Raw genomic sequence first — 72,089 nt, forward strand, 5'->3', positions numbered from 1 at the left:
TTTCTTCTCTCCTATATACACTTTCACCTGCTTTCTGGTTTTCACCCACCCCATTTCCCCTCTCCAGCCATCTCGCTCTCTCTTATCCACACCTGCACACTTTCTTACCCGCTTTGCATTCTCCGTCTCTGCTTCATTTGAGCCACCCCTCCCTCCAGTGATGCTACTCACCACCTGCATCGTGCCTGTAATCACAGTGAACAACGTGTTGAGTTTGTTAACGAGTAGTTGTTTGAATTCTGCAACGCTGGGAGGTTGAACTCTGTCTCCCTGCAGCATAATGTGTTAACCGGATTTTACAGAGGAAGATAACACCCCTCTCAGATTTGTTAGCCATTTTCAGGCTTTCTCACTTTTCACAGTTGTACACACATGTGCACGCACACATACACTCTGAGACTGTTTCTCTTTGCTTTCTACACGGTCACATACTCACTCCTTTGTTCTTTCCTCTGACACATTACTTCCTGATTATCCACCTCAGTTCCATCACAGTCAGCAGGCAATAAGACAAAGACACTTCACCTGTTCTTTGTCTTGACATTGTAAAGACTATTTTGTGGATAATTTTGATTTTATGGCAATCTCGCAGTGGATAAGACACATGCCTTTGGTGTGAAAGATCCAGGTTCGATTCCCACTGCGACACATTCACCAGTGTGTCCCTGAGCAAGACACTTAACCTCTAGTTGCTCTGCATGTTGCTAGACGTGCAACATCTGACATAGATAAAGCAATTGTAAATTGCTTTGGATAAAAGCCTCAGCTAAATGAGAAAAAAATGTAAAATGAGTTTAATCCAGTTTATTTCAGAAAAAAAATTGTACTTGCATAAAAACTTATCAGTATAAGTCTTCAGATTCTCTCTTGTCAAATATGTGCCCTGAGTATTCTCTTGTGATCAAAACCCTCGCTTTATTTTTAAATACTTAATTCTATTCTTAATGTTACATGTGATATTTCTGACCTTCTTGCATTCTGACATGAGTACAGTAATGTTTGCAAAAGAAAAATCCATTCTCAATTGTGAACACCTGTTTAAAAATGTAAGTTTTAAATATTGCTGTTAAATCAAAACCCTACTGGTAAGATTAATACAGTTGGATTATAAAACGCAAATCCAACTAATACTGCAAATCTAATGGAAAACATGCTAAATTAATGTAGTGCAAACTATATTCATACAAAACATGAATAAGATTTACTGAAAAACTCAGCCCATGCTGTTGAAGCCAAAAGAATGAATGTGTTAAATAAGCAGCAACAATTTGTCTTCTTGTCTTCTTAAAAAACTCAGGTGGAAGTAATAACATTCACAAGCATGGCTTGATCCAGCAATTACTGCAGTGCAATGCAGCAATTAATAGTGTTTTTAGTTACACCTGTGTCTGACAAGTTAAAATGTCTGCTTTGAAAAAGCTCTATTCAACCTACAATGACTCTGCAGTCCTTAAGGGCTGGTATAGCCTCACATTTTGGGAATTATTGCTGTTCTTATCCACATTAGTTTTACATGTAAGAAAAACAAAATGAAATTAGTAAGTTAGTAAGTTGTACTCGCAGCTAATATTTAGGCTTCCAGATGCCACAAAATGTTAATCCACTGGGCCAACACATTTTCATTCCCAATTCGTCACATATGGATATTTGGCCCTTGGCGTTGCTTTTTAACACCATGGGTACCAATTTAGCATCATTTTTGGACGTGTAGGGCTCCGCGGTCAAGTTAGCAACAATAAATATGAGAACAGTTAAGACTGTCAAAGTAAAACTAATGGTTAACATTGTGAAACATCGCAATTTGGTTATGTTTAGGCAACAAAACTACTTGGTTAGGTTTAGGAAAAGATCATGGTTTAACTCAGTAAAAACATTAAATGTTGACTTTTGCTTTCACATGGGAAAGCTCTTCAGGAAGCTCTGGGGTATAACTGTTGGCAAGCTTTATGATTCATTCTCATACTCCTTGATTAGCACCCAATAGCATCCCTAAAACTAAAACAACCTTTTCCTCATCATCAGAAGATCCCACACTTGACAATTTACGTCCAATGCCAACGTTCCTGCCAGTCACTGTTCTGTAATTAATGTTCTCCTTTTCAGTTACCACAATCTTTCCCTCACCAAGTGTTTTACTTGTCTAATATTAATCACATCATAACCATGTTTTATTTGCCTAGTTTAACCATACCATATTAGCTATGTGCAGATGTGCAAAGAGAAATTTTTGAAAGACAATGACATTGGATGGAAGAAAAATTTCAGTGAATGTAATCCAGGGTTTTTAAGAATTGTCCAACATCGACATTCCTGTCTGCCAATTAGAGCTATATATGAATGTAGTCTCGAAAATCCAAGTAGAATAAGATTAAAATAAAAACAGTATTTCATTCTGCTTTTTTAAATCATTCTTTGTAATTTATAAGTTATAGAGTAAACCCTGATTCTGTTTTCTCACAGAAACCTCTTATGTTTGTTCACTAAATGAGCAGTGATTAAAGGGTAATTTTACTTGAAAGACCATTGGCCCTGGTTGCTTTTTTGGTGTTTGAGTAAGTAGCTAATTAAGAAGAACAAGAAGCAGAATTAGTTGCATTGCCCCCCCCCCCCCCCCCCCCCCTTATATGGTCTTGAATTTAAATATGTCTTCTTTGTTTGTTGTTTGTGGAAGATAAATAAGAAAGCAAATAACATGATGTAAAATCAAACTGTTTTTGGATGACAACCACGAAAAGTGCAGCTGTGACCAATTTTTGTCAGCTGACGAGTCTTGACTATAGATTGGCTGAGTTTCCCGTATCATTCAACTCAACAGGAAATAGCCAGACCAGCAAGGTAGCAATGATTTGTTGATTGTGTTGCTTTCAGTACTGTAGTTGCAGCCGTAGTTTAGAACTGCAAAGTAGTACTTGTGTTTAGATGTAAACTCCTCTATACAGCTTTGTTTGTGCTGAGCTAGTTCCACTTGTTGCATTTTTGCAAAAATACTACTGCACTCTGGCTTTGCCACTTCAATGAACAAATGGTTCTAATGGTTCCTAAAGAGAGGCTGAAATCATTTTGGACACAATAAGCCCCCTCCCTTCCCCCGGCCTTCTAACATCCCCATCCACCACCACCCCTCTCTAGTGGTTAAAAGCAAGAAGCAATTTCTCTTTTTAGGGTGAAAGTGGAAGGCCAATCCACACAATTTCACACAAAGCAATTACTGCAAGTTCTCGTTCACACACACATACGAGCAAGGCAAAAAGTCCACACAGAGTACTCTAACACACATCCATGCATTCGAAACTTTCTTAAATTAACAACAAGCTGCCTCTAATTGCCTTCCCTACTCAGAAACTTCTCAGCTAATCAACATTTTGAGAGAGACACTGCGTAAGACGAAAAGATAAGTAGAGAAACCCTAACAATACACCCTATCTCACATCAGCCCACACAGTCTGACACCACACACACACACACACACACTCACACACACATAATCGAAACAACAAACCTTGCCAGCAAACAACCACACAAGCACAAAATACAGTCAGAGTCTTTTTTCTCCCGTGGCACATAATCAGCAGCACCCAAATAAAGACAGCTAACACTGGCAACTGAAAGAGAAAAGAGGCTGGGAGACAGAAACGATGGGATGTGAGAGGAAAAGAGAAAGTGAAAAAAGAGTTGGATGAGAGGAGAGGAAGGGTGAGAGGTTAGTGTTACGGCTTCTTAGCTCTTTGGAGTGTGTAAACTAAAGAATCACTTCTATTCCTAATGACTGTGATGTGTGACAGTTTTTAGAGCCATTACGGGGAATATGAGCCAGAAAAAAAAATCCTACAATGCACCACCCACACACTCTGCACTACTGCAAGAGCCAAGAAGGGCGAAGGAAATCGAGAGGGGAGGAGATAGAGATGAGGGCGAAAGAGGTAATCGGAGAAGTAGCGAAAATAAAGTGAAGAAGTGAAAGCATGAAGAACGTGAAGGAAAATTAGAAAATGAGGAGAAAAGTGAGAAAGATTGGTGAGAGAGTGGGAGGAGAAGGGGGGAGAAAGAAAGAGGGATAGAATGGAGGAAAGCAAGAAAGCGAGCCAAAGTGTGAGAGGATTGGGGGGTGGGGGGGTCTGGTGACTACAGGCTCTCTGGTGTCTTCTATCTTTGATCTAAATGTACTTTGGCATTTCTCCTCTCCTCTCCTCAGATGCAATTAGATTCCTCGCTAGCCAAGCAGACGCAGATGAAATGGCTGCTTAATGACTTCCTCGGCAACCCGCCCCGGCAACGCAAACCTTCCATCTGGAGCCTCCTGTTACCCTCCCTCCCCTCCTCCTCCTTCTCTTTTCCCCTTTCTCCTCACCCATCTTCTCCATATTTCTCACTTTGATTTTCTGTCATTTTCCCTGTCCTTTTCATCTCTACTGTCACATATTTTCCTGTTTAAATTCCTTTTTCCTGTACTCTCTTATTCGCTTTACTTTTTCCCCTTGCCTTGAGATTCTTGTCTTTGCTCTTTTTCCAGCCACTTCTTCCACCAAGTGAACTGGATAAGCACCCATTCTTCATTTAACAAACTTTTTAACAAGGCTTTTAATCATGAGAAGCCGATTTCTAGTAAACATTTAAGTTAAAAAGTTGATCCAAGTCGGTGGTTGTAGAACAGTGGGTTAGTCCTTTTATTTATCTTTTTTAAATGCTGTTGTTTTAGAAAAAAACAGGCTATTTGACCATGAGCACAATCTTATTTGACCAGACAAAAAGGACTTTGAACACGACCATTCTGAAGAAAATCTTAATCAACGAGGCTACTCAGAAAACTGCTTTTCAAACAAACAAAAGTAATTACAGGAGTACCTACAGGAAGTGAGAGTTGAACACAAAATGCTGCTTGACCTAAAGGACCATACTTACCATGTTTGCTTGCTGCTGACAACAATACAATTTTAACATACCAACAAGGAGAATCTGTATAAACATCCCTGCTCTCAGTTACATGACCTGCCCAGCCCAACCCTATCACTAAACAAGAACGTCAATATTGAATTAGGTTTAATGACTAGGCTTATGAACGTCTGATGCCAATGTCTTTAAAAGCAGTTTTGTACAATCTCTGCACATGCCAACTATGGTAATATAAGGTTTAGGTTAGAGAAAGATCATGGACATTGTAAATAAACTATGGTGAAGGTATAGTTAGGTTTACAACAATGTCTCCACAGGCTGCGTATGAAAAGCAGAATGAGTTCAGGTGTTCTAAGCATTGAGTCTAGGTCATCCGTGTTTTGGTAGAGCCCAAAACACAATCACTGCAGTGACACGCCTAAAATGTGACAAAACAGACCTGAAGCTTAAAAATATGTTTCGTCTCACTGTTAAACACACATAGCATGAGCGGACGTGAGCTGTCACACAGGCTGTATAGACAGCCGTCAGATCATGTGCTTAAAACTGACAAACAAAACGTCTTTCTTTACTAAAGATTATGGTTGCGGTTAATAAAAAGGCAAACATTAAATGCAGGTTGTGACAGGATGTGAAGTCTGATCTCCTGAGAGGGTCAGACTTGTTACATGGCCTTCCACCGCCCTCGTCTCCACACTCTTACTGCCTGTCTCAATACATAAAGGGCACATTACTTCCTGCATCGCATTGAACGTTGGCACCGGAAATAACATCTTAAGCCACAGTTATGTCAAATATGGAGGTAATTTGTAGAGATACTGCACAAACCTGTCTGCTACATATTATGTTGATTTATTGCTAATGCAGTAAGTAATCATAGTTAATGATAATAGTTTTTTGTCATCTACAAATGAAGTGGTTTAAAACCCAGTTTAAAATTCATTGTTGTCCAGCCAACAAGCGTATATTTCACTGAGAAGATTTCACTTCTTCCCATGTGTATAGTGGAGTATCAAAATCACAACACTTCACAAATGTACAGTTACCTGAGTTGGTGGTGAAAACGTGTGGAAGTCAAATCACCAGCCTTCTGGTTTCAAGCTTGCTTGTCTTACCTTCAGGTAACTATAGTCCCCATCTCTTCATTCTTCATCCTCATTTCTTTCTGTCTCACTGGTATTTTGCATCTTTTCATCTCTCCCTACAGGAGGGAGGGAGGATCGCATTATCTAATCCGGCTGTGTAATGCAAATTTAATGAATTTGGCAGTGAAGTTGCATGGTGTGTGTACACACACACACACACTAGAATGCTGACCCAAAGCCACAAAAGCATGCTTACTTCCAGTCACAGGTGGATGCAAAGATTCAGACACACATACAATTGGGTGCAGCCAGCAGGACATTGTACAGTGGTTCCTCTGTGTTTCTCAGGTCTCCATGGATACTGGTAGCCGCACAACAGATGGGTGCACGCACGCATGCGCAGACCATAGAGCCTAAGCCTGTATTCTGGAGCAGTGACATTCAACATGTACCCTCCAGCTAAGAGTATTATGAGTGCAAGCACTTTGACAACGTGACTTGTGCAGTGGATCAATCCATTGCCAACAAATGATCACCCAAGATAAGTTAAGATTATTTCCCCAGGAATTATGTTTATATCGGACAGTTTCGCACTTCACAATATTTGTCAGCAATGCCAACCTTCAGTGCCAATGCAGGAAGTATTGTGTCATCTATGCAGCAAGGCAGAAAGTAAGAAATAAGTGTGGACTGGCGCAAAGTGTCCCACATTCAATGTTAACTTTTGTCTTACCCCGGAAATCCACTGACTCTGGCTAGAGCACGTTATGGCTGCGCCATGGTTCTAATGCGTCCACAGCCTGGCCACTGGAAGTGTCTCAGAAGCGTCTCATCATTGGAGCGTGCAGCCTGCCTTATTATTGACTTGTTATTAATTTGTCCTTTTTGTGCTTCTACTACCTTCTTCACAGCTCTTTTTCGTTCCGTCAACTTAAGCTGCATATCTCACAAGGAGCATTTCAGAATCAGAGCCTTTTGCCTGCCTGATTTTCAGAATCAGAATCAGAAATACTTTATTGATCCCCGGAGGGAAATTCTGTTTTGCTGACATGTTTAGATTTTGTTGATTTGGTAAGTAGCCTACATTTCTTTTTGTGTCTGTTTTAACCGTGTTTATTGTTATTTTACGATCAGGAGTCTCAGGCCTCAGGGTGTTTTATTTCTATGTCTGACTTCCTGCCTGGTTCGATCTGCTCTGTGCTGCTTGACGCAGCTTGCGTCAAAAATAGACCTGCTACATATTCTCTGCGGAGCGGAGGGCCGCTTCTGGGATGCGCTGGTGGACTCATGAGCATTGACTATAATGGCCGCGATTAGCTCCGGCAACCGTGGCGCAGCCGTAACGCGCTGTAGCCAGTATTTTTTTGGGTTTAACTGTGACCCCAACCTTTACCTAACCTTGCCAAAGGGTTTAAGGTGCCTAACCTCATTCATGCTTTTTCTGATTCTGTTTTCCTGCTCTTTTCTAATCACATGTAACGTTAGAGAGATTCTCTTTATAATAACCTTATAAAATAAGCTTTTTATGTCTTCCTGGATTAGACATTGCTTCTTCTCCAAGTTGGGAAGATAAAAGGACTGTCGTGTGTCGTGTGATGATCCGCAGGGAGGGGCTTCTCTCTGTCACTCTGTTTAGACATAACTGACAAATATGGAATAAATGTGTAATTGAACAAACACATTAACAAACAGCAGTGACACTATTTCTTATTATTATAGTGGATGGACAGATTTTGATATTTCATCATGTGGGGAAAAAACAGAGCAATTGAAAATCCAGAAGAACAGCAAAAGCATTGATAGGCAAGCATGAGAAACACATTTTATCATTTATCATAATCAGATAATGGATATAATATATATAATTTCTATCGTTTATAGCAGATTATCAGTGTGTTTTGCTCTGTCTGAACAACCCACTTGGTTAATATGAGAGTTGACAGAATCCTGTGTGTCCCCAGACAATGATGATTTCACATACAGTCTGCCCAGTCAGAGACGGGGAAGATCAGGTGGTGGCAAGAGACAAAAAAGGAGATCTAGTGGAGGAATGAGAAGAAGAGACAGAAGTCTCGCTTAAGGACACTTCTCGCTCTGAAATCTCGTGAGAGGAGAGTTGTTGCAGGAAGATAATGGTGGAAGCCATGGAGTCAGAGTTGGAGAGAGGAGTTTGTTTTGTTGGAGTTTCGTTTGGAAATAAAGTCTTGCTAGCAGTTCCTCTATGTAAGCAACAAACTCCTCAACCTCGTTTCCACCACCTCTCACGAGATTTCAGAATTGTTCTTGAGCGAGACTTGTTAAAAACAATGGGTGTTACTGGGTGTTAGTCATAAGGATCAGTTGTCAGACAATTCGCATAATAGTCTGAGAATGTCAGTGGCAAAAAGAAGCACTTTTTGTGGACGTAATTTTGACGAGCACAATTGCCCCACCGGTTGAAGCTATCTACCGCACAGATTCCAAAACCTTTTACACCTACAAGTCATCTCAACACCAAAATATGTGAAAATAGGGCCAGATTTAAAAATAGCGACATTATCCTTTAAGCTAAACTTTGGGTACAACCCGTTGACCTCAAATTACTTTATGGTCACAACAATAAAATGTGCATTTGGATGAAGGAGCAGAGTTGGTTTACATCTTAAGAAACATACTTCAAAAGAAACTCACTATTTTGCTATGGCCATCCCCATTAAAATTAACATTTAAGGCATTTCACTGAAGCTCTCATTTGAAGTGTCTTTACAGTCAGTGCAACCATACAAGTTATTTACCGGAGCAGCGAAATCACAACTAATTAAGAACTACTGCAAAAACCTCTTCTGCATCTCTCATCAGCTCTTATTTCTCCTCGGTCCTTTCTCAGTGCCTCTCTCTCTGAATAAGATCAGGATCATCTAATTCCCTGAGATGTAAAACCTAAATCCGAATTGACATTTATTTGGCCAGCTTATACTGTACAACTTCCCACTAAAGCATTAGTTAGTTTCAATACTTATAAATAAAAATAAATAAATGTGGCTTGCAATACAAAAAAGAAGAGCTTTTCAGACCTCAGTTTAGCCTCAGGCAGTCTAATTTTGAGCAATTTAAATACTGATATAATATTTAATGTTCTGTGTTGTTTAATTAACATTTTTAACACCTCACTGGAAACATGCCATGTGCCAGCCTGCTTCAAAGCCTCCACCATCATCCCTGTCCCCAAGAAACCAAGGACCACAAGACTAAACGACTACAGACCCGTCGCTCTGACCTCTGTGGTTATGAAGTCCTTTGAACGCCTTGTGTTGTCCCACCTAAAATCAATCACAGACCCTCTCCTGGACCCCCTGCAGCCAACAGGTCTGTATACGATGCAGTAAACGTGGACCTTCACTACATCCTCCAGCACCTGGACTCCCCAGGAACCTACGCCAGGATCCTGTTTGTGGATTTCAGCTCTGCTTTTAACACCATCATCCTGCACCCTGCTGCAGGACAAGCTCTCCCAGCTGAATGTGCCTGACTCCACCTGCAGGTGCAGGGTATATACAGGAATCCTGAAGTAAAATTCAATACCTTTTTAAGACCTTTCCAGACTTTTTCAACATATTTTAAGACTGCCGCGCCTCTTTGAGCTGTAACCAATTCAATCAGCCACACACCTTTAAAAGGGACAATTCTGAGTTTATAAAAGAAATTCAAATATAGCTGTTTCTCAATCTGCGTTCTTGTTTGTACTTGTATTCTTGTGGACTTGTAAAACGTCATCAGTCGCAGCCAAAGTACTGTTCCAATTTAAAAGTCCGCATCTTGCCAAGTACAGTAAAATACCCGGATGTGTTCTCGCTCCGCCCGTTTTACCGAGCCTGCATCGGTGGTGACTTGTGTGGACTTCGGATCGCCGGATATCCCAGAATGCATTTCGCTGCCAAAAAGCGGAAATGTCGGAGGAGAAAACTTTCAACTGTAAGTTATAATACTGCTGTTCTTGTGTCACATATAGTAGTTTTAAGAGTTTTTTATACGGGAATATAGTTGTTAAAACTCCAAATATGTGGTTGAATTCCCAAGACAGAACTAATTTTAAAAAATGCTACAACGTTTTATATTTATAATGCATAGCCAAAAATACTAGACAGGCGGTGTGTAGCGACTGTGTGATTTGTTTCTGTAACGTTGGGCGCAGGGATCTACCGTGCGCCTATTTCACTCTTAAACGCTCCAAAAAATAGATCCGTACGAACCGGAAAATAATTTACGAGTACAACTGACCGTAGTCTCCCACCCCGCCGGACCCTCAATGCTAATTGTCCAAAACATAGTTGTGTTATAAATATCGGCTGTTTCTCAATACAGAGTTCGCCAAGTTCGGACTTCTGTACTTTAAAGGTCGGACCTTCAGCACCGGTTCCCCTCAAGGCTGCGTTCTTTCCCCTCTGCTCTTCTCCCTGTACACCAACAGCTGCACCTCCAGTCACCAGTCTGTCAAGCTCCTGAAGTTTGCAGATGACACCACTCTCATTGGGCTCATCTCAGGTGGGGATGAGTCCGCCTACAGGTGGGAGATCAACCATCTGGTGACCTGGTGCAGCCAAAACAGTCTGGAGCTCAACGCTCAGAAGACAGTGGAGATGGTCGTGGATGGGGTGCCCAGCCGCACCCTCCCCCATCATCCTGAGTGACTCCCCCGTCGCCACTGTGGACTCCTTCCACTTCCTGGGCACCATCATCTCCCATGACCTCAAGTGGGAACTGAACATCACCTCCCTCACCAAGAAAGCCCAGCAGAAGATGTACTTCCTGCGGCAGCTGAAGAAGTTCAGCCTGCCAAAGACAGTGATGGTGCACTTCTACACCGCCATCATTGAGTCCATCGTCACCTCCTCCATCACCATCTGGTACGCTGCTGCCACCGCCAGGGACAAGGGCAGGCTGCAGCGTATCATTCGCTCTGCAGAGAAGGTGATTGGCTGCTATCTTCCTTCTCTTCTGGACCTGCACTCCTCGAGGACTCTGACGCGTGCAGGAAAGATTACAGCTGACTCCTCCCACCCCGGACACAAACTGTTTCAGACTCTTCCCTCTGGCCTTATTGGGGCTGCGGTCCATCAGGACCAAAACCTCTCTCCACAAAAACAGCTTCTTCCTCTCTAGTCTGCAACTAGCCTCATTAACAAGGCCCGGGTCCCCCACTGACACTACCCCCTTGCAAATGATACAAATGTCTCTGCATATTTAAATACTGTTTCATCTCGTGTCGGGCACAGACCTGGCACGTCGCACATATTTGTTGTTGATTGTTGATCTTTGTTGTTGTATATTTTTATGTTGTCAGTTTATATATTTATATGTACACAATATTCTCTTCCGTTGCATTACTTCTGCATGGCACAGACCCAGAATAATGCACATGTATATATCTGCAACGTTGTTCTTCTATTCTATATTTATATATTTCTACATTTATTTATGTCGACTGTATGTTTGTCTAGGCCCTGCGATGGACTGGCGACCTGTCCAGGGTGTACCCCACCTTTCGCCCGATGTCAGCTGGGATTGGCTCCAGCCCCCCGCGACCCTGTACGCAAGATAAGCGGTTGATGATGGATGGTTGATAATACTTTTTCTACATAGGCCATCCAAATAAAATATGCGGGATTATTTACGTGGAAACTTCCACTTTCATTGTAGGTGTCAGTAGACTGATAGTAAACATAACAAACACACTGATATCAAATCAATGGGCATAATGATACAAGATAAAAGTGTATCTAGTTGTAGTACTGGACAAGAATGACTTTGTCTGAATGGAGTGAAATCACATGTGATCATCTCCAACTCTGTTCACTGTGTGTAGACCGCACCAGGAAGAAAGTGAAATGGTGGGGCAGCCAAGACAATTAAATAACACTGCTTTTATCCTTCAACATTTTTTTGCTGTGCCAACTCATTCACTTTTGTCTCTCTCTCTCAATCTCCATCTCACCTGCTGTGTGTGCTAACCAATGATAATGAAACACCTTCACTGTGGCATAGCAAGCTAGAGACTCACAGCTTGAACCATCTACTGCTGCCCAGTGAGTGTCTCACACATATACAGACACACAAACGCAGACGCATACGCACGAGTAATGTAAAAGTACATGCACAAACATATGCATACACATACTGGGGCCACACATGCATACTGTTACTGTAAATGCATTCTCTTTAACACACACACACAAACAAACAAAAATGTAAAACGAACAAGTTGGGGTTTTACGAGTTGCTGTAACTAGTTCTTGGCTGGGTGCAGTGACTTTCTGAGTCTTGTTGTCACTATGAGATTGCCAGAAGTGCTTGACAGATAGATGAACTGTTAATTAAATGATAATCATAATTAACTTAACAGTGTAGCCTACTGCAATTCTATGCGTGGTTTGTTCAAGTGGTGTTGCAATACTCCAGCAGAGCTGTTGCGTGACTGCCATGGGTAAGTCAAAAACACTGTACAGTCTCTTTTCAGATGTATGGGAAAGTAGAAAACTAGAATGTAATATGAGTGTTACGTAGGCTATCTCACTCTTGATTGTGGTTGTTTTTGCAGTGTTATTAAAATGATAATTTTATGAATGGTTTCGCAGTGTTATATTCTTGACAGAAGGTAAGCTAGCTAGTATACATTCTGTGCATTAGCACATAACTTCAGCCAGGACAAGCATGAAGGCCAACGTTAATGTGCATAGTTCATTTTACGTGGGAACTGTTGAAATATATCATATTTTGCTGAAAAGTGTCAGTAATTGTATGCAGTGGACTTGTCGAAACAGGCCAATTTGCAGTGAAAATCTATTGAAAACTATTACCTTTATTACGTTATATTTGTCAGAGAGCCACTGAGTAAAGTGTCTGAAAAAGGAGAGAGAGCACATGAGGATGCCAGCAGGGCAGGAAGTGCAGGTGACATGGAGGTGAGTGAGAAAGGGAAAAATAGAGCAATATAATCACTGCACTATTAGACATTATCATAAAATAAATAAAGACAACGTTAATCACAGGTGTTATTTAAGAATGACAGGAAATGTGTGTGTGTAATTACGTCTTGCCTAAGGCCTTGATTTAAATCCCAGGCAGGAAATCTACAAGCAGTAAAAAGAAGCAAAGAGTTTACAATGTACAATGTAAATTCTTTGGAAGAAGCTACCTCCGGTATTCTTAGTATTGATATCATGGAAAAGGTTGCGAGGAGACTGAAGATGTTGTTGTCAGAGAAGCAAGAGCGAAATAGAGAGTAATGGAGAAAGAGACCAGACAAGATATCAGACTGGCTTTCACTTTTTGACGTGCGCTAAAAGAGATGAAAGAGTGCAGGACAGATGCCCAGCTGGCCTTCTTGCTGTTGAACACTAATATACACACTATAAACAAAAACAATATTTGTCAATCTGCCTATATTGTTTTTTTTGTTTATAGTGTGCATATTGGTGTTCTCTATACTGTAGCCTGTGTTTGATTTTATTATTGTGTTATTGTATTATTGTATGAGTAAGCACATCGTGAGCAATGTACAATCCTGAGTCAAATTCCTCGTATGTGTACACTTACCTGGCAAATACATCTGATTCTGATTGAACTAGTAAGTAATAAATTATTAGCTGGCTTGCTGTGTTTTGTGTTGCTGCACTTGCTTGATGTTGATGAAAAATCAGCAAAAGGTTTCACAGACAGATGTTTAGCTATAAATCTTGAGTTAAAGTGGTCATATTATGCTCATTTTCAGGTTCATCATTTTATTTAGGGGTTGAACCAGGATAAGTTTACATGGTTTAATTTTCAAAAAACACCACATTTTTGTCATTCTGCACATTGATGTGGCACCCCTGTTTTAGCTACAGAGTGAAGCATCTCACTTCTACAAGATCTTTTTTGGGAGTTGCACATCAGCAGTATCTAGTTAAGGACTACTAGTCATTCAGAAGCAGAGTTGGGCGGGTCCTGACAAGAGTGGTAAGTTATTAATTTGTAACAAATTGATCTTTCATATGTAACGTTTAAACAGTGCTCTGTCTCTACGAAACAACAACAACTTTACATCCATTGACTGCCTGGACTGTATCTAATTTTCAGTAAGGAGAGTGGGGATGAGGGGAGGCAGCAGGTGGATGTCTTGTCATTGTGTGTGCTGTAGCTCTGTGTTTCTCCACCTGTTTTTGAGGGCCTGACTAGCTGCTAGGCGAGTGTAGTGGGACAACGGTGTGGATTAGTGCATTTTATATTAAATAAATGTGGAGCTACTCCAAATTCCTCTTTTCCTCTCCCAGAGAGGAGCAGGGGGGTTAAAGATCAACTTTCAACAGACTGCTGAAGAGACCCCAACGGAAGGGGGGTGGAGAGGTTGCTTTCTCTAAGTGCTAGTCCTGAACAGCCTGATCATAAAACTGGCTCTTTTTTGATTCCGAAGCTGATAACGCGGTGCCTGACTGTTAAACTGACAAAAGTGAAATTAACCAGAGATTACAAACAGCCTACCCCCCCCCCCCCCCCCCCCCCCCCCCCCCACCCCCACCCCACACACACACACACACACACACACACGTAACCGTGGCAACTGACCTTGCTCTGTATTTCATAATAAGTTACTTTTGCAGTGTTTTTATTTTCAGCAAGATTAAGGACACCCCTTCATCTCATGTGTAACCAATGCTTGTTCACAATACTTTCTCACACAATTCCTTTAGAAATGATGATAAAGAAATGTCATACTATACTCTATTAATTATCCAGCTTGAATTTAAGGCTGAATTACCCAGTTCCTAAGGAAAGATTGTTTTGGGTTAGTCGAAGCTTTCCTCATGTAACCTGAGCTCCCCCAAGTGGACAAAATAAGTATTACATACCATCGTCGGAAATGCCGTTAATGTATAAATGTCACCCACTTATCCTGACCAATAATGTGACAATTGTTTCCTGTTACCAAATGCTGAACTTAGAACGGTACAACCATTTGACCACTGAGGTTTGATTGTGGAAAATATTTGATTATAATACGTGCAAATAGATTTCTTTTCTTTTAGACATTAAAGTTTAGAAAGGCAGTCCCTCGGGAAACCGGAAACGCTTCCTCGGGAACAAAGGACTGCCCTCTGGGGAACCACGCCCCAGACAACAAAAGCGCGACACACGATGTCGCTCTCTCTCTCTCACTTCTCGGCTCTTCTCTCCTCGTGCCCTTGGCTTCCGCTCTGCTCTCTGGACGCTTCGGCACACGTCTGGCATGCCTCCAGGCAACGCCCGCTCGCTTGAAGCTACACACGCGAAGTGCCGCGACATCGATTTGCCCCTCAGTTCCAGCAACTGTATTTGTCTCTCTTTCTCATCTCTCTTTCTTTTGTTTTGTAAAAGTTATCAGTCCGTTAAGTTACACTGGTCTAATTCAGGAACGACCAAGTTCCCCTTTTAAGCTTTTTCGTCGAGCTAAGCCCACAGAGGTCGGACGACGCCACGTGGCTCGCCAGCAACCACTAAGGACGACTTAAACCTGACCCGAGACAGGGTCGGGAAGGCCCCACTGCAAGTTTCTTCCATAAGCCTTCCAGAGACGACCCCGGAGAATTTCCCTGGCAGAGAAAGCGACTGACCGACAGCTTTAAGTTGTCCTAACCGAGAACGCACGGACTCTGCCCGTGTGAGGCCGTTTACCATCAACCCGGCGGGAAGAAACGCAAGCAGTAAGAACCAACAAACATTCTGTGGTCAGGGATGCCCCATATTGTTAATATTTTCTTTTAACTCCTAAACTCATAGCTTACTTTCATTAGTTCTCCTCTGCCGTATGAGTCAAATGCTTCCCACAATCGAACCTCTCATTGTTCAGCCATTGTTTATTTTCCCTGTATTTAACCACCCTTTTATATCGCATTAGTTAGTTAATAAATTCACTGTAATCAAGAACTGTTTGTGTTGACTATCTCCACATCCCTGCCAAGAGAATTGACCCGTTAGATATGAGACTGACTGATTGAGTTAAGATAATTTAGCGATTATTAACTAACTGATCACTAGTAATAATTGTATAATTATTAAAAGCTACCTAGAGGTCTGGAGACTCTAGGATAATAACAACTCCGGTGATGCTCTTTTTAACGAGAGCTTTTATGGATTTTTGATATTTTCTGAATATTAAAATTCATAACTGGGTATTAATTCTCATAAATGTATTAAAATTCATAGCTAATTTAGCCATGCTACACAAGTATTATGACACATGTTGCATAGTGACACAGATAGGTTACAGAAGTAAAGGCTGGACTAAAGTCGAGCCATTTTATTTTTACTAGATAACGCACTTGGACATTTGTTACTTTACTGTAAGTGCTCTTGCGTCAGGTGCTGTTTAGCTTTGTTGGCTAGCTTGTCAGCCACATTTCAAGCAACATGCTGCTGGTGGTGGAGAGCTGTGCTGGCATCATGCTGGAGCCGGGTGAGCGGGTAACATAACCAGGCTAAGTAGCCTCTATATATAAAGTTAGCTAATGTCATAGTTTAAGAGACTGCAGAAGACATTGAGGGCAAAAGCTAAGAAGAGAAAAAGAGTGATGAAGCAAGAGGCTCCTGTACACTGGCGAGAGCTTTGTGAAATAAAAGGCTGCAAGACAGATGCAGAGCTAGCATTCTTTCTGTTGGACTAGTAAGTGATGGTGCTATGTCTTGTGTTGTCGCACATGTTTGGTTGTGTTCGCAAAGTTGTGGACTTGCTAGTTTTTGATCATAAGTAATGTAATCATAACAAGTGCACATGTACAGTTGTCCTGACGGTGGTGATGGGGCAGTGGATAAGACACATGCCTTTGGTGTGACAGACCTGGGTTCAAATCCACTGTGGGACACCAATGTGTCCCTGAGCAAGACACTTAACCCCTAGTTGCCCCAGAGGTGAGCGACCTCTGACATAAATAGCAATTGCAAGTTGCTTTGGATAAAAGCGTCGGCTAAATGAATAAATATAAATGTCCTTATTTACGACATCGGTGGATCACACTGAAACGATAGTGGCACCAAATCACACATAAAAACTAATCTTACATAATGTTGTTTTAATTAGTCTAATATAAGCCTTGTTATTACGGCACCTAAACTGAAGGAATACTGAGTTATAACAATCCCGTCTGATGTATGTAGAGGTGTGTGTGGTTATTTTGCAGCAGTCTGGCATCATTAGCACATGATTAAATCAAGGTAAACACAGTGGATGGCTGTGCGTAATGGCACTGTGCTCTGATGCAGCACTTATCAACATATCCGTCCTGCTGCCTTCTGATGGCTGCAGGGATTTGGTGAACTGAAGAAGCTTTTCATGCGGCTTTAAGCTGCTGTGGATACTGTAAGAATCACTCATACTCATAGATATATGAATACAGATTTTCCTGCTTTAACCACATTAAAGGAATATTTTTTACAGCAATTTAAATTTATTCACTGGCTGGGGTGTGGTGGCCCTTAAAGCTCAAAGCACTGTAACTTAAGAAAACTCATTCAAATAGACAAAACTTTATCAAATAATGAAAACATCTATACCAATTCAGCAAGTCAGCTATCCATAAGTGGTGTTGGAAAATTATCTAAATTACTAAGAAAACTATGTTAACCAGCCGTGTCTCGGACATGTTCATTACTTGTTTTCTTTTCTTTCTTTTCTGTTGCCTTTTGAGTTGCAGTGCATTGAGCTCTCACAGCCACTGTACCGTGGGGTGTTTAATTAAAATAATTTATTTATATTGTAAGCATTATTATGTTTTTGCTAAGAAAAATACCAACAACTCGTTGTCAGATGTTTTCGCTTCTCTTCCCACCTCCGCACCATACACTCTGCGCTAAGCACCAAAATACCACACAGACAGGCAAAGTGAATTTCAAGGTCAGGAAAACACCAAACGGTCGGAGTGCTGGTGGCGCTGGTGTTTGCATTGCCACAGAAATAGAGCCCACTATTTTTTTATTCCACAAATTCACCTCCTCCACAGTAAAAGTCAAAGTATTGACAGCGCTTCACTTTTTGTTACGTTACAGCTTTATTCCAAAATGGATGAAATTCAGTACCGGTACCGGGGGCAACGATGCTGTGGGTGAAAATATTACTGATTATTACTCCAAAACCCGCCGAGTCTAAGCGGGCGCCATCTTCATTATTGCGCAATACCTGCGAGCTGCCTGCCTGCTCTCGACATTTCTGCAGAGAAGAAACATGCCTTGAGAACACACAGTGTTTTTCGCCATTTTGTGGCAGCCCCGTTGGAGACACATAGACATGCAGGTGCAAAATTAAAGGTCTGCTCAAGCCGGATCGATTGATGCCCCCCCCCCATCACTGTGGGATGTTCCATTCTCAATCTACTGGCCTGTAAAGCATGGGTGTGCTTTTGGTGACAGGAATGTTGATAAATACTCACTGTTTTTGATCAATATTTCAATGTTTTGTCATATGGTTGTATGGACAGAAAAAGTGTTTTAAAGATATCTACCAATAAAAGTCAACATTTTAACAGTAAATATTGCCAAAATATGGACATTCGCCTGGTATATTTTGAAAATGTTGTATGATAACGGTTGTATTTTAGTTTATTTTCATCAGATTTACTGTTACAATTGCATTCTTCTTGTATTAGAAGATATTCAGTTGCAGTATAAGCTTCCTTATGATGGTTTTGATGGTTTATTGTATTAAAATATAGCTTTTTTTACCAGGCGAGGATGAAAATATCAGATTTTTTTCCATGTAGTATGTAATAGTAAAATAAATATATTAATATACAATGGATTTATATTCCTTAGCTTCTGACTTTTCAAAGGAGACCAGAATTATGCATCTAGGCCAAATGGTTGAGGAATTATTCCTGATTAATTTTGGGTATGTTATTTCAGGCGTTTTTTTCTGGAAAAAAGTGCCTGTTTTTAACCCAAATGATATAATTTTGTATAATTTTGTGGAGATCTGAGAAATGAAGAGTCAGAGAAAAGATGAAATCTGTTATAGCGTCAGTTCACTAAAGCCACAGATAGGATAGGGTAAGATATGGTACGGTATCAGATGTAACCATTGAATGAGATATGTACAAATTCCTACAGCTAATACTGAATTGGTATTCTAAATTATGTTTAAATGTTTAAAACAATTTAATTGGCATGTAGAAGATAAGGTAAAAGCTCTGCGGAATATGTGATGGGTCAGACGGTAATGTTTTAGGCTGCCTTAAGACATACTTCCACCAATAATGTAGAAAGTTAACTAGGGACACACAGAGACAGAAACATGTGGATAAGTAGACAGACTGACAACCAGACAGCCTGGCAAAAACAAGCTGGAGAATGCAAACGAATGACACAAGGTGACTTCAATTAAATTGGATTTTTTTTCATGTACTTGCAAACTTGGCTTGCCCTAAATTTACATTATTATCTATGATTACACCGCCACAAATTATTAAACTACTGTGCTTATCTGATGGGGTCATTTATAATAATTTGAAATATTTTCAAACAGCATTGTTGGTGTCAACCTAAAGGTTCATGTCTGCCTACTGTCTACCTCACAGGAAATTAGAAAATAGGTTAACAGTTAATAACACCAGTGCCCTTTAGACATTTTAGAATGTGTTCATTTGCTATTAATGTAGATATATCAAAGCATGTTCTCTTAAAGAGGTCATCTTATGCTTTTTGGCTTTTCCCCCCTCCTTTCTTGAGTTATATATCTTTTTTGTGCGTATAATAGGTTTGCAAAGTGAAAAAGCCCAAAGTCCACCCAAAACGGAGTTCACATTTCCCACAGAAAACTCTGCTCTGAACTGCCTGAAAACAGCTCATTTGTAGTCCAGCCGTTTCCCTTTCATCCCTGTGAGGACACATCAAAATGCACGTCATAATGCTCGCCAAGCAGCTAACTCTTGTTCCAGTAAACACGGCTTCGGTTCAGCATCGTTCGGTTCAACACGGCTTCTCACGACCCGGCCTACTCTGCTTCTGACTGGCTAGTAGTAGAGGATTTTTTGGGCCGATCACCGATTGCTTAAAGCAGTATCGGCCTATACCGATCACTGGGTCTATTTGAAGCCTTTTATTTATCATGTAGCATTATACAGTATATTTATTTAATTGCTCCTAAAAACAATGTATTAAGTATCAAAATTAACAGATTATAAAGTATCATTAAAGGACAACTGTTTATTTTATTGACAGGAAACAAATTCTACTCCCTCTGTCTTAAAGACTTAAAGCTTAGCAGCCTTTGCTTGGTTACTGTAAACATCTTATAGCTTAACAAATATAGTTTTCCTGTGGAATAAACTACAAAAACAGAACAAACAGCATCTTTATAAATTTACTTCAACTATAAAATCTGCAACAAAAAAGGCTGCAGCCAGTACAGTCAACATGAGTCAATGATAAACTCTGAAGTTGCTGCTTTTGTTCTGGAAAGCTCAGGCAGGTTGTGTGGGCTACAGGGGGTAGAGAGAGGGAGAGTGGGCTACAGAGAGGAGTCATAAGTGTCATCATTCAGATTTGAAAATTAAAATTTAAGTAAATACAAGAACAATGTTAATTCCATATTATACTGTTAGTATATTGTTAATATTCTCCATCTTAAGTATCACTCACTTATTGAATTCGCCTCCTTCAGTTCTCTTCACACTCACAGACCTAACGTACCGCTGCTGCAAACACATCAGCGTGCCCCGCTTCTTATGCCGTTTTTCCATTACCAGTACCAGCTCAACTCGCCTCGACTCTACTCGCCTTGGTTTGGCCGTGCTCTGTTTTCCATTGCAGATAGTACCCAGAGATAGCACCCCTCAATACAGCTGGTCGTCATAGCGACGCCACACACAACTGCTGCGACGTAATGGTCAATTCAACACACACAACAGCAACCCACAAACAGCAGTCTCTTGATTTAAGTTAAAACGTTTCAACATTACTCAGAATGTAAAGACACATAAGACGGAGGGGATATGAAAATAGCAGGTACAAGTACAACTTTTACACAATGGAAAACCAAAAAAAGGCGAGTTGAGCTGGTACTGTGAAGTGGAAAAGGGGCTTTACCGTCTCTCTCTCCCTGTATGTCCGCTTTGGTGACTTTCTCCATCAGTAGTAGGCTAGGCTGTATAAAGTCACCGAAAAAAAACTGCTGAGCTGCATGTTGAGGAGGCGTGTTGACAACGTAGCCTATCAAAACAAAACCCACGTGGTAGCTAACGGTTAACATCTGACTGGTGTGTTCACGGTCGCTTTACCTGGTCCGTTCTTGTAAAATATCCACCGTGTCGCGACTTGTAACGAAATCGCTGTTTTTCTCTGATAAATACTACAATGTGTCGCCTACAGTACATTCTTTGATGCAACACTTCTTTATAAGGCTTCATGAACAGTATAAGCTCTAGTGTACTTGACATTCTCTGGATCCCAGTTTGTATTTTGTATCCCGCTATAAATTTGCTACAATGAAACAAAAAACTTCTCCATATTCACCCCTGTTATTAGTCATGATGTGAAATATATCCAAATTCAATAATTGACAGTAGGCCGTCATCTGTGCTATTAAATTGTTATGATAATAATTTACCCTCTAAGGCTATCCATGCATTGGAAACATGGATTACAAGGACAAATTATTGTCTAGAATGCCGCATTCTGTTTAATGTACATTTCGTTGCAAGTGTAAGGATGATGAAAATGATGTAATACTGAGTACATTAAGTGAGCATGTAAGGATGATCAAAAAGGTGTTATACTGAATAAATTGAATGGGAGGATATAAGTTGGGTTGATATGAGTTAAAAGATACTTAAAAATGTCCATAAAAAGGGAAAATTATAATGCTTTGAATCATTGCACTGTTTGGGTAAAAACAAAACTGATAATTCATTCCTTTATAAAACAGGAGAACGTTAAACTACACTGTGATCTGTAGATCAGTAAGCTAGTGCCTTTTGGGTAAAAGAGGCTAAAAAGGTTAATGGGATAAAAAGACGATCTGTGTTTAAAATGCTTTTTTATTTAACTTCTATATCATTTTGGGGAAATGCATCTTAAATAACAATATGCAGTGTTTGTTTACATGAGTTTCACTTTCTTTTTGACGTATAGTTTTAAGTACTAGTTTGTGATTGGAGGATCTGTTCACGATTGCTCATGCCTCGTTCAGCCTGTGTACTGAACGTGTGGCTTACGTTCGTCCATTACAACATTGGACTTGACTGAGGCTACATCGTATCCGTGTCGTACTTTCTATTTCCCCTTTTACAGGGGCGTAACACAAGGAAGATACATTACTATGATTACTGTAGACCAGGACTATTCAATTACAAATTCAATTGGGCCAGATTTTAAAACCAGGACACAGAGATGGGCTGGACATTTTCTCACAAGTTGGGATCATTAGAATTTTATTAACACACTTGTTGTAAAGGCAGCCAGGTTTTATTGTATTTATTTTGAAATACTTACTTTTATTTTGACATGACAAAACCCGGAAGTAGGGCCTGTAGGTCAGTAAGCTTCATGAGAGAAAAAGACGTACCTGCAGTGGTGAGGTTACCTGCTAGTTTGTTTCTTTATTGTTACTCCATATGTTGTGGTGTTTGCTACAACTGTGTAAGTTGAAGAATCATATTCTTTGACTGTGAAGATTGCTTCTGGGAAATGACTCTGCCGTTGGTTGAGAAGCAGGCTAAAGTGGTCAGTATTACTGTGTTCTTTATTAGCCCTGACTACAGTGCTAATGCTATTTATGCAATGATGTCAATATTGATGCTGTCTTTTATTTTATTTACCTGAACTTTTAGTTCTACGGTGTTAATAAACATCTGTGAAGGAACCGGAGTCTGGCATTCAATCAATGGGCGGCACACTTGTATTTGTAATCCTTATCCTAATCGATGCTCTTATCAGTCCTATTTATTACTAAATAATTGCATATATTATTTAAAAAAAGAATGTAACATTTTTTTAATAACAAAATGTTGTTTCTAGAGCAGCAACAGGATTTACAACAGCAAAGTCACTAATATCTCAATGGAAACAAATCTAAAATGTCAGTAAAGTAAATCATATTACTGACATCAACATACTGAGTGAAGTTTAGAAAGAATGAACAACTCAGTCCCTCCTGTTGTCCTTCTCCCTCTGCTGCTGTTGGTAGAGAGGAGGGCTGGTTTGTCTCCACCAGCTCAGTATAATGTGTCATATTTTAATGTACGTGGCAAACTAAGCTGAACAGTTGCTAAAGACAGACAGCTTTCACTTTAGTTTGTTTTTAACAATAAGCTATTAGCCAAAATAGCACTGTGCCTGTGTAAAACCAAAACACAGCTGCAGGATGAGAGACTGAGCTGATTAATAATGTGTGTTGGTAAAGTATTGGCTTTTTACTAGCTAAGTTGTTATTGCACCATGTACTAACCAGGGTAGCTGTCGTCAACGTCGGTATTGTCTACTGATCAGCGGGCTGACTTCGCTCCGTGTGCGCATGTGTGGGGGCGCTCTGCAGAAACACAGAGGAGCGGAGAGGCTGCAGGCCGGACAGTTATGTTGAGCCTTGATTGACAGTGATCGGCACAGCACATGTGAAACTCAACAAAGATGAGAAGGAAACGACATAGCTAACTCTTTAGCTACTTTCATACACTATACATGTAGTTTACTTTTGTTGTGATATATATTAGATTATGTGCTGGGCAACATGGAGGTTGCTTCTATACATCCATGTTAAAGCATGGAGGTTGCTTCGTGCGGATGCGCCAATTCAATAGGGCTGCTGTAGACTTTTCGTTCAGAGGGGGGGCCATACGGGGGTCCAAGGTCTGTGCTACAGGGGCACTGGCCCCTGTTGGCTCCCCCCCAAAACCGCCACAGCTCTGCTTCTCAGTCCTTTCTGTCAGGAAAGGAAGCTGCTGTCAAGAAAACTGCTGAAACCATTTTAGCTGCCGTTAAAAATTTTTGCATCATCTGATCGGCTTTCCTGATCAGCCATTTTAGAGACCACCGATCAAACTACTGAAATTTAATTATTTCAACATAAAACAGATTAGCTTCTTGTCCTCTCCTCAAAGAAAACAACTGCTGGTGTGACAGTAAACAATCAGATAGAATTCCCTTTTTGCAAAAATAATTATTGGCCATTTGGGAATTAAACTCTTCATTTATAGTGAGATCACACTTAATATCTTGGTTTAAAACAGCTGATATTAATCATCTCCTGATTTAAAAAGCTTGATTAGCTCAGTTAAATTGATCCCATCAATTACGGGCTTGAATGGCTGTGACACAGCTACTAAAGAGTTATGCATTTATCTATCTCTCTTTCTTTCTCAATGTCTGACTTTCCCTCAGTCTAGTATTGTCTCTGCCTTTTTCTCACCAGCTCCAGAGCTACTGGTATCTCTCTAATAACTCTGCACTGGCCGGGAATGGAAGAGACAAAAGGTTAACTAGATAGACAGAATCCAGACATGTTTGTTATAGCTGGGGAAATAATTAATAAATTACTGAGGTGTGTGTGTGTGAGCACTCCTGCATAGGTATCTTCTGTATTTGGGTTTGTGCAACAACCACTGTTAATGTTAATTAAATAGACTAATAAATATGAGACCAATAAACGAATGAATGAGAAAAATAAACTTGTGGCTACATCCACATTTTCATTTTCATTTTAAAACGTGCGCTTTAGCTAAATTTGCGTTTCTCATCCAGATTAAAATGGCTAATCTGAATACCTAAAACAGAGAAGTTTGAAAATGCTGCTGACGCAGAGACTCACGTTTGTCTTCCTGACTGGGTCTTATAAGTCATGCAATGCAAAAACACAATGCTACTTACAGTGTTTTTTTTATTGGTATTTTTATTAAAATATTTTGTACTTATACACTTGTACTGTGCCTGTAGCTGTATTTCAAAACGGGAAAAAAAAAAGTTCTGAAAGGTTGAAGCTCAGTGTTTGAAAACATGAAATCTAATCTTGAAAGATCGAAACTAAGTTTTGAAAGCTTGCATAGTGTTTTTTTTTTTTTCTCTGCAAACATTACTTTGTATTTGAGTTTTCCATCTTCACAACTGCAGCTCTCTTCTCTTCAGAGTTGTGCCAGAAAATGTTTATAGAGTTTCAAATTTGTCACCGTTCTCCCTGTGTATTAGTTTGTTTTCCGGGTTTTAAACCTTGTAAGCGGTGGTCAGAAAACTGGTTCAAAAGGGCAAATCTTTGTTACAATACATTTGCACTTGTATTGCAGACTCTGATTCAGTACAAACTGCTTCACAAATGAGACATGGTTATTAGCCAGACATCTTGTGTTCACTATGTGAACATATGTTCAGGTTAATGATGGTCAGCTTGCTAAGAGACAGTTAGGTAACTGGGTAGGTCTGAGACCTTTCTTTCACCTCTTAAATAACTGAGTGCAATAATGTGCAACCCAAATGCCAACACAGTACAGAATCAGTTTTTATTGCCAGGTATGTGTACACATACGAGGAATTTGACTCAGGATTGTACATTGCTCACGATGTGCTTACTTATACAATAAAATAATAATATAATAATAATAAAATCAGACACAAACTACAGAGTAGACAACACTAATATACACACTATGAACAAAACAATATAGACATATTGACAAATAGTGCAGTGATCAGAGTGCAAAGGATGCAAGAGTAAACTATTCTCATTATGTACATGTTGAAGGTGGATATGATATACAAGTACACATACATGTACACATGTACACAGTGTGATGGAGCATAGTGCAAAGGATGCTGGAAAAAATAAACAAGACCTATGACCTGAGGTAGGTGTATTGGTATACAGTATATACAATATGACATAGTATGAACATAGTATGAACAGCACTGAAATAGGGAATGGTGAATAAATAAATAATAAATGGAAACCAGTAAACAGGTGCTGATTAGAGGCAGAGTTACTGGGTTATTGCACAAGTATTGTTCCTGACACTGTGAGTCAGAAATCAGCTGTTCATCAGAGAGATGGCTTGTGGGAAGAAACTGTTCCTGAGTCTGTTGGTTTTGGCATACAGTGCTCTGTAGTGCCTCATAGAGGGGAGGAGCTGGAACAGGTTGTGTCCGGGGTGAGATGGATCTGCAGTGATGTTTCCTGCCCATTTCCTGACTTTGGAAATGTATCAGTCCTGAATGCAGGGCAGGTTGGCACCGATTATTTTTTCTGCAGTCCTGACTGTCCGTTGTAGTCTGTCCTTGTCCTTTTTGGTAGCAGATCCAAACCAGACAGTGATGGAGGTGCAGAGGACAGACTGGGTGATGACTGTGTAGAACTGGATCAGCAGGTCCTTAGGCAGGTTGAGGTTCCTGAGCTGACGCAGGAAGTACATCCTCTGCTGGGCCTTCTTGATGATAGTGTCAGTGTTGGGCTCCCACTTCAGGTCCTGGGATATAGTGGATCCCACTATATGAAACCTGAAGGATTCCACAGCAGACACAGGGCTGTTGAGTATGGTGATGGTGATGAGGGGGGGGCTCCTCCTGAAGTCCACGGTCATCTCCACAGTTTTGAGTGTGTTAAGCTCCAGGTTGTTCTGACCGCACCAGAGAGCCAGCTGATCAACCTCCCGGGATGACTGTGGAGCGTTTGAAGCAGGAGGGAACTTCACACAGCTTCAGTGATCTGTTGAAGATCTGAGTGAAGATGGGGGCCAGCTGGTCCGCACAGATTTTCAGGCACGATGGTGAGACACCGTCAGGTCCAGGAGCCTTCCTGATCTTCTGCCTTTGGAATAGGTGGCTCACGTCCTCTTCACAGATCTTGAGTGCAGGTGAGAGGTCAGAGGGGGAAGGTTTGAAGATGGCATTGGAGTGGGGGAGAGGTGTGACTCTGGGCTTTTCAAACCTACAGTAGAAACCATTCAGCTCGTCTGCCAGTCGTTGGGTACCAGCAGTGTTGGGGGATGGTCTCTTGTAGTTTGTGAGTGTCCGTAGGCTTCTCCACAGCGAAGCAGGGTCGTTGGCTGCAAAGCTGTTATTTAGCTTTTCAGCATAGCACCTCTTTGCAGCTTTGACCTCTTTAGTCATTGTGTTCCTGGCCTGGTTGTACAAGACTCTGTCCCCACTTCTGAAGGCCTCCTCCTCCAGTCTTTACAACAGGTTTAGCAGATTTCAGTTTTTGACTGTGTGTTGGGAGAAGATGAACCAGTGATCAGTGATCAGAGAGTCCCAATGCTGGGTGGGATCAGAGCGACAGGCGTCCTTTAATTTAATGTAGCAGTGGTCCAGTGTGTTAGTGTCCCTGGTGGGACACTTAATATGCTGTCTGTATTTTGGAAGTTCATGACTGAGGTTTGCTTTGTTAAAGTCCCTAAGAACAATGAGCATGGAGTCTGGATGTTTTTTCTCCATGTTAGTTATCTGGTCGGCCAGGTGTAGTAACGCCTCACTAACACAGGCCTGAGGTGGAATGTAAAACAGCGACCAGAACAAACGAGGAAAACTCCCGTGGTGAATAAAACGGTTTACGGTTTATAAATAATGTCTCTTAGTGAGGGCTGCATGATTTCTTCAACACTGTGACATCTGTGCACCAACCTTCATTTATATAGAAACAGAGTCCGCCTCCCCGTGTTTTTCCCGTGAGCTCCCTTTCACGATCCGCGCGGATGAGATTAAATCCCGGTAGGTGAAGTGCGCTGTCCGGGATACGCTAGGTGAGCCAGGATTCGGTGAAACAGGGAGATCTGCAGTCCGAGTTAGTTATGTTGAGGAGCAGCAGTTCATCCATTTTGTTGTCCAGAGAGCGAACATTCGCCAGGTGAATTGAAGGGAGCGCAGTGCGAAATCCCCGCTGTCTCAGCTTAACCAGCGCACCTGCTCGTTTTCCCCTGCGCCGTTTAGTACAGAAAGAACCTTGAGAAGTTAATATATTTTGACTGACTTTCTGGCTTGCTAGCATGTTAATCTGGCATGTTAGTCATTAGCTTGCCATACTACAAACTATTTCGCAAAGGCACACACATTTCAGGGTGCCAAGACCTGCAGATTGGTGGCTTTCTGTGGCACATGGCTTGCCGTCCCTAATTTAGAAGAAATAACAGGAACAATGATGACATTCTTAGAAAACCTTGGTGAATAGCAAGGACACCAAAATCAAGTCGGACATGTTAGCATTACACTGTCTCCAAAACTGTGTGTGTGAGTGCTTTTGTGAAAGAAAAAGACCCTGACATGCAGAGGGCCAGCTGGTAAGTGTGATGGATGGATGTTGTTGCTCACACACACTGTGACACACACAAACATACAGCCGACACACACTGTTTGTCACACACACACACACACACAACAATATACGTGTGGACAACTTTAGCTTGCAGGCTTCCTTTGACACCAAGAGTGTATTCTCACACACACACACACACACACACACACACACACACACTGTCAAGTACACTTCAACATGTCATCTGTCTGCCATTTATTCAGGCTGTGGGTGTATTAAGGAGGGGCACATAACATACTGTGGCTGTGTTCGAAATAGAAGGCAGTTGCCTCGCTGTCTCAATACCGTAATAGACAGCTGCCTCAGAAGGCATCACTTTCAAGTGAAGGCAGCTCTGTTTACATTAGTTTCGAACAGCCTTCTAGGGCAGCACTTACGGCAACGTGTGACGTCAACACGCCGTCTTGCGTCTCTTCTGGCTGTAAGAAGAGACGCTAGCCGTAGCATCAGCTAACTAGCTACTGAAAAGCCAAACGGCTAACAGACGCCTCAGAAATCACACTGAACAAATTTGGTTGGTTACAGTCATGGGCTAATATTATAGTTCAGTGTCTCGCTAGATTTTGAAAAATCAAAGCGAGAAAACTACTAAAAACTTTTAAAAACGTATATTTGTGTACAAATGTACAGGCAAAACAAAGAAAGTGGTGTGGACCTTGTCACACAACATTATTCCAGCCAATCAGTGCTCATGCACAGGCTTAATAAGGGGAGGGGGGCAGTGGGAAAGAGAGTTCTATACACTGGCACATTCGAATGTGCTTGACTCCAGGCTATGTAAAGAAGGAGAGAAGGCTAAGAAACAACTAGAGGAAAAGGTCTGAAGAGTATAAACAGAGAAGAAAGTTACATGACCAGGAAGGGTACCTCAAAGATCCGAAATATAGGGGCGGAGATTCTGAGGGAGCATTGACAGGAAGGATGTGACACCACGATGGTGGAGTGAGCTACCACACGCCATCAGAGCAGGGGCGTCCCTCTTTAACTTCAAGAAGCTCTTGAAAACTCATCTCTTCCGAGAACACTTCCTCTTATAACACCTCTAACTCCTAACCTCTAACATGCACTTCCTGTGCTCTTCTTCTTCTATCCCCTACAATGATCTTGTATTGATTGCACTATTTGTTTTGATTGCACTTTTTGTTAGCTCTTACTTCCTTCCCTAGGTATCTACCCCATTGATGTGATATGTACTGTGAGCTCTTACTAGTATTTCTTGCTGCTCTTACTAGTATATATTGTCAGTTGTAGATCTGTAGTTGATGCTCTGTTGATGCTTGTATGTTGTTTCTAAAATGTAAGTCGCTTTGGATAAAAGCGTCTGCCAAATGAGTAAATGTAAATGTATTTGTTTGACAATTGAGTCAAAAAATTCACAATCCTTCTGTAGCATCACTTAGCTCTCCCTTTAATACTTATTTATTTGTTTGCCCACCCCCTTCTCTTTTATCTCTCTCTCTTTTCAGAGAGGAAGGGAAAAGCAACATGTCTTATCATCTGCATCAACATGTGCATGTGTTTGTGTGTGTCTGCCTAGATGGAAAGGTGTCATAGGGTGTTACCAGCACCATCTGCACTTGTCCCAACACACACACACACACACACACACACACACACACACACACACACAGAGAGAAGCTCATCTGTGTGGAGGAGCAGTATTTGAATGTGTGTGTGTGTGTGTGTTTGTATACATACAAGTGCATCACTGTTGCATGTTTGTGTGTGTGTGTTTGTATATGCTATGCTGATGTGGCATGGGAGCTGTTTCCAAATCATTCTAACAGAAAATATCTTGATATCATTCTCATTTCCAATTACAATTCTCTCGCTTTCTCTCACCCTCCTGGTTTCTCCCCGTCTCTCTTTTTCTCTCCCTCCCGCTCCCTCTATCTCGCCTCTCTTTTTCATATGCTAACAGTCTGATTAGGGATTTGCTGGCCTCCCGGCAGTTTGAACCAATCAAGAGCCAGTTTAAGTGAGAGCGCTCACACCTGTCCTGACAGGAATGATAATGATCTTGGCCAATCACCACTGCTCTGTCCCGTCGCCACGGTGATCAGCCTGTTTTGGAATGCCGACGTTGGCACAGGAGGAGAGGCACTGCATTCAGATGGCTGTGTGAACTCAGTGAGTTTGAAAAGAGGAAAATGTCCTTTAATTTACATTTAAGAATTTGCAAGTAAAAAATCGAATTATCAACTACAGACTAATCGGACTAATCCTTGGTTCTCCTCTGAATAATCTAATCTTTTACGGCTAAAGAATCAGGCCTGGGCCTTGGCAAGGAAAACTGGTGCTCCAGCAGATTGTTACTTTTTAGGCAATTAAGAAATAAAAGTACTGCCACTGTCAAAAATCCAACTACTTTCTAACTGGAAAAATTCTGGAAAACAGTTAACTCTCTGAAACAGAAGAATTCTGCTGTCTCTCTGCCCAAGAAAGTTACCTCAGAATCCCGTATTCCAAATGCAGACACTGGAAACAGGCAGGTTAAAATACCTACTACAGTTCCAAACTCCAAACAGATCCAAAAGTTAAGTTCCATTAAACAAGGTGTCCAACAGAAACTGAAAATTAAAAGGCAAGTAAAACAGATAATAGTCCAGACAGGGAATAAGGCAAACAGGGACAACATACAATGAGGACGCAAAATGGACTGAACAAAACTGAGCAGATTAAATACAGGGGCAAACATCAAAGAAATGGACCAGTGAAGCTGTAGAGGATCTTCAGGCATGCTCGGACTGCACTGACTGAGATGTTTTCAGGACTGCTACCAACAATCTTGATGAGTTTACAGAGGCTGTGACATCCTACATCAACTTCTGTGAGGACAGCTGTATTTCAACACGCACCAGGGTGAATTGTAACAATGACAAACCCTGGTTCACAGCTAAGCTCAGATAGCTGAGGATGGAAAAGGAAGAGGCATTTAGGAGTGGGGACCGAGCCAGGTTTAAGGAGTCAAAGTACAGGTTTAGCAAGGCGATGCGAGATGCTAAACAGCTGTATGCAGAGAGACTACAACAACAGTTCTCAAGGAATGACTCTGCTTCTGTCTGGAGAGGATTCAGACAGATCACCAGCTACAAACCTAATCCCCCCACTCCATGAACGACTCATGCCTTGCCAATGAGCTGAACCAGTTTTACTGTGGGACAGACTTGACACCATCCCCTGTCAGTGACCGGCCACAGTCCACCATCTCATCTCCCACCTCCTCCCCCTCTCTTACCATCCTAGAGAGGGACGTCAACAGACTGTTCAGGAGGCAAAAACCTCGCAAAGCAACAAGGCCGGACTCTGTCTCCCCATCCACCCTGAAGCACTGTGCAGATCAGCTGTCTCCAGTGTTCACAGACATTTTTAACACCTCACTGGAGTCATGCCATGTGCCAGCCAGCCTCAACCATCATCCCTGTCCCCAAAAAACCAAGAACCACGGGACTAAATGACTACAGACCCGTCACCCTGACCTCTGTGGTAATGAAGTCGTTTTGAGCGCCTTGTGTCCCACCTTAAATCCCAGGAACCTACGCCAGGATCCTGTTTGTGGACTTCAGCTCTGCTTTCAACACCACCCTGCAGCAGGACAAGCTCTCCCAGCTGAACGTGCCTGACTCCATCTGCAGGTGGATCACAGACTTCCTGACAGACAGGAAGCAGCACGTGAAGATGGGAAAACATGTCTCTGACTCAAGGACCACCAGCACCGGTTCCCCTCAAGGCTGCGTTCTTTCCCCTCTGCTCTTCTCCCTGTACACCAACAGTTGCACCTCCAGTCACCAGTCTGTCAAGCTCCTGAAGTTTGCGGACGACACCACCCTCATTGGGCTCATCTCTGGTGGGGATGAGTCTGCCTACAGGTGGGAGATCAACCATCTGGTGACCTGGTGCAGCCAAAACAGTTTGGAGCTCAACGCTCTGCAGACAGTGGAGATGGTCGTGGACTTCAGGAAGAGCCCAGCCGCACCCTCCCCCATCATCCTGAGTGACTCCCCCTTCGCCACTGCTTCCTCACAGAAGCTGATGTAGGATGTCACAGCCACAATAATACAATCGTCTCTGCACATGTAAATATCACTTCATGTCATATCATGCACGATCCTGACACATTGCACATATTTGTTGTTAATTTGTTGTTAATTGTAAATTGTTGTTGTTTATTGTTATTTTTTAGTATTTTATTTTTTATATTGTTATTGTTATTCTTATATAACATGCATTTGTTTATTACATATTTATATATTTCTACATTATGTCAACTGTATGTCTGTCTGTGTGTAGCACCTTAAGACCAAAGCAAATTCCTTCTATGTGTAAAACACTACTTGACAATAAAGCTCCTTCTGATTCTAATTCTGAAATGAGCAGGGAGGGAGTGAACAGGTGAAAGACATTAAGAGCAAATCAGACCAAAGAGGAAATAAAGCTGGACATGAAACCAGGACAAATGTAACAGAATACAAGCACACAAAACCTAAACGGGAACACAGAATAAGAAGAAAGAGTGATACAGGGACAAGGACAAACCAGAATACAGTGGGGAAAATATTGAACAAGAAAATCATAACAGGTATAAACAATGCAAAAACAGGAAAAAAACAACAAAACCCTAACAGTTAGGCTTTCCTTTATAGAAACAGGGCCTGTCTGTTGTCAGCACACAGAAAAAAAATTATTCAGGATACTTTTATGTCAGTCTTAGACTTTGGGATATTTTCTATATGCATGCTTCAGCTACTACATTAAAACCACTTGGCTGCTATGCACTCAGGCTTATCACCGGTGTAAGTTATAGAAAACATCACTGTAGTTTACATGAACATGTGGGATGGACCTCTGTCTTTGTGAGGTGTGAGCAACATGCTCTTTAATTTATCCATAAAGCACTTCTTTTAAAACTAATTATTTACATATCATCACTAATTTCCTTTAATTCACCTTGTAAATTGCTTAACCAACGCTCTTTCTGACAGATAAACCAATAAAGTTATGAAGAGAATTAATTAAAAATGAAATGTAGAGAATCAGAGATTAAGAAGAGAGGTAAAGATAGAAGGGCTGTCTGCTAACCCACACACCTTAGCCTTTCATCACTGCTGTATGCGTAGGCGATGGTGGCGTTTGTTGGTTTCTATTCATCAGATACCTCTGACGTGTTCTTATTAGTACAGTCACAACTTTATTTATTCATTATCATGCTCATATTTTATTCATTCTGTTTCATTTTATTTTTATTTACTGCAGCGCTTTCAACTGAAAGCATCATGAACTGAGTGCTGGAGTTTGATCAAACAGTGACAGGAATGGGGGTGTGTCTGTTTGTGAGGGCAGAGGAGATGGAAAAAGAGAGCAAAAAACAGAAAGAAAAATGGAGGGACGTAGTGAGAGCGATGTGAACATGTAGAGACAAAGAAGAAAGGTTAAAAAATGTAATTTAAAATTAAGTTTATTGAATGCTAATTTAGTTTAAAACGCAGCACCTCACATATAGGATAGAAACACATCAAACCACACACATTTTAATGTTGTTTCTTTTTTTGAAAATAAAAAATAATGTGTCATAAGAGCTAAGTGCCAACCTTTCCTCATCTTGTTGTGTGCTCAACATTTCGTAATTTTCATTCCCCCAAAGACCAATAAAGTACTGGGAAAGCACTCCCCACAAACAACCAAAAACTGGGGCAGTGAACAAAAAAGTGTGCCATGATATCAGATTCTTAGCAAACATTGGCCAGGTGTATTCTCGAACTTAATGCTACCAGGATTTCACCCACCTATGTGCATATGTTGCTTGTCACCTTATTTCTTTCTATCTTAAAGAAGCAGCTGAAACCTTCTGCTACACTTCTGTCCGCTATGTCAGTCAAAAATGAATATGGTCTTTTTTTGAGTTACCAACATATACTGACCATTATATTTATGTAACACTTCAAGCAGAATAATCTTTACAAGTGCCAATATCATATATACACATATATATACACTTTTTAAGTGTTGCTGCAGGATATCTCTGCTTGGGTAAAATGCTTTAATAAAGGGATCTACTACATGATGAAAGAAGGAAGATGGGATTTGTCATTCAGTCCTCCACCTATTTTACCAATTGTGGAGGGAGAGATGTGAGGAAAAAATATTGTATGAGGTGAAAGGGACAGGTGCATGCTGTTGTTCTAAAAACAACAGGAAGTTAGTCATTGTAGTTTGGCCAGCTCACTAACAATTTACATAAAAACTGGACTCATTGTTCAGTCAGATCTGAACACACAGACATAATGTACATATTTTTATATTCAGTGTGACTTCTATCGCAAATAACTCTGCAGTATTCAAGCAATCCAATGACAGTTGTTTGTACATACACTGTATGGGTACTAAGGTTGGGCCGATAGAAGATGCCATCGTCCATAGGCAATGGCTGACAGACATCACGACGTTGAGCCAGCATCGTGATTGTAAAAGCCCCGCCCCCCCCCCAGCAAAAAATAATCTCAGATTTTCACATTATACCACCCTGGGAACATTCTTATTATTGCTTTTAAGTATGCTTTGCTCCTGCCTCGGAATTCTCTTCTCCCCACACTAAGACGACTGCTGCCACCCCGCGCCCGATGGAAATTTTATTGACATCACCCAACCATAATGGGTACATTGCAAATAGAAACTGATTATTGAAGTATTGAAGAACTGAAGTATTTTGGCATATGTTTAATGGTGTGAATTTGCCTAAATATAAACAAATGTGGACGGGCACGGTGGTGCAATGGTTAGAACGGTCCAAAGGTCCGGGGTTTGAACCTTGGTCGTCCCAGGCCTTTCTGTGTGGAGTTTGCATGTTCTCTCCTCGTACAGCCCAAAGACATGTGTAAGTTAACTAGTGATTTTAAATTGCCCTTAGGTGTGAATGTGTGTGTGAATGGTTGTTTGTCTACGTGTCAGTCCTGTGATAAACTGGCGACTTGTCAAGGGAAAGCGGTTTAAGATGATGGATGTCAGCAAAAAAAAAAACCTCCCTCCAAAAGCTGTAGCTGTATGGGGACATTATACATATACCTGTTTACATCACCCAATGCATTATGGAAACTGTGGTTCCTCAAATTTGATTCAAAATCATTTTAATTTCTCCACCAACGTGATTATTTCACTAAATGTGGACTAATTTGCCAACCTAACAGTGTATTTTCATTAGTTTGTGTTAGGTCAAGCTAAATCACATCTCTGCTCTGCTCCACTGAGATTTAGCTTTCGTCAAAGCTTCCCTTCCTATCCTTCTGGATTAAACTCCAGCTGCACAGCTACATCTTAGGGTCTACACGTTTATTTCCCGTATCAACAGGAATACCTCTAATCTGGCATTCAGGCCTGAGTTTAGCAGATTAACACGTGTGCTTGCACTTACTGAGTAAAACATCCTGGAAGTTGCCCTGGGCCCTGTCAGACTCCCCTCAGAAAACTTTCTAGCCTGACCCTTTACATATACACATTCTGTTAAATGACCACCTACATGAAGCAAAGATGACATGAGGCTCTTGTTTGCCCACAACAATAGCAATATGAAAGATGTGGCCGCCTTATCCATGCAACTAAAACTAATTTATTCAGCAAAACCGCTGCAACCAAGTAAAGAACACAAAAACACAAAACTGGGGCGAATGGCAGGCGATCAGAGGCAAAATGGTCAATGACAAGCCAGTTTAGCTTGAAATGTACAGTGTAAGTTACAGTGATTAATGAACAAAGACTGCAGCTCTGCAGCTTCTCAAGATTAAAGCAGAGCAACGTCTGCAACCCACCCACCCGCGCTCGCGCCCTGCGCACAAAAATACACATGATTAGACTAGCAGCCGCCTATTGGCAAGACTTGACAATTCATGTCTAAATGGTATTCCTGGTATTCCAACGGCATGTGTATATAAACTTTGAGACAGGTGGAGACTCTCACTGAGACCTACTCAGAAAAATAAAATAGAAGTCTTAGAGAAAGGCCCTTAGGCCACTAAGACAGATGTACTGAATAGATTTACCTGAAAATAATAGTCGTTGGTTATGTCATATATCCATAATAATATCAAGCCTGCAGTTTAACTGCAGGCATACTGCTATTAGAATGTAATATAGTTTGCATTGAAATGTACATTTTGAGCTTATAAATAAATCCATAACTGGATAGATTGCACTTAATTATAAATTACCCATTTCCTTATTGTTGAGTCTTTTTGAATGCACCAATCCCTCAACAAAATGAGTAATGGCTTTGCCAATAAACATGAACATTGATTGGGAAACACAGACAGACAGACATACACACACACCAACACACACAGAGATATTTGGATCAATTTAGTGTGAGCTAATTGGCTGTCACGACCTCTTCATCGAGCTGAGACCATGAAGGCCTTGATCTGGAAAAAAAGTCCTGAGGGATACACTCAGATATATAAGCAGGCCAACACATTGACAAACACACACACACACACACACACACACACACGCACACACACACACACACACACACACACACACGAGAGCAGAACAAGCATTCCAATGAGATCAAATCTAAACTCACAGGAATCTGCCATGTTGAATTTCAGAGCTAATGTGTGTATGTCTGTACTTTAACTACTTATTTTGAATTGTCAGCTTTCATGTCTGTAGCTTGAGGTGGTGTATCTAGCTGCAATACCCGTTATGTCTGAGGAAAACTTGACAGATCTACATGGTATTACTATTTGGCATGACGGTGACGCTTCTTCCAGGGCTGTAAATAGTTGCAAGTAGATACAAAAAATTAGCATGACTGGACTTGAGCCATATTCCTGTGTACCTTTTTTCTACAACCCCCACTAGGATACAGGCATACATGTCGTGCTAGTTGCACCAGTGAACACAACTTAACATTTCAATTCTGAATAAGAGTGAAAGAATAATTATAATAAAATATGTGGTTAATCAACAATGCTTACAGTGATGGTTTTAAGCATGTAAAACAAATCTAATGCCAAAATGCTGCTTTTAGGCAAGTCATGCCACTTGGCAGCCATCTTGGCAATGCCTCCAGGCAGCTATTTCGGACTAACAAAACCAGGTTCCTATCTGAATGAAAAGGGAAGAGCCAGAACTGCACTTTTCAAGGTGTTCGCGGGGTCTTAAAAAGTCTTAAAAGGTAATAAATCAATTGTGTGAAAATTAAGGCCATTAAAAAGTATTAAAAAGTCACCATTTAACAAGGTATTTAATTTTGAAGATATTTTTTTCAATGTGAAAATCCTGTTTGTCCAAAAGTTTTTTTACGAAAAGTGTAGGTGAACGTATTATATTTATAATGCATAGCCAAAAATACTAGACAGGCAGTGAGTAGCGACTGTGTGATTCGTTTCTGTAACGTTGGGCGCAGGGTTCTACCGTGCGCCTATTTCACTCTTAAATGCTCCATACATAGATCCGTACGAACCGGAAAATAATTTACGAGTACAACTGACTGTATTCTCCCACCCCGCCAGACCCTCAATGCTAATTGTCCAAAACATAGTTGGAGTGGCGATCAGGAGTAACAGGATTAACCCAACTGGCTGGTCGCTAAATGGCCACTTGAACATACGAGCGAGATGCGCCACCAGCAGCTGTATCGGTAGGAAACGGGCGGGATAACCGCCATCTTTGTTGTTACAGGCTTTCCCCATAGAGTGATATTGAGTGGCATGTCTCCTCTATAAAACTTATGTAATAATAAACAGATGTGTTGCACAATGCTAGAAACCGTAATGAAACGAACAGAAAGTTGTGAACACTTGTTGTGAATAATTTGGGAGAAATGTGACCAGTGAGAGGACAACGAAAAACGGGACTCCTGTGAGCTAATCGGAGCTAACCTCTGTTGCTCGTTGTTTACTTCTGTAGCCTGCAACAGCGTGCTGTGTGTGACGTCGTGTTATTATTCTCACTTTCAGGCCGTGGACAGTTCACACTGGAGTCTGATATAGGCCACATTTGAACAATAATGTCAACTGTCAAACAAAAACAATTGGATCTGGGGAAAAAATCTGAATTGAGCATTAAGGCCTGCACTCTGAACGTAGCCTTAGTCTCCTGGGACCCCAAAGACACGGTGGGTTCAAGAGAGGCATCAAGTGGGAGAGGTGCAAGGTTGGGCATTGAGAGGCAACAGGGAGTCAATATTTACTCTGTGGATAAAGGGTTTATTTTGACTAAACCAGAGTTGGCGACTGTTGGAACAAATGAAAGACTGGTGAGTTTTAAATTATTTCTGTTTTAATGAAGTGTGTTTTATAATAAGTTAAGCTAGTCTTAGTTTGGTAAAAGAGAAAAATTTTAATTCAGAGGGTTTACAGTTTTGTTTATTGGTCAGTTGTAAGAATATTTCCTTTCTTGACGTTTCACTTTTTAGACTAAAAAAGCAAAGAGAGCTTGTGTAATGTAGCGAACTCGCTGCTTGTAGTATACATTTCCCAGCTGAAACAACGGGGAATGTAAGTTGCAGTGACAGACCGTTTGAGAAGCAGTGTTTCGGTAAAATGACAATAAATCTAAAATGAACATTAAAGCTGCAAGCAGCGTTGGGCGGGCCCTTGCACTTGTAGCGCGCTGCATATTCTGGAGTGCAATTTTGGGGGCCTAAACATGCACACATGTCAGTAGTGGTGAAAAATTTAGTATTTTATGGGTTTCGCGCATGGGCGTGGCAAAATGACTCGCTAGCGCCACCTAGAAAATTGGAAAAAATTTGCCCCTCGTTCACGTTCAACCTACATGCACGAAATTTTCTGGGGACATGTATCATATCAACACGCACAAAAAAGCCTCAAGAACCCATATCCTAAACTCAACAGGAAGTCGGCCATTTTGAATTTTACGGCCATTTTTGGATGATTTACACACTCCGTACTTTAACAAACTCCTCCTAGGCGTTTAGTCCGACCAACTTCAAATTTCTGCTGTGCCTTCTAAAGGCATTGACGATGAAAAGCTGTGCTATCTGTGAGTTTTCTTTATTGGGCGTGTCCGTGGCGTCGATGATTCGCCATGAAACAGGAAGTTATTATAACTTCAGTGTGCATGCTCACATCTGCACCAAACTGTACATGTAGGATGAGAGTCCCACCCTGAACACATCGACATGCCGACATTCACCCACAGTCATAGCGCCACCTGCTGGCAACAGGAAATGACCTTTAACGAAGCAGCCCCCGCCGCACGTTTGACCTACATGTATGAAATTTCTGTGGCACATGTATCATGTCCAGACGTACCAAAAAGCCTCTTGGAGCGATGCCCTAAACCCAACGGGAAGTCAGCCATTTTGAATTTTACGGCAATTTTTGGATGATTTACACACTCCGTACTTTAACAAACTCCTCCTAGGGATTTAGTCGGACCGACTTCAAATTTCTGCTGTGCCTTCTAAAGGCATTGACAATGAAAAGTTGTGCTATCTGTGAGTTTTCGTCAATGGGCGTGTCCGTGGCGTGCTGTCAAAGATCAACTCTTCGCCATGACACAGGAAGTTGTTGTAACTTCACTGTACATACTCAAATCTGCACAAAACTTTACGTGCTTGATAACTCTCCCAGCCCGAAGACATCTATACGCCAATACCGATTTATATTCATAGCGCCAAGTGCTATGTAGCTCCACAAAGGGGACACAGGAAGTGACATATCACACCTTCATGCAGAGTCGGAACAGCGTAGCAAATTCACAGCCGCACCGGCAGAGCTCCAGAATATGCAACGCGGCCAGCTCACACCCGGACGCGCTACAAGTGCGAGGGCCCGCCCAATGCTGCTTGCAGCTTTAATTCTTGGTTGTTGTTTTTATCCTTAAGTGGAGTTTGTGTTGGAGTCTGTGTTGTGCTGGGAAGCGTTATTTCGTTTTAGCGGACTCCATCTCATTAGCTGCAGTGTTGTTGCTGTGTGTACAATACAGAATCAGAAGGCAAGAGGCTTGGGCATTCCACAAATCCGACCTGGAGTTATCACGTAGAACTGGGCATACTGGCCATCAGAGGTAAAAGAAAAACCCGGAAAGTGGATCATTTTTATGTGAGATTTCAACCCCTTCACACACAGGCAATAAAAAGTGATTGTCTTCATTTAAAAACTACATATACCCCCTTTAATACCTGTCTTCCTCTTTTGCTCATGTCATAATTACTAAGACCACTAGATGGCTTTGTCAGATATACATACTGTACAAAGAAAGTTGCTTATCTCTTTGACAGAAGAACAGTAGAGAAAACATGAGACAAAAATATTAACTAACTCTTGACTGGATGATTTTTTGAAGGGAGGACCATTGTCAATGGGATGCATCATAGATGTAGTGTCTTACAAGAGCTGTAGCATCTTAATGACGGTCATTCTCATTTACAACGGCCAGGTCGCCATTGCTCTCCAGCGGGGCCCTTAGCCCCTACTGTAAAACACAATGATCTGGATGTCAGCCTGCTTACAGTACATGAGAGCTCAAAACCTAAACACTTTGATTCCATGCGTTCAGCTCACCCCCTCCATTTGTTTCATCTCTGAGCTATGAGCAGGTGTTGAAATGCTGAACATGAAAAAAGAAAAGATGAAGAAATTTAAAAGACATTATTTTTTTCTTATATTCCATCCACCGTCCCTGCCACTTCACAACCCTCTCAGCGGTTTCACATCCAAATCCAATTTAGCTCATGTTTCCATCCCCCCCCCCCCCCCCCCCCCCCCCCCCCCCCCCCCCCCCCCAACTTTCTCTCTTTTTCCTCGTTCTTCATCCTTTTCTTCTCCCATTTCTATCTCCCTCCTTCACTCCCTCCTTTCCTCCATTTCCCTCCTCACCTCTCCCCCTCCCTGCCGTCCCCTCCCTCTATCTCTCGGTGGCAACATGAAAGGCTACCTGTGCGCTGATAGCCAGGGGAGAAGGAGGGCAGAGAGTTAATTAACTTGCTATCTGGGACTGACTGTTAATAGGAATTGGAACTGTTAATAAGAATATAGTGTTGTGCACTATGTTAGCAGAAATATAGCTTTAGACAGCACACACTAGGATGGGGAATGTGTGGTGGTGAGTCTGTGTGTGTGCGTTAAACTCCACCTTTAAGTAAATCTTACTTAAAGGTGGAGGAAACGATTCTAATCCAAAATACGTGTTTTTGTCAAAATCAGTGAATGGTTAGGTAAATGTTCAATCTTTGTGCACGCTGAAAAAAATCTGGTGTTTGCACTTAGCCCTGGCTCTGTAAATGGGAAACTGATAAAGTGGCTCGCTCACACCGAGCCACACACACTATTCCAGCGATTCCAGCCATGATGTGTGTGTCAGATAACATTAAATGACTCACCTGCTTACTTTCTTGTTAGCCAAGACATGCTGTTGTTGTGATGTTAGCTATTGCAGGTGGAAGGTTGTGAGTACTGATGTCTGGAACTGGTGTGCTGGCTCTTGGACCGCTCGTCATCTCTGCATGATAGCCTTGCAGCAGCAACTGTAACAACAGTATGCTAACCCACAACTTAGCTAACGTCAATTAAATTACTTCCTGTGTCGTTGTTCGCCCTTTTATCATGATTTTTGTCATGGTGTTGGATTTTTCCAGAATCACTTACTGCACCTTGAAGTAAACATGCAGAAGTATTATACTCAACATGTACTTAAAGTATCAAAAGTAAAAGTACTTATTCTGAAAATGCTGATTAATAATACTGATGAATCAATGTACCAGTGTATCAGTGAAGCTAGTTTTAACCATACCTTATACAGTAAAGTTTAGTCCACTGGTTCCCAATGTAGGGGTTGTAAAATGATTTACATAGTTCTGCTACACAAACATATATATAATTTTGGAGTGAAATAGCATATACACATGCACACACACACACACACACACACATATGTATATACATAAATGAAACCATCTGAAAAGACGACATCTGAGACCATCAAAACCAGCCACTGGTTTAATATGTAACAGATGTATTATTATTATTATTGTAAGGGCCCGTGTCCACCAAAGCGTTTTTTTCTGACGCCAGCATCTTTTCTCCGTTCATTCCAATGGGAGCGCCACTAAAAACGGCAGGAGCGTGATGAGGCGCTGAGCGTCTTTTCCGCGTTGGTGCTGAGCGCTGAGCATTTATTTCCGGTCGCCAAGAGTTGAAAAATATTCAACTTTGGGAAAAACGCCATTGACACTCGTCAATGTCACTTTTTACCCAGCTGTTCAGTCACAGTGCAGGAGGGGCGGGACAAACACCGAGCACATCCGATCTTGAACAAAACGATGTGTCTACTCGACGAGGTGTGTCCTCGCCCGCAAAATCTCATGAACCCACGTACGGACAGTCTGTGCTCTCATATTTCAGCCTTCTCTTCATGCAGAGCAAGGGGCAGAGCAAGTAGGCCTACATACTTTTTGAAATTTTTACATTCACTAAAATTAAGTAGGCTACCCTACTTGCAACACATTGCCTCCACGCAAATTATGTATGATAGCTACCACAGCGTCTCGAAAAAAAACTGCGCCTCCAAAACGCACCCTAGCGCTCCCAGCTAGGCGTTTTCAGAACAGCAGGTGGCATTTTCAGCTGGTAAAAACGCTTTGGTGGACACGGGCCCTAATGGATTTTATAGGCTGATCATATTTTTCCTCTTCATTTTAAAAGTAACTAGTATCTACAACTGTCAAATATATGTAGTGGAGTAAAAGGTACAATATTTCCCTCACAAATGTAGTGCAGTATAAAATAGAATAAAATGGAAATGCTTAAGTAAAGTGTAAGTACATCAAAATTGTACTTAAGGACAGTAATTGAGTAAATGTACTTAGTTACATTCCACCACTGTTGTTCGGCATATACTATACACCAATGTGAATGAGTGCATACACAGTTATGTATGTGTGTAATTATGTGCACACAAACATACACACACATACTCGCAGTACGCAGACAGGAAGGTGGCAGGTGTAATTTCACGCATTAGAAGGACTTGAGAAAAAAATCTGCACTCTACCCAAAACCCACACTCTTACACACACACACACACACACAAATGCTTCCTCTCCCATCCCCCTGGCTCTCTCCTCTCTCTCCAGCCGAACCCTTTGAAGATAACTTTTTCTTATTACCCTAACAATGGCGGCACGGAATGCAACTTTAATTCACGCTCCGAAAACGAGACAGGGAGGAACAGGACACCGCGCCTCTCGCTCTCTCCTCTTGCTTGTTCCTGCTGCGGGGTGCAAAAGCGAGCAAGGAGGAAAAGAAGAAGTGAGAGAGACAGAGAGGTAGGCATAGCGAGACAAAAGTTCAAATAGAAATCGCAAGCTAAAGCTTTTTTTTCTTAAGCGTGAAAATGGTTCTGAGTACCTTTTCTGTTTTTTTTTTCTATTTTTCTTCACCAACTCTGAGATTGGCGAAGTGCTGACATGTGCTCTTCCTAACACACGCAAGCACACAGATACTTTTAACACGCACTTAACAAAAATGCACCTCTGTGCTGACGCGATTCATCTGGTGAAGTGCCACCCACAGCACCTAAACTACCTCTTTGCTTCTCCTCGAGGACCCTGCTCTCAACTTTCTTTGCTTCTCTTCCTCCACTGCTTTTTTTTTTACGTCCTCTACTTCTGTCGCCCCTACCCTCTCGCTCTCTCTTTCTGTCTTTCTTGCTCTCTCTTTGCGGTAGGTATAGGCAGGCAGGGCTGACAGGTCCTCTAACAGACAAGGAGGAAATGGTTGCCCTTTGAAGTGGAATTGGGGGCCTGTGGAACTGTCTAGTGCATGATTAGCGTGGGGCTCAGAGGGGAGAGAGAGAGAAAGAGAGAGAAAGCCGGTTAAATGCAGGGTAAAGGCAAGGGAAGAAGAGAAGAGGCAACTGGTAGAGAAAAATAATAAGGATAAAAGAGGACAGGAGGGAACAAAGATCCGTTGAAGTCCCTTTTAGACATGCTCTTCATCACGTATATGTGCTGGCAATTTAGAAACAGTCCTCCCAAGAAAAATGACAGCGTCACTCGTTTCAGCAAATGTAAGAAAACAGCACATTTATGTTCTATTGAGACAGCATTCTAACGGCTGAAGGGATTATGACTTGTCCATTGGGAGGAAAGGTTAAAATACTGTGACGTTGTAGAGCAGCAAAGTCCCCAGCAGGAGGAGGTTGTTGGACTTGCTGTTTGTTTCTATTTTAACAACAGTCAACATTGGCTTCTTATAAACGTGACTATCATCATTGTCTATATTTTCATTTCATGTAATTTTGTAGAGACCGAGTTTGCCGTTCAGGCGGGCTGTCACACACAATATTTTACATGTTGGTCTCGTGCTTTAATAAGCCCCAAGCCATTTTTCTGTAAAAGTTGTAAATGACATTTCAGCCACACTCCCAATATAGCTTGAGTCTAAATTGAATCCCGTTACATTGACATAAAGGTCACAGATTACACAAGGTTGAATGTGCAAGCAAAGAGCAAATAGTATGAGGAACAGCAATTCAATGTATTTTAATTGTGTTATTACCAACAGTCTTGGAAACCTGTCCACCCTTGTTGAACCCCATGTCAAAAACCTTGTTGTGATGTGACTTGGCTGCCCCACAATCTAAACCTAAGCTCAGGGTTGGTTGTGCCTTTGCTGTTGTAGCCCCTAGACTGTGGAACAGCAGTCCCCTCCCTAGCAGATCTGGCCCCTTCATTGACTCCTAAGTCCAGGCTCAACCCTTACTCACTAGCATTTGAATTCTCGTGACCGACTGGCTGATTGTGCTGTGTCGTTCAATGAACGTTTCGTTCATAAGACCTAATCGTGTGTATGACTCGGGAGGAACGGGTAGTCCCAGTGAGTAATTCGTTCATTTTCACGCAGGACTCTCAGCTGTGGGTCTGTTTGAGTCGTTCATTTGTCACATGACAGCTCGGATACAGGGCTGTGGTAAGCAGGCAGCACAGGAAACAGAACTGATTATTTCACGACTCATAGCAACTCTGGGTCTCTAGGTTTGAGTCGTTCATTTGTCACATGACAGCTCCTACTTTTTTTTTTTTTTCAGTGAAAGTCACTTTTATTTCATCGGTTAACAACATGTTCACCACAAACACAAGGTACACAGTCGAAAAACACAAATCAGGCAAAATCACAAGGCTACAAAATGAGACATAAGGCACAAAATGAGCAAATCAATAAAGATCACAAGACAGAAAGCTTAATTTTAAGTTTTTTAAAAAGTAAATAAAAAAACAAACATGTGATTAGCTAATGTTAATAATGGAGAGGCGCGCACAGTCTGCTCAGTGTCCCTGTCCGTGACGTCTGGTTGGGTTTCGTACAGGGGGTGGGGGGTGGGGTTGACAGCTCCTACTGTGGAGCAGGAATGAACTACTCGTTCACCGCTCACATGGGTCCTCCTCAGTCTTTCGTTCATTCGGCAGGTTGAGTTACTGCCAGCGCCGGAGAATAAGAGGCAGGTCGGCTGTCAGGTAACAGTCACTGGACTGATATTATATAGCTATTTTGTTAATTATGTGACATTTAATAAAGTATAACGTTATTACAGCGCAGTGATGTTGTGCTAAGTTATAGTTTTAACACAGCCGTACCGTAACTTTAGTCCTGCTAGTGTTTACAACTAAAAGCTGATGAGAGTTGCTCTGGGTCCACTCCACTTAAGTGCCCTGACACCGTACCCAAGGTCGTCTCCTCTCCAAAACAAACCAACCCAGTCATTAAAACATTAAAACACAGCCACATAGCAACGTTAGCGTTAGCCCTGTAAACAGCTAACAGCTGATCCAGGTCTGCCAGAGAACGCAACGTAACTTTTACTTTTTATTTATCAACAGAGCCGTGCTGTTGTTTCACAGCTCCTGATTGATGAACAACCTGCAGTGTTTGAGAGCGATGTGCTCATGTGAGTTTCTCTCTCTGCAGAATCAGGACCTGATGTGGCCCATTCTGTGTCCAGACCTGCCAAACTGCTGCGTTTATATGTGTTAATATTTCTTTGTTCCTCTCTCTGTGCTGGAGTTCTTTAATAACTTGGTGGCTTGATCCAGATTATTATTAAATTGGTTGAATTTTAATAAGATTGTGTTTATTGATATAGTGTATCAAGCTTATTACTTCTATATACGCAAATCTGATGTTGATATTTTACTCATGGATAGGGACGTTAGGCTACTGTATGAATGAGCACTTTAGAGATAATGATAGTAATTATATACATAAGCTTTTATATGGCTGGTCTGGTTGTATACCGGACAGATTTAGCCGGTGTAGTGGATTACATATAGACAACATATTTCTGTGGTTTTTACATGGTTTGAATTTGGTTGTGGGCCCAAGGGGGTGTATATAAAGATGATAGAGAGTGATCAAGAGGTGAATTTGTGCATTATACTTTGTCAATTAAAGCAAGCCAGGCAGCCTTCCGTGTTTGAGAACGGCGCTGTTTTTTAATCGCCCACTAGAGGGCTGCAGCGCCGCAATAACCAGCCTAGTTCAAATGAACGAAATGACTCAAAAAAAGATTAGTTCATTTTAAGGAACGACATTTGAAGATTCGAGTCTGTCAAAAGAGTCACAATTGCCATCACTACTGGCTGATTTGTTTGACTGGTGCCTATGCCTATGAGTTGTTTATTTGTGCCTATGAGTTGTGTGTGTTTATGTTTGTGTTTCTTTTATTTGTGTTTCATTTATTTGTGATTTTAGCATATATTAGCACATATTGGATGATGATGAAGATACAATTTATCGATCAGCACTATTATACTACACACAAGGAAATCAGGGAAAAGATGTACACATGTAATCCAGCATTAATGTTTGTAATTGATACCACCCTCACTGGTACTGTTCACTCCCCTACAGTTGTATCTGTATTGAGCTGTATTAAGTTATTGAATATGCAAACCTCCCACTGGTTTACATTAAAGATGTGGTATTATGCTTTTTCCCTCTCCTTTATTGACTTACATATCTTTTTTGTGCATGTAACAGGTTTGCAAAGTGAAAAAGCCCAAAGTCCACCCCAAAGGGAATTCCCATCTCCCACAGAAATCACTGCTCTGAACTGCTTGAGAACAGCTTGTGCCTCATAACGCTCGCCAAGCAGCTAGTCCGACACGCCCTCAAAAACACCGGTGGAAAAACACTGAGCTGCAGCACACACCTCCTCTCCCTTCTAAACACTAGCTACTCTCCAGGCAGTCAATGGACATGAAGTTGTTACTGTGATGTAGAGACAGAGCTCAGTTAAATCTTTATGGATGAAAGATACTTTTGTTACAGATTAACAACTCACCACTCAGAAACTCTTGCTCCAGTTCATGTTTCTAAACTGCTAAGGGAATATACAGCTGAATCTAAGCTGTGTTCACTGGCTTCTCACTGACCCGCCCTTCTCTGCTTCTGATTGGCTAGTAGTCCTTAACTAGGAACTATGCATGTGCAACTCCCAACAATGATCATGTAGAGACAAGATGTATCACTCCATACTTAAAACGAAGCCTTCAACACACAGGGTGAAAAGAGGAGCTGCAGCAATGTGCAGTATGACAAAAATGTTTTTTGAAAATGAAACCATGTAAACATGTTCTGGTACAACCCCTTAATAAGATTTTGAACCTTAAAATGAGCATAATACCACCTCTTTAAAAGCATACAATAGGCAATGCACAGGGTAAATAAATACGTAAACTGCTCTTTTGTATTTCTGACAAAGTAGCTGCTCGAAGAATGTTTGCTGCCCCCAGATCTGGCCCCTGTAGTAGTAAACTGCAAAAAATTGCTGTTACCATGAGCAAGCACTGATGTCACCACCAAGAAATCTTTAATAACGTTAATGCCAAATGCTTACAGCAGAATGCTTCACATGTAGTTAGTGAATAAACAACAATTCAATAAAAGTGAGAACCTACAGTCTATATATTCATAACAATGCTCGGGTGCTCTCTGGCACTGACACTAATGAGAAAATGTATTAGGTAATCTCCTACTGAGAAGTAGAGATGCAATGATTGCAATTTTCTTGGCGAGATGCAATGATTGCAATTTTCTTGGCCGATTCTGATTTTAATTTTTTTTGTCTGACCTTCCGTTTTTACGATTTTACCTGAATCCAATTATCTTTCTTTCTAAGAACTATAATTTACAGCATAGACAAATATTTTTGTAACTTTTCGTTAATAGAAAATACTTATTTCCTTTATTTAATAGGATCCCCATCTGCACCAGAATTAACATTGGCTATTCTTCCTGGGATCCATTTAATTGTGTCCATTAATGTTCATAATAAAACTTTACTACTAAATTAAATTTACATTTTCTCCAAGACTGCACCCAGTTACAGTACCTTTTCTCACTCTCACTCAAACAAATCTCAAAATAAAGTGCTCCAGGTTAGGCTACTGGACAGAGCTTTTTTGTACTGAAAATAAATTGCATAATAACACAGACAGTGCGGCTGTGAGTGGGAACAGGGGTATATTTGTATAGTTTATTTGAAAATATCTGAATACATTACCCTATTTCTACTAGGTTATTTCTTATCGCACAATTTTAATTCTACGTAATCTTCACCTGCTTTAATCTGCTCACCTTGTTTTTCCCTTCCTTTCTCTTATGACACGCAATTTTTTTTCACTGCAGCAGGTGAGGAGGCTTGTTGTTAATGACGTAGCCTATCAGAAACTTTTGAAACTAATATGGTACAGATTTACATTGACACCAATCAGGTGTGTACATTGTTGCTGACCAATGAGCTCTCTTGGAAAATGACATCACCATCTGTAGGAAATCCCACAGACTGTTTTAGCCTATAGGCTGCTTTATGTTTGCTGCTGTGATACGGAGAAACTCTTGCAGGCTAAAGCGATATCATCCTACAGAGACTGATTAAAAGCCTTAGGCTATTGTTGCCTACAGGTTTTTACAGTAAGCCTACTTATTGCTTTGAAATGTGTTTAATATTTTTTATTCGCTCCTAGTCTGTTAGCCTTTCGCAGCTGTTAAAATAAATCTATTTCATTTTTCTTATGTGAGGCTGAATATTATGAGCAGTTTGGTAGGGATATTGAAATGAAAATTTTTAATATGAACGTAAGCTATTTATTTTAGGTTAGTAGCTTTCTTATAGGCCTACTACAGAGACTGGTCATGTAGCCTACCTCCCAACCTTTCACGATGTGGGCACAGGTAATGAAGCGAGTTTTTATGAAGTTAATTTAGAACAATGTTTGGAACACTTCTGAGTGTGTTAAAGGGGCTATATGTAAGTTTTTGATTTTAATAAATCAAATTTTCATTGCCTTATTGTCAATGGGTTCAAAACTCACTCAGAAATGAAGCACACACCTATTTTCTCTGTTGCTTGTTTCAGCCACTATTCTGCTTTTAATGTCTCCGGGTCGGATTCAGCTCTGTGCGCGCTGCCGAGGCTCTCTCACTACAGCGACAACACCGCAGCTAACGACATGCAGTCCACTAACAACATAAAACAACCGGCTCCCAGCAAAACACAGGCTCCACGTAAGGATACAAAACAACAATAAAGGTTTATGTGCTGAATTCCATCAGACCAAACAGGTTCAGATGATGTCGAGTAAGAACAAAGTGAGCATTAGTAAAGCTAGAGAAACACGGAGGCAGTTGCTAATGTTATCCGGTGCAAAGTTGTATTACTTCACCAACTAACGCGACCCATGTTACTATCCTGTGTACCACAGATATTATGTCAAAGTGTTAAAGCATGCAAGGAATGATCCATCCATCCATCCATCATCAACCGCTTATCCTGCATACAGGGTCGCGGGGGGCTGGAGCCAATCCCAGCTGACATCGGGCAAAAGGCAGGGTACACTCTGGACAGGTTGTCAGTCCATTGCAGGGCCACACATAGACAAACAACCACTCACGCTCACATCTAAGGACTATTTAGGGTCACCAATCAACCTAGTCTGCATGTCTTTGGACAGTGGGAGGAACCTGGAGAGAACTCACGCAGAGAACAGGGGAGAACATGCAAACTCCACACAGAAAGGCTGGGGCAACCGGGGTTTGAACTCACGCCCTTCTTGCTGCCGCTGTTTGCTTCATAATGTTCAAGTTAGATTTTATTGCCTTTTACCGATACTCAGGTACATAGCTTCTCCCCCTCTTAGCCGTTGTAACTAACATGACCCACATAATATACGACCCAGAAGAAGAGCCATCCACTAACACTACAGTAAATTTACTTATTGTGGTCTAACTGTTATAAAGTGACACAATCTCGTAATAATATTCAGTCCAGCTCACTACCCGTTTAATTATCATCCAATACATTTAGCTGTGCTCACATTGCTGAGCCTCCGGTGAAAGATACGCAGATAGTAAAGTTAGTTACTGAAAGCAGCAGGCGAGCTAACACTGTGGCACGTTGGCTAAATACAGTCACTGTACCGTTATTGTGTAACAAGCATGGATTAGTTCAACATCAAGCTGATAAAAATATTGCTGTAACGTTGCAGTGGGAGTTTACCTGAGTTTCCACCATGTTGTTTGAAGTTGTCTCCTTGTCTCTCTATAACCTCTGTCACTTTTTTTGGGAGTACTGTGCCAATATGCCGGTGTCTCGCTGCGCTGAATGAAGGGTACGGCGCCGGTCTTGATTTCTGTATGAAAGCTGTTGTTTTTCGGATTATGCTCGCTCATGAGTTTAAGCGAGCACGCGTACGAGCACACGCCTGGTTGTAATCTTAAAATCACACTGCTAGTGGCCGCTGAAAAATACATAATGCCCCTTTAAATAAATTAATTTCATTTTTGAAGTGACGAGAAGTTTTTAAAGTGAGGTGGAAGACCACTTCTTCAGTGTCTTTTAATGTGGAGATGCTGACACAGCCGAGCTGAAAGAATAAGGCTGATATTTTCATACAGCTCATAAGAACACATCAAATCAACGCATTATTATAGGCTACGTCTGTTCATTTAGGCATTCACACTGTCGGTGAATTTCTGTCTCCCTGCAAGTGTCAGCTGCAGCCGTGCTACTTAGACTAGGCCTATGTCATATTTCTGTTGTGTTACAGTTTGCTCGTTTGTAAAATATGATGCTCTGATGCCAGTGGACTTGTTCATGTCTGTGATTGGTCATCTGCTGCTAACACTGCCTCTTGTATGTGAACTCGTTCACGGCTGGGTTGGGAAACCCAGGGTTGAGTTACCGAGTTGATAACCAGGTTCATGGTACCCGACCGCGATTGTTAGGTTAAGTTAAGCCAGATAACTGAAAGATATCCTGGGTATGTTGAACTCGCTGTTCAGTTGCATGTTAACACAAATAGATAATCAGACAATCACATGGCAGCAACTCAATGCATTTAGGCATGTAGACGTGGTCAAGACAATGTGAACATGGCATGGTTGTTGAGTATTTCAGAAACTGCTGATCTACTGGGATTTTCATGCACAACCATCTCTAGGGTTCACAGAGTATGGTCCAAAAAAGAGAAAATATCCAGTGAGCGCCAGTTGAGTGGACGAAAATTCCTTGTTTGTTGTCAGAGGTCAGAGGAGAGTGGGCAGACTGGTTTGAGATGACAGAAAGAAAACAGTAACTGAAATAACCACTCGTTACAACCAAGGTATGCAGAATACCATCTCTGAACGCACAACAAATTGAACTTTGAAGCAGATGGGCTACAGCAGCAGAAGACCAAACCGGGTGCCATTCTGTGTGCAATTCACACAGGCTCTGCAAAATTGGACTATAGAAGACTGGAAAAACTTTGCCTGGTCTGATGAGTCTCGATTTCAGCTGCGACATTCGGATGGTAGGTCAGAATTTGGCATAAACATCACGAAAGCATGGATCCATCCTGCCTTGTATAAATGGTTCATGTTGTTGGTAGTGGTATAATGGTGTGGGGGATATTTTCTTGGCACACTTTGGGCCCATTAGGACCAACTGAGCATCATTTAAACGCTACAGCCTACCTGAGTATTTTTGCTGACCATGTCTATCCCTTTATGACCACAGTGTACCCATCTTCTGATGGCTACTTCCAGCAGGATAATGCACCATGTCACAAAGCTCAAATCATCTGAAACCGGTTTCTTATACATGACGAGGAGTTCACTATACTCCAATGGCCTCCAGTCACCAGATCTCAATCCAATAGAGCACCTTTGGGATGTGGTGAAATGGGAGATTTGCATCATGGATGTGCAGCCGACAAATCTGCAGCAACTGCGTGATGCTATCATGACAATATGGACCAAAGTCTCTGAGGAATGTGAGAGTGAGAACAGAAAAAAGCAACAGCATCAATTCTTCTAGGTACACTAGAACAAAGGGATATTGTAGGTATAGCGTCAGCTGTATGATTAAACAATTACACTAAACATGTACTAATAATCACTAATTCAGTATGTAGGTTAAAACATAATCATTAACTGAAAAAGAAACAGCTGTGTAGGAGGAATCCAACAGGGTGAGGAACAGCTAAACCCAGCAAACAAGGTCATATTGCAAAAGACAGTTTACTCCCAAAAGTCATACAGCATGGCAATATTGAGCACAGCAACAAGACCCAAGGTAGTTATACTACATCATCAAGGTCTCTCCCAGGCAGAATGGGCAGATGGGTAAAATGGCAGTTGGTGCTTTGGTCTGATTGGTCAAAATTTTAAATATCAGGCTGTAGCAGAAGGCAGTTTGTTTGCCAAAGGGATGGAGAGCAGTACAAGAATGAGTGTCTGCAGGTGGCAATGAAGCATATTTTAGGTTCCTTGCAAGTTTCGGGCTACTTTTCTGCAAACAGAGTTCGGGATTTGGTCAGAATAAATGGTCTCCTCAATCCCGAGACGTATAGGCAGGTACTTATTTATCATAAGCTTATTCATGTAAGCTTTAGCTGAAATGTTTTCAGACAGTGCTTTCTTTCAGTTTACTTTTAGTTTCACAAGGAAAAAGTCATGGAGAAGGAATAACTGTGGTCTGACCTCATAAGCACTAAGACACAACAAAGAATATACTTTTTAAAAAACTGTTGTCTTTTAATGTCCACAAGAATATGCTTCAGATGTTTTATTTTGCTTTTATTGAAAGTGTTTTATTGAAAGTGCTACTGAGGCACAGAAAAGGTCTGTAAGGAAAACAGTAACAACAGCCAGTAAACTATTAGGGATTAAGTTACAGTGCAGTTAGGTGTGGAATTTATCTATGGGGAAAGAATGATGAATAAGGCAAAATACATTGTGGGAGACAAAAGGCACCCCCTTGCCCCTAGAAGTTGGTAGGTAAAGAAATATATAAATATAAAAAGTATAAATATAAAATATAAAGAAAGGAATATAAAGGAGTAAAAACAAATGTTTTTATCTCTACAGGGCTCATATTTATTTTGTGCAACAATGTCACTATCATACTCAGTTGAAATCCAATGTTATTTAAGCCAAGGGACAGCTTAATGACCATTTTCTTCACAATGCAACTTGAATTATTGCCCTCTCATTTGTACCATAACCCTTCAAAGCAACAGGGCTAAAAATGAATATGACATTTGATATTTACCAAACTGAAGGATGGACTAAATACTACCCAGGGTAGAGGGGGATACGGTGAGTGATGTACGAGGAAAGAAAAAAGGAAGAGGCATGGAGTGGGAAAAAGAGAGCCCAATTGATTGACATTCTGTCTGCTCTGTGTTTCAGCAAGTGGAGAGTGGAATCAATGGTCTTGCTTGGCTAGTCATGGTAAAAAACTTATCCCCTCCCTCGTTCACTCTTTCCATCTGTCTGTGTAAAACAGATTTTCACAATAACACATATTCTTTTTCTCCCCCCACCCCCCACGGCTCATTCTTCCTCCTTCACTTCCTATTTTAATTTTCATGATGCACGATGAACAGGACAAGGAGAAGCATCAACGCTGTTGCCCTGGCGACAGGATATGGTGGACATTTGAACATAGTCAGTTTCCCTTGTGTTGAGAAAAACACAAGAACACACCATCTTTTAAATCTTCTTCCAAACTTAGGATAAACTTAAGATGTGCCAACCGCCATCTTGTGTAGGTAATACACTGATTATGGATACACCATACAGCCCCACTTAAAAAACCCTGATCTATCCCTTTAAAGTGGGCATCAATGTAATAAATGCCTGTGCATTAAAGATACTAACAGAGAAACAGAGATAAAAGCCGATTTAAATTAAAATGAAACGGAGCAGAGGGTAAGTGAGACGACAGACAGAGTGACTGTGTGTACAGTGAATGAGAACAGTGAGTATCTGTAAGAACAAGGTGGATAACTGACAGGGAGTGGAAAGAGAGAGAGTTAAGTGTCCCCGCAACAGCCATCTAACCCCTGGCCTTTGTAACGAGCTGCTGAGTGTCTAAACGTCACTCGGCTAACGAGTTATGGCCCTGTTGACACTAAATGGCAGTCAATGGACAGATAGATGGCCCAATGGGAATGGATGAAGTCAATGGGCAGTGGGAGAGTGAGGTCCATATTGCTGTAATGGCAGCAATACAATAAACTAAATGGTATTTAGCGGATACTTTCATCCAAAATGACTTGAAGTACCTCATTGAGTGCTTTTATTTTTAGAAAGGGTTGCGCCATTGAAAATCAGGGTCCCTTATGCTTAAAGCTTCTGATACTTAGAGTACTTTATAAGATTCAGTGATCAGATGCTATGACTCACAGTCTGTGGGAAAGTATGCTCAGAGTTTTGACCAACACATTCACAATTTAATTTTTTGCATTTTTAGTGTATACCTCTAAAACACATTAAAGATGCAGTTTTATAAAGTTAAATTTAACTCATTTGTTTAAAAAAATATATATATATATAAATTTGCCTACCACATGGTAATCAATGCTGTGCAATGCCAACACTTTATAGCATCACTAGTCAAAGGTTCTGCACATAAAACAATACATATACTTTTTCGCTTCATTAGCGGGGTAATCAAATGGATCACTGTTGGATCACCAGATTTCTGTTCCTGTACTTCTTCCTAAAGAGCAAAAGAAGATGAGACACCACAGGATTTCCCACAGAATTTTATAGTGGAGGTGCCCCACCTCGCCTGCAACAAACCAACGTGAAAATTGTTTAAATGTGGGGATAATGGTGCATATTTATAGAGTGTCTCTCTTGGAATGCATTCATAGTGTTAAAGCATGGTTAGGTCAAGAATGAAAAAAGAAAGCTGGATAGATAAATTCAAACCCCAGTTATTTTCTCATCTCCACACAGCTGGCCCATCATTGCGTGAAGTGGGTGTGAATGTTGGATTGTCAGTGTCGGAAAGTTACAGAAAAGGTTGGGCACAGACACCCATGTTCTGATGTTGTAAATGTGTGTGTGTGTGTGTGTGTGTGTGTGTGTGTGGAGGGGGGGCTGCAAAAGCGGACCGACTATCCAACAGACACTTCCGATTATGTATATGGTGCGTCGTACAGGTTGTACAATATCCATTCATGTTTATTGCTGTGTTTTAAAACTTTGCTGTATAATGTTTAAAATGTCACTGTAAAATTTTTACTTGAAAGTAGCAAGGTAATAATAAGTAATAATACATTTCTTCTTTCAAATGCGTACATTGTATTACTGACTTTATAGACTATGTGGACCAACTTTTGTGTAATTTCTTTAAAGAAGGAAAAAGAAGAGAAATCAGGTATCAAATCAGAGATATGTGATGACAGGACTCTTAAATAGAGATTGAACTTTGTTGCTAGCTGGTGTTTTGAATGTTCTGTGGTGGTATCCTGCTGTGTACAATGTTCTCTACTGTTTTGTCTTCCATTGCGATGAATTTTTCCACAGCACCATGAATGGCTTTGTGTACATTGCATTACTTTTTGTATGAAATTCTGCCAATGACCACGGGATCAGACTGACCTCGTTTATTTTCTATAACCCAAAATAAGAGTCCAGCAGGAGAAGGAGTTATATTAAGGCCCATGGTGATTTAGAAGCAATTGAGGGGAGGGGAGCAATCAAGGGTAAAGTGCTATAAATGGTCTTTTGCTGTGTCATAAACTTGCAGTCACATTGCTGGTCAATAGACCGATGGTGCAAAGATGTTTTTTTGACTTTCTAAGCAAATGAGGAAAATATAGTAATGTCCAGCACACATTCTGAAAAAGTTAGTCTGAACACTGCAGGTGTAAGATTCATTGAAAATCTAGCTTCTTTGATTTGATGTTGGCCACTTCTCAAAATGGAAATCTACCCTGATGCAAAATTTTTGCTTATTCATGTGATCTTTTGTACTGATACTGATACTGTACTGAACAACAACATGTAAACATGTGTTAGCATGAACATGTTAGCAAGCTGGATTCCTTTTCACACGTTCAACAGGCATGAAGCAAAATTTGGAATGCCTAAGTTCGAGGCCTAAGTGCCAAGAAGGGAGAAAAGGCTCTAAGAGCAGTCAAGGCAGGGGTCAAAATAAATCACTATCACTGATAATACAGAGTAATACTAGCCATTGAAATAAAGCAGTTTACTGTTAATGATCTTTGAAAAGGCACTTAAGAGAGGGCTGCTTCCTAGAATTTTCCTCAGCAAGACTCCAAAGCATTACATTAAGTGTTTATGACAGCAAATCTAAAACCTTTCCATACTTATGTGTAGGTGAAGGTTCAATCACATTACTTTACATTATTTGGCAGTACAGAGTTGTAAAAGAGACTAAGGGTGGGTTCACTCCTAACTTGTTTAGTCGGGTTGAACCAAACACTGGAGCGTTTACCCCATTAGTGTGGTTTGTTTGGGTTGGTGTGAACACTGGACTCGAACTCTGGTGTGGACCAAATAACTGCTCTCTGGTCCGCTACAAAGGGGTGGTCTGCTTTCAAGAGAACTCTTGAGTGGTTCATTTCTGGTGTGAACACCATTCAAACAAATCACAGGAAGCTACCACTGTACACTCACCTAAAGGATTATTAGGAACACCTGTTCAGTTTCTCATTAATGCAATTATCTAATCAACCAATCAAAAGGACAGTTGCTTCAATGCATTTAGGGGTGTGGTCCTGGTGAAGACTGTTGAACTCCAAACTGAATGTCAGAATGGGAAAGACAGGTGATTTAAGCAATTTTGAGCGTGGCATGGTTGTTGGTGCCAGACGGGCCGGTCTGAGTATTTCACAATCTGCTCAGTTACTGGGATTTTCATGCACAACCATTTCTAGGGTTTACAAAGAATGGTGTGAAAAGGGAAAAACATCCAGTATACGGCAGTCCTGTGGGCGAAAATGCCTTGTTGATGCTAGAGGTCAGAGGAGAATGGGCCGACTCGTTACAACCAAGGTATGCAGCAAAGCATTTGTGAAGCCACAACACGCACAACCTTGAGGCGGATGGGCTACAACAGCAGAAGACCCCACCGGGTACCACTCATCTCCACTACAAATAGGAAAAAGAGGCTACAATTTGCAAGAGCTCACCAAAATTCCAATGTTCACTGCAAAAATGTTGCCTGGTCTGATGAGTCTCGATTTCTGTTGAGACATTCAGATGGTAGAGTCAGAATTTGGCGTAAACAGAATGAGAACATGGATCCATCATGGCTTGTTACCACTGTGCAGGCTGGTGGTGGTGGTGTAATGGTGTGGGGGATGTTTTCTTGGCACACTTTAGGCCCCTTAGTGCCAATTGGGCATCGTTTAAATGCCACGGCCTACCTGAGCATTGTTTCTGACCATGTCCATCCCTTTGTGGCCACCATGTACCCATCCTCTGATGGCTACTTCCAGCAGGATAATGCACCATGTCACAAAGCTCGAATCATTTCAAATTGGTTTCTTGAACATGACAATGAGTTCACTGTACTAAAATGGCCCCCACAGTCACCAGATCTCAACCCAATAGAGCATCTTTCGGATGTGGTGGAACGTGAGCTTCGTGCCCTGGATGTGCATCCCACAAATCTCCATCAACTGCAAGATGCTATCCTATCAATATGGGCCAACATTTCTAAAGAATGCTTTCAGCACCTTGTTGAATCAATGCCACGTAGAATTAAGGCAGTTCTGAAGGTGAAAGGGGGTCAAACACAGTATTAGTATGGTGTTCCTAATAATCCTTTAGGTGAGTGTATGTGTCCTTTAAAATAGTACTTATTCATTATTTCTGTACTATTAAATGTTTTGTTGTTACTTATAATGTTTCATATTTATGAGAATATGCTTTATTACCAAGTAGGTTTTCATGGTTTGCCAATTTGCCTTGGTGTTTGGTACATCTAATGAACACATTAAAAGGTAATAAAAAGAAAGACAAAGTACTGCAACAGTCAAGAACAGAAAGTGGGAAGTTTGAATAGGTTTCCTAAGGTGAGCTCAGGGAGGACAGAAACCTCCCCTGAAGCAGAAGGGCACGCTTGCTTGATCTCGATTTTCAGTATGAATACAGATAACAGAAAAATTACAAAACATGAAAGAGATACAATAAAAAATATAGTGGATGTAGCGTGTAGGGCCGGATATGCATTAATGAATTCATTCAAGAAGTTACATATGGATTCTTTAAACACAAGCTGCTGTTATGATAGGCCTTTACTAGCTATTTGCATAGGCCAACGTTTTTTGCATGTTTGCAACTGTCACCCACTTACTTCATTGCTCCACTTTGAATTCAAATACAAACAAGTCGTAATATGATCTGTGATAAGACTGTCTGATGCAGAGTTAATTCCTCAAAATGAATGCATTATTAAATCATTTAATACCCACTGTCCTGTGAGGTGTTCATATGCGTGACCCTGTAAATTCTGCTGATATGCGCCCCAAACCAGCACCAACATTAACCTGACAGTGCTCCATGATGAAGTCCCGATTCGTCACATATGGACTGTTGGTCAAGACCCCTTGGCACTGCTTTTGAACACCCTGGGTACCCATTTAGCGTCGTTTTTCAATATTTAGGGCTCCGCAGTCAAGTTAGCGACAAAAACTTTGCAACTTCTGTCGTCCCCAAAAGCAAAGCCTTACTGTGCATTTAGACCAAATGCGAAGCGAGGGTTGGGGGTGGTGCGATTACATTCCAATTAAATGCAAAGACATGGAGAGATGCAATTTCCTGTTGGGCGGTGCAGAGGATCCGGTGCAGAGGGCCGTGAATCTCCGCTGGCCGACAGACAGCTGCTGAGCTCAGGGGAGCTGTGGAGGAGAGAGCTGGGGGCAGCGCTGCAGCTTTTGGACAAGTAAACACCTGTAGTTGGACTGAATTATGCTCTTACAACCATGCTGTTTAACTGCGGGAGGAGCTCAGAGTTAACTGCTTTTATTAAAATAAGTTTTTGCTTAAATTTTTGGGCTTAAAACATTGATTTATCTTCACTCGTGCTTCTCAGCAGCGAGCCGCCATGTGTTTCTAGTTCCACTGTTGTTGTTAGCATCAGTGGGCACCCAGAGCTCTGTGTTAATACTACTTAATATTTATATAAATAAACGGACAAAACTGGACATTGCTGGAAGAAAAGAAAGTGAGGAAGTTGAACTACCTGGTGGGTTCAGCGAATATGTGTATGTTACTTTATTCCAGCTATCGTACTTTACTGTGAACAAGTTAGCATTGCATAGCCCTGATCGATCCGAACTGCATTTAGAAAACAAACATTTTAGAAGTTGTTGTCCTGCTGACAGACCTGACAAAGCATGAATTCATATGTTTAACAAATGCATGCATCATGTTGTAGTTATTTCAACATCATTTGTATCTTTTTATTGCAACAAAATCACAGCAAAATGTTTACTTTGGGTTTATGCAGATATAGTAATCGCGGGTTTATTCGCATTATCGCATTGTGTGTGAACACTGGCAGTAGTCCAGCGTTAAAATCCCCATGAGGACAGTGGTTGCACAGTTAAAAGATAAAGCTGCCATTATTCTGTATTTTTTGTACTGTCAATAAATCCCACCAAAACTAACAAGGTGTCTCTCAACAGTTTCCAACTTCTTTGCACTGTCTGTGGCTCTCAGCTCCAAACCCATTCATTTTCCATTGAAAATGTAAATCTTGTAAAAATGAAAAACTGAACACAAATATATATTTTTATTTTTTAAAAGGCTAACTAATTTCCTGAAACAAAGAGGACTGTTCTAGCAGACATTACTCAAAAAGGAGTAAATATAGCATATAAATAACAAAATATATTAGTTTTCTCTGTATTTACAGCATCATGACACAGTGTATGTAGCACTGACTTGAAATAAACTACACTAAACTAGTGAGTCTACCAACCACTCAAAGCACTTATGTCAGAGTGCCCTGGTTGTGCGCATGACCATACTGTAGATGTACTGTTCTGCTCTTGTTCATGTCAGCATGGAACTTCAATTGGTGTTAATTTGTCTTGCACAGTCAAATTGCCTTAACAGATTGAGATTTTCCACTTATGTGTGAAAACAATTCTGCTCTCCCTCCTCCTCCCTCCTGCTCTGGCCTCCACTTCTCTTCCACAGTTTCAATTTTTCTTTTGCCATCTCTTCCCCCTCTTGCTCTGATGTTACCTCATTTCCCTTCCTCATCACCTCCTCCTGCTGTGTCCTCTTCTCCTCTGTTGCCTCCTCTTCTCCTATATTTCCTCCCACTTCCTGTCTTCTGTCACTGCCTTCTCCCAGCTACCTGTCAATGTCTTACCCTAGCTCTGATTGTTAGCTGGCTTCAGAGCCAAGGGTGGATCTACAGGAATCAAAGATGTCAAGGTGTGGCAGATCTTTTCAATGCCACAATACACAGAGGACATTGTGTGGCCAAAATCAATATGACTTCCATTCATCACATCAACCTCTCTGTAAAGGGCTTTGGAGATGCTTTGCATGTCCCAGTTGTCCGTCTGAAGGTCTTCATGTTTGTCTGTAACAGTTTGTCTTAAAGAAATGCTATATTCACTGCACATGTGACAAACCCCTGAATTCTCAGTACTTTAGTAAGTCTAAAGGAATATTCCACAGAATCACCAGTATAGTGGTAAATGCATTACTTCTGCCATAGCATGAAAGCTATGCAAAATGGAAGACGTATTTTGTAGACAGGGTCTGAAATTAACTTTTTTTTCACTGCCTGCCACTGTGGCAAGCAAGTATTTGTTTTTGTCTGTCAATGTTAGTGGTAGACACAAATGTATGCCCTAAATGAAGGAACATTCAGCTCATTTAGGCATCATTCAATGTAAATTATGTTGTAATTCAATGTTCAAGATATTTACACAAAAACATTATGTGCATGTTTGCATGCACAAAGGATCCATGTTTTTCAGCACATGACAATCAATCATAACATAACAACCAGTTATTTCAAAGATATTTTTCAGTGTATTAAACAGTCAGTACTCAATACAAAACCCACAACCCCCAATGAATGAGTCCTTAACTCACTTCCAATATCCACAAGATTCTATAGGCCTATCTCAATAAAAACCTCCTCTTCTGAATCCCAGCCAGCAAACCAAAAGAACTCAGTTTTAATACAGACGTTGGCCTATGAAAATATAACCAAGCGATGTCTCTTGCTTCTGATAGACAAGCTTAGTGATTCTGCGACAGCGGTGGAGTTACCTCCCGTAGTCTGGCTGGTGCTGCTGGCAAGCAGCGCACTGGCTGTCACTCAGGACAGATTTGTGCCTCTTACACTGGTGAGTTTGGTTTGAAACACTACCATAGATATTCCCTGAGCTGACTGGTGGGTGTATGTGATGCAGCTGTGTGCATCAAGCGCCACAATACGCTAAACTTACTACATGTGTCTTTCTGTTGTGCAGATGTCCCGATGATATCACCTGCCAAGTGAGTGAGTGTCACGCTCTGCCGGTCGGCCATTCTTTGTGTTGCACTTTTGAGTTTAGTATCTGCCTTATAGTATGTTGTGTTTTGAGTTTCTCTGAGTTAATGTTTGGTCAGTTCATTATCTGTTATATAGTTGGTCTTTGATTCCATGTCATGTTCTTAGTCTTGTACTTTAGTCGTGTCTTTAGTGTTTACTCCTGGTCTTGTGTTCTAGTTCTGTGTTCTGATATTTTGTTACATGTGTGCGTTCCTGTGTTGTCGCTTATTCACTCTGCCCCAGGTCTGCTTGTCATGTCAAGTGTCTCTCTCTCTCTGCCTGCCTCGTTAGTCTCATGTCTGTCACTTGTGTTGCTCCCGCCCTGCTCGTTAGTCCCCATGTATGTACACATATACACATACATACACCTGGTGTTTCTGACTTGTCCTTGTCGGGTCATTGTATGCTGTCTCCCGGAGTTGCTGTGAGGTCTCCTGTTGTCTGCCTGCTTGTCGTGTCTCCCGGTCATGTCTCCCTGTTACCCTGCTCCCTTTGGATCTCTGTTTGGACTCTGTATTCAGCCACTCACCTGTAAGTGTGCTCGCTTTTGGTTTGTTCATTAAAACCCTTTGTACTGTACCTCCTCCTGCCTTGCGTCCTGCGTTTGGGTCCTCCAACCTGCCTCACCCACACCAAACCATGACAGTGAGTGAGTCAACTGGGATTTTCAATCCTAATACTTGATAAATCATTGTTCTTATTGATGGCACATACATGATTTATAAAGCATTAGTAAATTATTTAATAATACAAATAAAATTAAGAGTTATGACTTAGGAACATTTTATGCCATTCTAGAAAGCTGTACCATTATGACTTAATCTTAAGTATTTCAAGCTGGGAGATGAGAGAGTGAAAAGATACTGAAACTGATATGGAAGGAACGTGTTTTTTTTTTTTTTTTTTCATAAAGTAACAGAAACTAAATCAAACACTAACACAATATCAGTTTCAAAGACATACAGGGACAGGGAGGGTGACTATGTACAGTATCTCACAAAGGGAGTAGACCCCTCAAATTTTTGTAAATGTTTGATCATATCTTTTCATGTGACAACACTGAAGAAATTACATGATATATGATGACATGAATGTAAATTTGTTGTCCCCTCAAAATAACACATCACACAGCCAATAATGTCTAAACCGCTGGCAACAAAAGTGAGTACACCCCTAAGTGAAAATGTCCAAATTGGGCCCACAATGTCAATATTTTATGTGGCCACCATTATTCTCCAGCACTGCCTTAACCTTCTTGGGCATAGAGTTCACCAGAGCTTCACAGGTTGCCACTGGAGTCATCTTCCACTCCTCCATGACGACATCACGGAGCTGGTGCTCAACACATATGCTCAACAGGGTTTAGGTCTGGAGACATGCTTGGCCAGTCCATCACCTTTACCTTCAGCTTCTTTAGCAAGTTAGAGGTGGGTTTGGGGTCGTTATCATGTTGAAATACTGCCCTGCGGCCCAGTTGCCAAAGGGAGGGGATCTGCTTCAGTATGTCACTGTATATGTTGGCATTCATGGTTCCCTCGATGAACTGTAGTTCCCCAGTGCTGGCAGCACTTATGCAGCCCCAGACCATGACACTCCCACCACCATGCTTGACTGTAGGCAAGATACACTTGTCTATGTTGTCCTCAACTAGTTGCCGCCACACACGCTTTACACCATCTGGACCAAATAAGTTTACCCTGGTCTCATCAGACCACAGGACATGGTTCCAGTAATCCATGTCCTTAGTCTGCTTGTCTTCAGCAAACTGTTTGCGGGCTTTCTTGTGCATCATCTTTAGAAGAGGCTTTCTTCCGGGGCGACAGTCATGCAGACCAATTTGATGCAGTGTGCGGCGTATGGTCTGAGCACTGACAGGCTGACCCCCAACCCTTCAACCTCTGTAGCAATGCTGGCAGCACTCATACGTCTATTTCCCAAAGACAACCTCTGGATATGACGCTGTGCACGTGCACTCAACTTCTTTGTTCCACCATGGCGAGGCCTGCTCTGACTGGAACCTGTCCTGTTGAACCGCTGTATGGTCTTGGTCACCGTGCTGCAGCTCAGTTCAGTTCACTTCTTATATCCTAGGCCATCTTTATGTAGAGCAACAATTCTTCAGGGAGTTCTTTGCCATGAGGTGCCATGTTGAACTTCCAGTGACCAGTTTTAGGGAAGTGTGAGAGCGATAACACCAAATTTAAAGGTCCAGTGTGTTAAGGTACACAGAAAGGATTCATAAGCGGACACCAGATGGTTAGTGAGCACACAGGCTGGCCTTTATTTAAGAGCTCAGTGAAAGCCAGGGGGTCCGGGAGCAGGCAGGGAAATCCAGTCTCGGGGGGATCCGACAAAACGGCGTTCTGGACGGAAAGGCTGGCAGGCGGGTGGCGAGCGAACTGCGGGCGATCCGGAGAACATGCAGGCAGGCAGCGACTCCGCACACGGGCGAAACTAACAAGACTAGGAAATTGGCCGAAGCAATATACCACTGTAGGTAAAGTGACGAACTGGCGACGAGTGGGAGCTGAACCAGACCTTATGACTGCAGGAGTTGATGAGGGTGATGAGCCACAGGTGCGGAGCGCTGCAGGTGGAGCTGAGCCAGGCCAGGACACGTCCATACACACACAGACAGGACAAGACAGACATGACTGACAGAGACAGCAGGGAAGGGAAAACTGGGAACACTGGGAAAAGAGGGGAAGGCGAAGCCAACCCATAACACAGTGTGTAATATTTCTGAGGATCTATTGACAGAAATGCAATAAAACATCCATAACTATGTTTTCAGTGGTGTATAAAGACCTTATATAATGAACTGTTATGTTTTTATTACCTTAGAATGAGACATTTTTATCTACATAACGGCACCCCCTCCTATGGAGGTCGCTGTATTTTGTCGTCATGTTTCTACCGTAGCCGACAATGGACAAACAGCGCCACAGAGCGACATCACAACATCGTCATCATGGCTTTCTTCTTCTGCTTGTATAATTCCGGTAGTGTAGACGCCCATCACTACGTTGAATATATACAAAGAAGAAGAAGAGGAAATAATAATAGTAATATGCAGTCTCTGAGTAGTCTTCTGGTTATTAGAAGAGAAGTGACATTTGGACAAATGAAGGAGCACACACGTGTTATTTAGCACGAGAGCCGACAGCCTGTGGATCTTTATACCATGAAGTCAGACGAGTCGGGACAGATACAAACAGCTGACGGCTGAAATCGCGGATGCTATGGATTTTCCCAGATGGAAGACTATAATGTGGGACAGATGTTTTCAAAGCGGTGCTGAAGTTGTCTGTTTTCTGCTGGACAGGTAAATAAGTCTGTCAGGCTTTAGCGATGCAAAAGAAAGCTGTTGTTTGATAGCTTTAGCTATTAGCTGGCCATAATCACCGAGAGACTTGACATGTTCCTCGTGTCAGTGGTGTTAAATATGGATTAATTTCATGTCGCCTACTTACTCTCCAGCCCGTGGTTTGGCTTTGCCGGTTATGGTTACGTTAGCGAGACAATCAGCTGATCAGTAACATTAATTGGCAATAAAACCATAACGTTAGCTTAGAGCAAGGAAGTGTCAGCCAGCTGAACTTTTACAGCCCTGGTAGAAAAATATGGAATGTTAGTTGGATTGGTTTATTCTCCAGGCTGGCTTTTGCTTGTGGTGTAAACTTCATATAGACACTCTCTCTCTCTCTCTCTCTCTCTCTCCAGCTTCATGTAGTTATAGACAGAAATGTGCCGTTACCTTCCTGAGACAGATGATGAATATTATTGGCAATAAAACGGTAACAGCAGGGAAGCTCAGATCAGCAGCTAAACTTCACATTTTACTGCCCTGGTGGAAAACATGTATATAGGAACCTGACAATACATTCGTAAACTTCATGTATTATGTGGTTTATAATGGACTGTGGTGCAGAAACAGTGAGGCTTACATTGTCCTGGTATCTGTCAGTGGTCATACTTGGTGCACTAGATGTGATAGAATTTCTTCATTTTCTTTGGTATGTTAGTCCAAATGATCCAACACTCCCAATATGTAAAATAATAATAATAAATAATAAAAATAATAAAACTCACTACTTTACATTGTAGCATATGTCATTTCTCGTTCATGTGTTGTCACATGAAAAGATATAATAAAATATTTACAGAAATGTGAATCACTTTTGTGACGTATACGCAAGCACTAGAACAACTTCATTATAAATGAAAAAGGATAGACACAAAAAAAAGGATGGAGACTTACTGGGTGAGACAGGCAGAGAAGCATAGGGGAAAACTGAGTGGTGCAATACTAACATATGATAAGAGTCCTAAAAAGAGGGGGGATTAGGCATCGAATGAGTCCTTCATGCTACCTCTCTCCCTCCTACTCTTCCTCATTTTGCCCCCTTTGCTCCCCCACTCAGTAGACGCATTCCCCTGAGGGCTGACAAAGGGGACTTGTGCGATGTTATCGCTGCCGTAAAAAAAAATAATTTGCGCCGCTGCAGAGGCAGGTGTCTCTGTGGCCCAAGTCATAGCGGTTCCTGTTTCTCAAGCCTCCCACCTCACTAAACATCCAGCAAACATACAGAAGGATCTTTTATAGGAGTCTGTAGTGTTTCTCCTGTGGAATACTTTTGCAACCAATACAACGGCTGCCGCATTGTAAATGAACAAAATATATAATCCACATGAGGAGTCTGCAGTCACATGATGTATACAACAGCAGAACAACTTGTAGTGTTTTTACAAGAGTACATAACGCTGAAAGCTTCAGTCTACAAGCTATTAACAAGTTAGACTGGCAAACCAGAACATTTTCCGCAATTCCAAAGTCCCCACATCATGTATTGATATATAAATATAAATACAACATTGGCCTTCAGTGACTGGCCTAATGGAGGTAATCTGGTCATTATAATAAAATGACATGCTCTGAGCAGCTCAGTAAATGTTACTGCTTTCATAAACTGAATCACTATTGTAACAAATTGATGGACTTCATCCTTCCTTTTCCCTTTCTATGATCATCATTTGATGCATTAATTGCTCTCTGCATTACTCTGTCTCCCTCCTCCGAAAAAGAATCACTTTTCCACCTAGCTATACTTCAGGAAAGAAATAGGGATGAGAAAGGAAGCCTATATTTTATACAAGAACAGAGAGAATTTGAAATGATGCATTCACAGCCACCCACCTTTAAATGCAGGTACAATAAAAAGACATGGGAATAGTCAGCTGCTATCAAAGACATTGCTTTGTAGTTTTATCTCTGTTAAGTAGGGTGGAAGATTCAATAGAATCAGGTTTTAAAAGGTTCAAAGGCAACAGGTAGATAATGACAGAACCACCTTGAAACTTCACAGATGCATATCAAACTACATAATTACACTCACTTCATGGCAACTCTGTAAATGACTGCCTCATCACTTCTGTAATTATGATATAATTAGACAAAAACAAATTGCAATATGGTGGTAAATGATGGGTTGTTAAATAGAAACTGCTAATAGTGTAAGAAAAAGGGACACTGCGACCTAATCTTATTTCTATTACCACTGTTTTCCTCTCATCAGTATACAATGATTCATGCTTTTGAAAACACTTAATCACAAATAAACATGTTTAGTTTGAAACAATATGTTAATCTCATATAGAAGAACTATTGACTGAAATGTTCAGAGACTGAAAAGGACACAAACCATGATTTCTAAACACTTTTGAAAGTATGAGTCATGTACTGCAACTGAGCAAATATACAGTACAAGTTTAGCTTGTCCAGCTTGTGTAGTCACAGAGGAAATCACTTCACATAAAGAATTTTCATGCAGGACTGTGGTATAATATATTCCATATTGATTATCCATCCTTCTTACTTGCATAATTACACATCCTTTCCTCAACTTTTAAATACAAACATGTTGCACCACAGTACAATTCTTTATACTAGTTGATCTTTTTATGTAAAAACAAAGCACAAATTGCTATAAACATTTAAAACCTATGAGGGAAGTGACACAACAAACTTGAAATTATATTTCTATGGTAGACCTCTGCATCTCCATGGTGATGGATGATATAGTACATTGATTAGTGCATCAATATGGTGATGACGTTGCCACTGAGACGAACCACAGTCACCCCAAGGTCCCCCAAACTGCTGATGGAGGAATGACTTTGCATGTTGGAGGCACAAACATATACACGTCATCCGTGCACACATAAATATAAGTGCATGTACTAGAGAAAATTATTTAACACACTGGATACTGTGTTGAATACATTTTGGTATACAGATTAATTTGCACTTTATGTTGCAAACATTTACCCTGTACATACAGTATTTATTACACTTTCACACTCATTTAAAGATAAATGTGTAACATTACTTTAAGACAAGCTACTGTCACTGAGAGGACATGTCCCACTTACTTATATTTACAAAAGTGACATAAAAACAAAGTTTTTCCACCGTGTCATCTTTATGTGCGAATAAGCTAAACCCAGAAATCTCTATTTGAGTTTCATTCTAGTGTGTGAACATGGACATAGCTAATGATCACAATCTCAAGAAATGTTGAATTTGCGGGTTAACCACAAAGCCTGAGGGCAGCTCAATAATATGACACACACACTCGTTCAAGACACAAAGATGAAATAATCGCTTCAATTTCACATCTCACTCACTCTCTCTCAGAACAATATTACATTACCGCTTCTTTTTGATGTCTGCCCGGGAGTCCAAGGGTTTGGGAAAGTTTTTATGATGTACTCCTTGAAAGTTTGGGTTCAAACTCATGCAGATGCAAAATACAAGCTTTTACCGTGATCGCTTTGAAAAGTGATTCACATCAAAACACGGTCCCTCTCCTCAGAATACTCTCCTCTCCCATCTAAATGGAAATGTATCACAATCACCTTAGCTCTTTTCTTCAGTTGCAATACATCTCTTTTTTTGCAGTTCGTTTCATTTTCTCTGTTTTCGTCTTCCTCACCATTGTTGTTAGATATCTCTGTTAGAAGACATAAGAGCATCCGTGTACTTTCCTCAATAACCATTCATTTAAAGCTGGCATTGAGAGCTCACTGACAACTTCTATTCTGACAGAAAATTCTTAAATCTTGCCGACCAAAGATTGTAAAAACAAAAATTTGTCTTGCCTTAATCTGGCTGTTACTCTAGAGCTTGAGGAGGCTGCCTGGTGACAAGAAACTAGCTCACATGATTCCTGCACTTAGTACCAAGATCTGGAGGAGTAATAAAATGACTTCATGTTCATGTTCTTTTTTAGTAGTGCTACTCAGTAGCCAAGAGTGGAGGATTATACCAGGAACATAGGGTCAGAAGTGGTTTTACCTTGGCTCATGCAGTGAAACACCAGGAGGCGAGGGGAACCTGCCTCATGTGCCTCTGTTGGTGCAGACTTCGCATACCGTTAGTTATTGGTGACTTTTATTCCTCTTCTGTTTTATGCTTCACGGAGACGTAGCTGTGTGGATCGATACTGGACTCTGTGCTCCAGCTGGTAGGCTTGTAGCTCTACAGAGCAACACATATCTCTGGCAAAACCAAGGTGGAGGTATCTGCTTTGTGACAATGTGAGACAGTCAAGCAGACTTACCGGGACCTCCTATTGGGACACTCTGACCATGTCATGGTCCACCGGTTCCCTGCATACAGGCAGAAATTAAGGCCCCATCCACACTACTGCGTTTTCGAATTGACATGAATAGATCTTTTGCTACGTTTGCACCTCCCGTCCAGACTACAACAATGAAAACAAAGACCTAAAACAGAGAAGTTTGGAAACGCTGCCAACCCCGTTTTGCGTTTCAAAACTCACAGGTTACAGATTACTAACCTATTTTCTTCTTTGTTTGGTTCCAGTTGTATGAATGTTTAAAGCCAAAGTTTATGATAAATGGCACAGCAGCTGCCGCTGTTTGTTGTCCTTTCACACGTGTGGCCGCGCGCGTGCAGCTGATACTACCTGTTCTGAGCAAGCTCATTAGACGAGTCTGAGTTGACATGGCCTTTCAGTTCATCCGCCTTCAACACCAGCATCCCAGCTCTGCTGCAGGTTAAGCTCTCCCAGCCGAGCATGGGATAGGAAGTCTGTGATCCACCTGCAGACCCTTGGACCATCAGCACTGGTTTCACTCTACTCCCTGAATACCAACAGCTGCACATCCAGTCACCAGTCTGTCAAGCTCCTGTTTGCAGATGACACCACCCTCATTGAGCTTATCTCTGGTGAGAATGAGTCCGCCTACAGGTGAGAGATGGACCATCAACAGGCGAACTTGTTGTATTCCGAGGTACTTGGAACTCAATGCTCTGAAGACAGTTGGTCATGTTCTTCCTCTTCCTGGGCACCATCATCACCCAGGGGAGTTTATATTCAGCTCCCTCACCAAGATAGCTCAGCAGAGGATGTACTTCATGTGGCAGCTGAAGAAGTTAAACCTGCCAAAGACGTTGATGGTGCACTTCTACACCGCCATCATTGAGCCCATCCTCACCTCCTCCATAACCATCTGGATGTATTCTAAAAATCCCTCCAGGACCTGAACCCCTCCAGGACTCTGAGGCGAGCAAGAAAGATTGTGGCTGATCCCTCCCATCCCTGACACAAACTGTTTAAGACAAGAGGCTGCGGTACATCACGACCAAAACCTCACACCACAAGAACAGTTTCTGCAGCTGGCTTCATCAACAAGGCCCGTGATCCCCACTGACACTAACACTGACTTTGACATGAATGAATACATGTGATGAATACATTTAATATAAATTCTTAATGTCTTTACTTTATAGCCCTTTTATTTTGAGATATGTAATATAATACAATTGTTGTGATTCAGCTTACAAAAATTCATATTTTAGCAGGTGCTGAAAAGTGGGGGTGTAAGTTTTGTTACAAGAGTTGTGTGTACAAAGTAGCATATATTTTATTCTTCTGACATGGCTCTCAGGCATGACTTAAAGTAAACAGTAAAAATGTTTGAAAATATAGTATTAATGATGTATAGTATATAAAAACCTATACTTTTTAAACAGGCTCTGGTTCAGGCACAATGTTGTCTGTGGGCCTAATGGGCCTGGGCCGACTCTTAATATATATACAACTATAAAGACTTTTGAGTGTCCATTTCTAAAAAAGTCAAAGACAACATTATTAGGCTACTGTCATGTGTGAAGCCTGAACCAATCACAACGGACCATGTCTGGTTGGCCCAGGCCTCATAATCTTATGAATTGACAGTGTGGTATGCTGCTCTCTCTTTTAGCTCACCCAGCGTCCCTTACTCTCTCTTTCTCTCTCTGCAATCAGCTTAACCAAATAATAATCCAGCCAGATCATCCAAACAAGATGGTACTTCCTTAAATAGAATTTAAATGTCAGTGCTTAATAAATTAATGTATCGGTCTGCACAATCCACAGCAAAAAGTAAACATGATAGATATTTTTCATTTTTCGCACGAACTGGGAGAGCTTGTCCTTACTGTCAGGGGTAAATAATAAGCTATTTCGGCATGAAAATGTTTTAGAAAAAGTCATAATCAACCAGACGTGCTACTTGCCTACTCACCTTCCACAGCATATCAGTCCTTTCTGTTTTAGCGAGACTACCAGTTGGAAACCGTCAAAGGAAGGCAAACAGTATTAACTTCTGTAATTAAGTCAAAATGACTTTGGCCCATCCAAAATTGAAATCCTGGCGTTGTGGCTGCTCTGGTTTAGTGATTCCAAGTGACATTTTCCCTCTCAATATAAGCAGGCTAAAGGGCCATGAGTGTTTAGTATTTTGTGTCAGTCTGGCCTGGTTCCACTTTGTCTGAATACAAATTGACTGAGCTGTTTCTCACTGGTGTCCAACACATATCTCATATCTCCAAATGTCACTTTTTTAAGCTTAATAATCAACAGTGTATTCTGTTGAAAAACAATCTATCGTGACTACAGTGTAAATTGAGTACTGTTTTGGCATTTCAAGAGCAAAAAGTACAA

This window comes from Micropterus dolomieu, linkage group LG21 (genome assembly GCF_021292245.1).
Source record: "Micropterus dolomieu isolate WLL.071019.BEF.003 ecotype Adirondacks linkage group LG21, ASM2129224v1, whole genome shotgun sequence".
In the NCBI taxonomy this organism is placed as follows: Eukaryota; Metazoa; Chordata; class Actinopteri; order Centrarchiformes; family Centrarchidae; genus Micropterus; species Micropterus dolomieu.